This window comes from Papaver somniferum, chromosome 7 (genome assembly GCF_003573695.1).
Source record: "Papaver somniferum cultivar HN1 chromosome 7, ASM357369v1, whole genome shotgun sequence".
Classification (NCBI taxonomy): domain Eukaryota; kingdom Viridiplantae; phylum Streptophyta; class Magnoliopsida; order Ranunculales; family Papaveraceae; genus Papaver; species Papaver somniferum.
Genome location: NC_039364.1, coordinates 84029708 through 84094032, shown reverse-complemented (window position 1 = coordinate 84094032; position 64325 = coordinate 84029708). Strand labels below are relative to the sequence as shown.

At 37.0% G+C, this 64325-nt stretch overlaps 2 protein-coding genes and 1 pseudogene across 3 annotated transcripts; 2 read left to right on the top strand and 1 right to left on the bottom strand.

Annotated features, from left to right (window-relative positions):
- The first annotated feature begins 25096 nt into the window (after positions 1-25096).
- On the top strand, positions 25097-36090 carry LOC113297785 (nuclear pore complex protein NUP155-like). The gene is made up of 13 exons (XM_026546360.1): positions 25097-25586; positions 25698-25867; positions 26584-26710; positions 27441-27703; positions 27787-29404; positions 29486-29698; positions 29867-30114; positions 30197-30590; positions 31100-31302; positions 31420-31777; positions 33724-33942; positions 34556-34884; positions 35515-36090. Exons 1-13 carry the CDS (start codon positions 25428-25430, stop codon positions 35624-35626), a joined length of 4413 nt encoding a protein of 1470 aa, XP_026402145.1. The 5' UTR covers positions 25097-25427; the 3' UTR covers positions 35627-36090.
- Positions 36091-36256: 166 nt separating this feature from the next.
- Positions 36257-46135, top strand: LOC113297786 (pentatricopeptide repeat-containing protein At5g48910-like). 2 transcript variants are annotated; one of them, XM_026546362.1, is made up of 3 exons: positions 36257-38279; positions 38695-38763; positions 45900-46135. In XM_026546362.1, exon 1 carries the CDS (start codon positions 36375-36377, stop codon positions 38013-38015), a length of 1641 nt encoding a protein of 546 aa, XP_026402147.1. In that variant the 5' UTR covers positions 36257-36374; the 3' UTR covers positions 38016-38279; positions 38695-38763; positions 45900-46135. The 2 variants fall into 2 exon arrangements, with proteins under 2 accessions (XP_026402147.1, XP_026402146.1); XM_026546361.1 differs by having other exon boundaries at positions 38638-38763; positions 45900-46124.
- Positions 46136-47623: 1488 nt separating this feature from the next.
- LOC113297784 lies at positions 47624-51136 on the bottom strand (annotated as a pseudogene).
- Between the last annotated feature and the right edge of the window lie 13189 nt (positions 51137-64325).

The following is a 64325-nucleotide window of genomic DNA, read 5'->3' as shown; positions in this document are numbered from 1 at the left end:
TAGGGAGAGAGTCCCTTTTATATGGCCACTTTTTTGTCAAATGAAACCTAACGAAAATTTTCAATTTCATAAAAAAAAAATTGAATTTTCTCGCGTCAAGAGCTTCTCCCGTTTCCAGTGAAATGACCAGAACACCCTTATACTTAAAAACCACTTCCTTCATTATCCTCACCTCAATTTTCACCGCTACCACTCCCGTTCACGACACCACCTCTAATAAACAACACCTGATTTCTTCGCCTATCATCACCATCATCGTCACAACCTCCGCCACAACCACCACCTCCGTCCATATTTCCACCACCATCACCAATAGAACCTCCACAACCACCAGAAACTCCGCCGCCACCTCTAACGACAGCAATTCAACCAGCCACCACCAGATCCATTCTCAAACCCATCTTCTAATTCCATCAACTATCTTCACTGCATCACCACTCCAAAAGACAGCAAACCCTAATTAAGCCCCAGCAACCACCATCTCTGCAATTCAGTACCACCATCAACATCAATTGGTATCAAACTCAGCAGTACCCGTTAGCTCAAGTCTCTGCAATTCGATTCAAAACTCTGCAAACCCTAACATCATTCAAAACCACCAACATCAATTATTCCTTCACGACCACCACCGTAACCAGCCACCACCAAATTCACCACCACCGTAACCAACCACCACCAAATTCACCACCACCGTAACCAGCCACCACCAAATTCTCCACCTAATCGATCGTAACCAAAATCTTTATCCTAATCATAATCACCGTAACTCATCATTACAAAAAAAGAACATCAAATTTCAATTTTGATCAAAATCGTAAAATTGATCAAAACAAAACACATTATACTTCAACAATTAATTTCAAGCCAAACATTTATAAGTGAACAAAATACGAAAACCTCAAAACTCGATTTCATCAAAATAGCAGAGCTGGAAGAACAAAGAAAAAAATAGAACATTACATGTAATTCAGACTTGACTCGGTTTGGACGACGACGGGTATTCGAGTACAGATTATGGATCAGAGTGCCCATACCGACCGGACCCATTTTCTTATTCTTCTTTTGTTTTGAACGGACTTTTATATTCGACTGGATTTACAATCTCAAGTTTCTTCATTGCTTTCATTCAAATTCAACAACATCAAAGGGATCCATGAATAAATTATTTCAAAATCACCAACTAATATCAATTACACAACAACAAAAAAAAACGGAAATGAAGATAAGATACCCATAAAGCAAATCTCATTTCCCTTCGCATAATCTCACTTATATTTGGAGTTTGAAACAAACCCAAATTAAAAGAGCTGGTTGCGACCTGATAATTTTAATTAGCATTTTAACTACTTGTGGTGAATCTTAGAACTCAAAGTGACATTTTTTATGCATTGATATGATTATGTAAATGAAAATGAAGTTGGCTTAGGAGTTAGATGAGAAGTTTTACAATGAAAAATATTCTTGCAAACAACACGTGTGCTCTATGTAGTACATTCGGCTTCGGGTATCGATTACTTTGACACCTGGTTTGATCATACAGACTCAATCAACTGCCATGTTGTTGTGCATTTGGGGTTTTTTTTTTTTTGCATTGTATAGTTTTCGTTGTTGTCCGACGTTGTTGCCTGAATCCCAGAAATGATACATCGGAAGAATCTTTTTGGTCAATATTACTTATAGTTTTCGTTGTTACCCGGTCAAAATCACATTTTTTTCACAATAAATCTGTGTCATTGTGGCTTCCATTAGAACATCATGTATAAGTCAATATTATGCTTATCCATTAGAACACCATGTATAAATCAATATTATGATGGCCCTTCCACCCGTGGTTTATTTGGTGGGAATTTGTTTTACAATCCCATTACAGTGGTGTTTCATTTTTCTTTGGTCGGCCCTCCAAACCATGGCAGCGGTGTTCTAGTCTTTATTATAATTATGTGAAAGACGTCGCATACGGCTTTTATAATTATTATTACTATTATTATCATTTATCATTACTCTTGTTATCATTATTGTTATTAACATTAACATTGATTTCCGAATTATTATTTTAACCATTCTTACAATTATTGTTATGCACAAAATAATCATGCTTTTCATACATCTAAGGCACACCTTAATATAGCAAGACTAAGTTCATTTTGCAAATGAAATGTAAATCGAAATTAGAAGTTAATCTAATAAGATAATAAACAAGTCATGGATAATTAAATTATCCACTGCAATCACAACTTAAAATTGCAATTGCCTACTTTGCTATTTGTTACTATATTTCACTAAGACGGACACTATATGGATTTAAACAACATCTACATCCTTGGTTCTATATTCAATTTCTCTAATTTCTGTTGAAGCTTCTAACCATCATGTAACTGGTTTAACTTATAGTAATTTTACTTAAATTAGACCAGTGGATAATTTTAATTTATTATACATTATTATAGATTAAATCCGATATCCTTGGCTCTAGGTTCACTACCTTATTGGTTTGTATTTTTAGCAATTTCTGGTTCTAATTACATGGAAGGATTTTGAATAAGCTTTTAAGTGAATTTTGGGATATATCGTTCATTAATAAAATTAAGTCTTCCTTTTATGTCTAGCAACTCATGTATGCAGTTGCCCGGTCTACGTTCATGACGCCTGACAATTACTACCTAAGTAACAAATATCACCCCAAACACAGTATCTCAAATGGATTTGATTACAATCTAACAATTATTTATTCATGATGACATATTCAATCTTCCTAGTTTCTAAGGATTTCTTTAGCTAGATCAACTATAACTTTATAATCCAAATTTAACGGTTTACATATACTTTAATAGATTAGTTTTACTAAGTGTTACTACTTCTGTCATCTATGGATACTAAAGAACTTGTTCTGTTTGTTATCTAAGCTCTTGAAAAATCCACTATATAACAAAAATTTAGAATTATTCTGACACATACCTATTATTAAATAGCTATAGTCCTTGACTCTAATCGAACTATACTAATTATTTCAAAAGAAAGTCACTTCCATAATAATTAGAGAATTACAACACAACTTTAAATGAATTTTCGATGGGCATTTTCTACCATGAAGATCTAAAATCTTTGGCCTTTAGATTTTTGAACAATAGTCTACATCCTAACCGATGATTATATCTAAGTTCTTCACTATATCGTCTAGTTCCATAGATTAATGATTTTAGGTATATGTAAATATATTTGACCTTATAAATGAATTTGGAATCTATCAGAATTACTAATCTAACTATTTCTCAGGTGTTGGATTAACTACATGTTCATAATATTAAACTAGCCATCTTTTCAATCTCTATCAGTTTCTAAACTATAACGTAATTGGTGCTAACCTACAAATTTTTACTTCATACTATGTACACACAACAAAAAAAACGAATCAATCAATCAAATAAATCTTTTAGTTCTTGGTAGATTTTAGTGATTAAAATTTATCTCACAACGCAACGCGGTTCTAAACTACTATAATTATCTATCTATATCTAAATATTATCTATTATCTCCCATGTAAGATCTAATAGTGAGCTCTGATACCAACTTTGGACGCCCCAACTACCAAACCTGCTTAGCTAATAGGATTACAACCTAAATGAAATATTAAATCTAATTTACTGATTTTAAGAATCATAATTACATAAATGGAACCAATATAAACCCAAAACTCTCTGGTAATTTATAATGAGAATCTCTCAAAGTGTTAAGAATATACCAATGTGTGGTTTTTACAAATATCCAAGAGTACATATCTAAAAGATACATAGGCGTAATCTAATTCTGTAAAGCTTTACACTACAGATATCTTCATGTACACCAATTCTCCTGATAACTGCAACTAAAGTGGGAACGAGTGAGCACATCATCCCAAAAGGGTTCTCAATGAAAACATGTAACTCTCAAGTAATCCCTAACATGCTTCACAATTTGTAAAAGAATATAAATTGAAATAAACATGAAGAAACTAATCATTCAACAATTTATGCAACACGAAGTAAGTGTCACTCTAACCTCGCCAAACTCATTGGAGAAAACGACGCGAGACCAACCCTAATCAATAATAATAATATCGTCCACACAGAGTCCTCATACAAATCATGATTCAGGATATTACCATCAAGATCATAAAGTTAGACAAACAAGTATAATATGTACACGAGTGATTTCCCCCAAATAAAATAGTATATAATAATAATCATACGGATGACTTACCGCGCTACTAATATTATTGCCGATGGATGAATTACCTCCCTACTATATTAATAAGCATTAATATTCAAACGAATGACTTACTCTATTAATTAAATGCAATAATTATAATAATATTCAGACGGATGACTTACCGCCCTATTAATCGGTTTATCCTTGATAGATTTGATTGATTAGTTGCGTAGATCGGCATCAGTATTTAGCATCTTGATAGATCCTATTATTGATTGCATAATCTAAACTCTGCTACTTTGGTAGTTATTGGATAGATTGATCTAAACCCGACAAAGGAGTTTATTGGATTAAACAGAAGAGCCTTTGTCTAACTCATATCACTGAGATTGAGTAGAATTGTTACCGAACATATTTGTTGTTCCTTTATTGTTTGGAACACGAACCAAAGGAATTGTTCCAGTGCGTGCACTTATTGAATGTCGGAAGCGCAGGGATACTGAAGAAACTAGGTGAACTATAGGTTTAGTTGCTTAGTCTCAACTATACGAAGTTGGTTTGATTTTGTATAGCGGCTTAATTCTGAGAGTATTCAATTCTGGACTAGGTCCCGGGGTTTTTCTGCATCTGCGGTTTCCTCGTTAACAAAATCTTGTTGTGTCATCTACTTTTGTTTTCTGCAATTATAATTGTTGTTATTATAATTTAAAGTAAATTACACAAAAGTTAACTTTGTATTACTTGATAGTAATCCTATAGAGTTTCGTTAAGTCCGAACCTATTATCAAGTAATCACACTTTGATTTTTGTATTGTCTCGATCTCGTATCCATAGACAATCACACAAAGTGTGAATACCGATTCGTTGCATTGTCTCGACTCAGTCCATAGATAATCACTTTCTGTAAGAGGACTTACAGGTGGAGAAGTTTAAGATAGTGGTATATTTGAGTACTCTCGTGTTTTCAATTGGTATCAGATCAGGCAAACACGAAAAGATCTAACAATCTGTGTTTGGTGCGATCCAACCTATAAGAAATGAATCTTTTGAGTGGTTCAGTTAACGTACCACCAAGATTTTATGGAACAAATTACTCATTATGGAAATCTGCTATGAGAACTTTTCTTCAATCCCGATATTTTAATACTTGGGTATTAATCGAAGACGGATACCAACCTCCGAAAGAAGAATACTCTGAAAACGAGTTTAAACGTTTAGTGTTTTACACTTATGAAGAAAGAGCTCTTGCAAAACAGAATTCTGATGGATTATATGCCATAATACATGAAGTAAGTCATGATCTTATACATCATGTTTTGTCATGTGAAACTTCTAAGGAAGCATGGGATATTCTTGAGACTGTATTTGAAGGGAATGATTCTGAAAGAGAAGCACGACTTCTATCTCTTTCTTATGAATGGGAATACCTTAAAATGGATGATAATGATACCTTCGAAGAGTTTAACTCTAAAATTTCTGAAATTATCAATACCTTTTTATCTCTTGGAAGGGTTATACCTGAAAAGGAAATAGTATACAAAATTCTCAGATTGTTACCATCCAGATATGAGTCTAAGAAACATGCAATAATAGAATCCAATGATTTTTCTATACTTTCTCGAATCTCTCTTGTAGGAAAGTTAAGGATCTTTGACAAAGAAACTCTGCTGAAGAACCGAAACATTGGTTATGATGTCTCAGCCAATTTAAGTCAATCTTCAAAAGAAGTTTGTTTAAATAAGTTTGAAAAACGTTGTCAAGAGGTTGAAATACTTGTTGAGAATGAGCCTGACTCAACAATTTTACTCCTAACACAACGGATTAAGGATGCTTCATCGAAAGATAAGTCCAATCATGATATATTTTCTTTTTGTCATAAAAAGGGTAATGAAGAAATCCAATGTTTCAAATGCCGTAAAACCGGACATATGGCAAAGCAGTGTTCCAGCAGAAAAGCTCAAAAGTGCTACAAGGCGTATATCTCTACTTTAGATAATATTCCGGAGGACAAACCCTATGAAGGAATATCTTGCTATAATGCACTTCTTGCCAAATATAACAGTGGTATACCTTGTGAGTCTGATCAACTCCTAAAGGACTGTTTATAAAAACTTGAGTTGGGAATCAAGGAAAATCAAAGTTTAAGTCTAAAACTTGAAATTTTTTTGAAAACCATGTCAGATAAAACTCAAGTGGTAAAATCTGAGCAAGAATTGGTTGACAAACCAAAAGAGTCAAAGGGTAAGCCTTCTGGTAATATGTTAAACTCTTTATGTGAAGAAGATCACACTGTAATGTTCCATGGAAATGTCCAACAAAACAAATTCATCAAAGCCCTTCGCAAGGGCATAAAGATTTTGAAGGCTAATGAGTTTATAAGATCTCAAAAAGGAACTGCAGACTCTTGCATTAACAAGAGAAAGAAAGAACATAAAGAAACACAACCTATTGTGTTTATAAATCATCCTAGGGATGTCTTTATTGGATATGGTGAGTTTAATCCTCACCTCAACACACATGGATTGTGTTGAAAGATGCATCCTCATTTGTTGCCCAAAATTCTGAATGTGAGGAGGCATAAATCTGGGCAGTATATACATATCTGTTCCATATATTGTATTCCTAATCGATATCTTTTACTTTTGGGAAAAATATATTCGGTTTCCATAAACCAAATTATAGCGTCCCCTGATTTTCTCTAATTCTTATATATTGTCCTCTTGTCTGAAAGAAGACTAGCCTGCTTCAATGGAGAAATCGGTAAAAGAAGGGTCATCTTTTGATAATTTAGCATTCTATGCATCGGTTATGACTGAAACTCATGATGTCTCTCAACACAATCACATAGATTCTATAGGGAAACAGATTCTTACCATTAAAAGTTGCATTAGACACCATGAGAAAATGATAAAGGATTCAAAAGAAGTACTTGCTGATCTTCATTCTCAACTGTTTGAGATCAACAAACTTTCTACTGGAAAGGCAAATGATCAAAAGAATTTGAATCCAGTATTTGAAAGCGATCTTTACAAGACTCGTGATTAGAAGCAAAAATAGACATCATTTTTTGATTTCTTTCAATTATTGTGTAAGGTCTATTGCTGAATAAAACTATCTATTATTTATGAATAAAATTATTTTTTTTATAATTTTTCTTGTAATAGTTTTTCGGTTACATAGCTTGTGCTTAAATGCTTTATATTATTGTTATGTGTATGGGATGTTTGATTTCGGTTTTCATAACCTTAATATTCGATCTCATATGATGTGTGAACCCTTATGGTTTGTGTGGCTTTTTGATTTAGCGGGATTAAGTTCTATCCCATGTTGGTAGGCTTTATCAAAGGATCATAAGGTGTTCCGATTGAAACTCATATGTGAAAAAGTTACAATATGTTGAATTCTTGTTTAACATAAAAGCATATGTGTTTCGGGGTTTTCAACTTTTGTTATTTGCATTAGTTAAAACCGATTCAACCTTTCTCTGGTAAAGGTTGATGTTGTTGTTGTTCTTTTGTTCTTGCGAGAGGATGACAACATAATGGGGGAGATTTCTAACTTGAACTTGCACTTAGTGATACATCTTTCTGGGGATAAGAGGATGCGGAATTTGAGGTAACGAATTTGTTAGTTAATCGTTTTCCTGTTTAAGAAAAGCATGAGTTTATTGCATATATTTTTCTTTTGCTTAAAAAAATTCGGTACAATTGATATTTATTCCATTATGTGTGTATGGATGTATGTGTGTGTGTGATTCACTTGTTCCCTGTTAAGAAAAACTGGTTTGATATCTTTCTTTATTGTTTGGTATCAATTGTTTTAGACTTAACGAAATGTCGGTGCAATTGTGGTGCTTTAATGTCTATGTTTGTTTCAATTGCTTCCGGTTAAGAGTAATAATTGTGCAAGTCAATTTATTTGGTTTGTATGTATTGTTTATGGCTTAACAAAATTCGGGATCATTTGTTTAGTCCAATTCGATTCCGGATAAGAGAAACTAAGTTAATTCTGATCTTAGTTAGACTTATCAAAAGTAAAGGATTCGGTTATTCAAGTCTAATCGAATGCCTTGACAAGAAATATTAGTTAACTAACCTAGTATTTATCTTGTCCAAAGTGAAAGGTCTAAGTTATTGTCTGAATAATTAGTGCTTGATGAGAAAAAAAGTTAATTCTGATATTTATTTTGGTCTTATCGAAACATGCGATTGTACTTGTGCAATCGGTTTAGCAAGGGAACTAAGTTTTCTTAGTCAACTTGTTAAACTATTAGGGAAAATTGCTTCGGGAAATTGTTTCCTTGATAACATATTAAAACCAAATTACTTGTAGTTTTGGTTTTGATATTGGTTATCTAAAGTGGTATGTGAAACCCTCGTGCTTAACTCTTATATGTAGTACAATTCTTTTAGATTGTAAGATCCTTTCGGTTTTTGGCATTTGCTCTTACCTTTGTCATTTGTGACAAAAGGGGGAGAAATATATGGAGTAACCAAGTGATTGTAATCACTTACGAAAGGACAATTCTGCTTAAACTTTATATCAAACGAAAGAGTAAATCATTGACTAAGGGGGAGAAACATATTATATGATGATTGTAGTTATCTGGACTACAAAGGGAAATAACAAAGATGTGTGGATTGAAAATCTACCTATCTCACCTTTAAGGGGGGGGGGGGTATTAGCTTTGTTATTTAAATGTCTTCAGCGGCATTTATGGATTGAATATATGCAGGGTATTGTGCCGTTGAAACTTGGAATCAAGCGTATGTATAATGAATTTTTGTAATTTGTTTATCCATATTATTGTAAGAGTTGTGTCACTAAAATCGACAAAGGGGGAGATTGTTAGAGCATAGCTCGGTGGAACCCACCAAGCGTTGGTATGCCAAGTTTGGTTGTCATATTTTAGTGAATCAAAACTCAATTAAAGAGTCGCTTGATTATGTACTAGAGACAACTTCGTATAGGTTAGGCAAGAAAGATTAGGATAATGAGACATACAAGTATTACTCGAAGACTTGAAGAATGTGAAGAAGTAACAAGCTACATCGGCGACATCATCCTTCCTCTTGAGGTTAGTAATATTTTGACTTGAACTATTTCATTCCCAACGTATCTTTCAAGTCGTGCTATATTGAAAACATAACTTCGAAGCTGTGAATGATTATACTCTAGTAGATATTGTATTAAGGAATTACAATACAAAGTATAACGATGTTGATGGTGGATTTTCATTTAAGGCTAAAATTGTAAAAAGCCAAAAAATTATGCGCTGACATCCTGCAAAGGATAGAGCCACTGATAAGTGATGAATACTTCTCCACTTTACTAATTCATCCAGGTTGGAGCATGTAGCCAATCTCTTATACCCTGTGAATTTATAGCGTTATCAATTAATACATGACTAGCCTTGTATTTCCTGTTCCGCTGAACTCTCATTATTAGTGCGGCATGACGACTGAGTGTTGCTCTCAGCAGAGTAACATGAATCTCCAAACGTTGATAATGAGGTATGCACGAAATACTCGTACAAGCTACATCTCTCGGTGTGTTATACTAGCCCGATTAAACATATTTGAATCTGGACTGTCCATATCAGTCTCAGAAACAATCACGGACACACAAGTCGGACGCACGATTTAACCAGCCTAGACGATCCTCAGCAGGAGCAGGCTACTACATTAATGACCACCAGCAGGCCCACTTATGCCCTGGTCGGTCGAATACCTACCATGCCTCCCAAACTACCACCGAACACCATCCTGAAGTTGGATGTCCAGACTGGTATGGAGCAGCTTGGAGGAATCGTACAAACAAAGGCCGCCTATGACAGTCTCAAGTTCATCGCGTCCGTCCAACTTCACCGGAGTGGTTGGACGACGTGGATCAACCCAAAGCCGGTCGAACAAGCGTCGTGGTGTACACCGGCGGACCTTCTTCCTACCTGCATGACCGACTCTTCCTTAACCTGACCAGATTCCAATATACGTTTGTCCGAAGTTGTGTCAGCGTGAAGAATTGAGGGTCGCAGGAAATTCCACTAAAGGTCCCAAATTGATCACGACCATCCAATTTCACCGGCATGATTGGATGGCTTAGATCGGACCCATAGCCACCAGGCAGGTATTGGCGCGTTCACCACCGGCCCAACATGGGCCCCACATGGTCGGCCTCCCCAAAAAGAGAAGCTTGGCTTGCCAATTCGTCCAGCCAAAGCAGCGTGGACGTGAAATCCTAATTAGGGTTTGCGGCACATCACATGTGTCACAAATCAGTCTCAACCATCCATCTTCGCAGGCATAGATGAAGGGTGTAGATGTAGATTCAAAGGGACCAGAGCATGTCAACACAATCACCGTAGGCCCGCCTACATACATGACTAATCGGTCAAGACCAACTATGGTTGGTCGTCTCGATTCGTGCACCCAAACTAGGCATGGCCACGCGTTTTCAACTGCAAATCGATCTCGACCACTCAACTTTTCCGGATAATTGAGTGGCTTAGATCACATCTTCACGGGACAGTAAGGTACGGACGTGTACACTGGCCTGCCGACTGCACGCCTGACTGATCGGCCAAGACCGACCATGGTTGGTTGTCTAAATCGAGACGCCCAAACTAGGCATGGCCACGCGTTTTCAACTGCAAATCGATCTCGACCACTCAACTTTGTCGGACAAATTGAGTGGCTTAGATCACATATTCACGGGACAGTAAGGTACGCACGTGTACACTGGCCTGCCGACTGCACACCTGACTGATCGACCAAGACCGACCATGGTTGGTCGTCTCGAAACGCGCGCCCGAAGTAGGCACGACGTGCGGTCTTCAATTCCTTTGCGGCATGGATTTCTGTCGCAAATCAATCTCAGCCGCTCCTCTTTGCCAGACAAATTGAGTGGCTTAGATCGCATCTCCATGGGACAGTGGGGTACAGACACCTACACCAGCATGTCGTCTACATGCATGCCCAATTGTCCCTGCCAAAAACGTGTCCCATGCTTGGATTCGACCAACCTAAAGGTTGGTGTTCGAGCACCTCCTAAACCCTAATCCGACGGTCGCAGATGTGGGTCGCAAGCCATCTCGTCCGTCCAACTTCACCAGCTTGGACGGACAGCCTAAGACAGGAGTTAGGCGACCAGTGAGGCATCACCACGATCACCGTCCACCACTCTTCCACACAAAGTGATCGGTCAAGTCGGGACTTACCTGTACAACCTCCAAACGATCACTCGAAGATGGCTGGACGTGATGCTATTTTAAGATGCTTAATCCGCGACTTACTCCGTTAAGCCTTAAAATAGCGATGCTTCACACATGCTGAATATATTCGATGCATTGCCTGCATAAAATACACACAATACTTCACAAGTATCGACTTCCTAAATAACTTAGTTATTTAATCTAGCATCACATGCTACTTTTTGTGGGTCCCACGATCCACACATTCGAGACATCAAAACATGTCACAAACTGGGGGATACTTACTGGGGTATTGGTATGGCGGTTTACAACGTGCATCGCACAACGCGCCATCACAAGAACGTGTCAGGAATACATGGACGGTTAGTGATGATGGGAGAAGTGGGCAAGACTGATCGTGTGACACTGACACACGCAACTCCGCTACTCCATCACTCCACTTTCTCCACTTCCCATGAGAGACGTGGGTTAGGGTCAATGACTTGTATAAATAGGTTCACCTCCCTATTTCCAAGACAGAACAAGATAACAAAAACCAAGTGTTGATACAACCGTATCCAAACACCAGAACTGATAGCTTACATTCTGCAAGCCAGTTCAGCTTTCTGATACAAGTCATACACAACCAACACCTCCACAATCTCAACACCTTCTTCGCTTCCCTCCCTAAGATCAACCCCATCTCCTTCACTTTATGACCGAAGCAAGTCTGGAACGGCCATTTCTTGGTTTAGGCCGGAGTTGTACAGATTGATTTCTCGAATCACAAGCACTCCCGTGCAGTGCATTTGTTTAGGGTTTAGATTCATTTCTCATCCACACACCCCAATTACCAAACCAACAGAAATAGTTTTCACCCATAAACAAACGCTTATCTTTTGAACTTCGTATATAAGACATCGACATAATCGTATGAATGCTATTGTGATTATGTGTATGGGTATGGGTGAAGATTTCGTTCTAGGAAACAATATTTACATTCGTTTAAAGGAAGTACATTCATGAACTTGTTTTGTGTATCGAAATAAAAATCACTAGGCTTATTGGTATTGTTATTCATTGCATATCTTTGGATTACCAATATGTGTGAGTTAGTAGAACCGATCATAACTTGCTATGTATCTTGGTAAAACTAGTCACAATGTTATTCATTACACAAACTCTAATTCCAAGCTTCACACAAAACACAAAGAGATATGTGAATATTGGAAACTCGTTTTTGCTCATTGGGATCGGTTCTACCATGACTCACAATGTAAGTTGTGATCGGTTATACCATGCTTCCCCAACTAGGTTGTGACCGGTTACACCTTGCTTCCTAGAGATAGCTTATGATTGGTTACACCTTACTTCTCGAGTTAGATTGTGATCAGTTACACCTTGGTTCCCAAAGTAACTTGTGACCGGTTATAACTAACTTCCCAAATTAGCTTGTGATCGGTTACACCTTACTTCCAAAAGGTAGCTTGTGACCGATTAAAACTATCTTCCCAATGTAGCTTGTGACCGGTTACACCATACTTCATAAAATAGATTGTGACTGATTACAACATGCTACACAGTATAGGCAATGATTGGTTATACCTCAAATCTCGATAAGTTAAGATAGGTTCTACCTTGTCATCTTATATTGGCCATTCAAAAGATATTCAATAAAGAACCTGACCAATCATGATTTCCTTTTGATTATGAATCAAGTTCATATATGTACTTCCTTTAAACAAATGTTATAAAACATTATTTCCTAGGGTGAAATCAAGTAACTAAATATAAAGAATATGTTGATGTCTGTCGTATTTACGAAGTTCCAAAAGATAAGTGTTTATACTTTGTAATTCAATAAGTTCCTTAACACTTTGATCATAATGATTTGGCAAAGTCTAACCATTAGAGTATTATATATATACAGCTTCACATGTTATATTTTCAATATAATCCGACTTGAAAGATCAATATAAATGGAAACAAGATCAAGTTAATATTACTAACCTTAGTAAATCATCAAGCCCCTTGCATCACGCATCTGATGTTTGCCGACGACTTATTTTTCTTTGGTCGTTCCTCTAACAAGTCGGTGCAAGCCATCAAAGATATTTTGGGGGAGTATGAGAATTGGTCTGGGCAGAAAGTCAACTACACAAAATCTTCAATCCATTTCAGCAAAAAAATGAATCCGGAACGAAAAAATAGAATTTTCTGACATTCTTGGTGTGACAATTATGAAGAATACAGATAGATACTTGGGTTCGTTCTTGCTTCAATCAAGGTACTTGTGTGTTTCATATGATTTTTTGATCCAGAAATTTTATGCAAAACTAAATGGCTGGAGGTCTAAATATCTAACTCATGTTGGAAGAACCATATTAATACAATCCACATTGGCTTCAATCCCTATTTATCATATGGGAATCTGCTTTCTTCCGGTCTCTGTTATTGCAAAAATAAAAAGAACTCAGTGTGCTTTTTGGTGGGTATATGAAGATTCAAAGAGACGTTTGCACTTTCTCAACTAGGATTATTTCTGCCGCCCGAAAATGGAGGAGGATTGGGGATAAGAAACATGGAAATGGTTAACAAATATCTTGTGGCGAAACTAGCATGGAGGTTCATCACATAAAAAGATGCAATCTGGGTAAAATTATTATCGACCAAGTACCTAAAAAGTTCTTCGTTCTGGGAGTGCAATCGGGCAAAGAAAGCAACTAGAACTTGGGATAATATTCTCAAAGTTCGAGATACGTTGAGTCGGGTTTCTTGTTGGAGTGTGGGAACTGATGATTGCATAAATCCGTTATCGGATCCTTGGATACCATATCTCCCTCAGTATAAGCCAATCTCCACTCCTAACCAACAAAGTATAACCAAGGTCAGGGAGCTTATGAGCGAGGATGGCAAGGCTTGGGATATTGACAGACTAAGAAACTCCTTCTCATATTTGGAAGTTGAGGCTATTACGTTCATACACATACCACAAAGCTATTGTGAAGATCGTTTTGTTTGGACAGGTATATTTACCGCCAAATCTGTCTACAAACTTCTTCCATCTGACATGGGTTCTACTTCTTCGTTATCAAATAATGTGCATCGGAAATCATTTTGGAAAATAAGCGGATTAAGCCCAAGGGTATTACATTTTATATGGCGATTAGTGAGCGGAGCATTAGCTCTCAAGGAGAATATCACCAGATTTTTTAGAGAAGCAAACACAACTTGTCCGTTTTGCAAATCTTCTACGAAAATAACAATGCACCTTTTCTTTAAGTGTGACTTTTCAAGAAGGGTGTGGATACAAAGCCCTTTGGGATTACGGTTAAGACCCGACATCGATTCGGTTGCAGACATTATTAATGAATGGTTTGTGTCATATATGAAAAAGCGGGGGTCTAGCAACACCACCCAATATTTCGCTTAGCAATCTGTATGGACAAACCCGAATATACTTTTAAGAGAATCAGAAAAACTCAATCAATTAAAAGTATATCAACGAGTTTATATCTTTATCTTGATTTGATTTCCTCAAACAGAAACTGCGAGTACTAATCAAATACAAGGAATAACTTGGACGATACCAAAGACCAATGTCCAAGGATCAATCAATATCAATCAACAGCCAAAGGTCGGATTTCCAATTGATGATCACAAACGCACAACCTGTATTATTTCAATTATAAAGATAAACAATATAATGCGGAAAATGAAATAACACAGACACCAGAAATTTTATTAACGAGGAAACCGCAAATGCGGAAAACCCCCGGGACCTAGTCCAGATTGAATACACATTGTACTAAGCCGCTACAGACACTAGCCTACTACAAGCTAACTTTGGACTAGATTATAGTTGAACCCCAATCAGTCTCCCACTAATTCAAGGTACAGTTGCACTCCTACGCCTCTGATCCCAGCAGGATACTGCGCACTTGATTCCCTTAGTTGATCTCACCCACAACCAAGAGTTGCTGCAACCCAAAATCGCAGACTTGATAATAAACAAATCTGTCTCACACAGAAAAGTCTATCAAAGGATAAATTTGTCTCCCACAGAAAAACCCTAGGTTTTGTTCCGTCTTAAGATATAAAATCAAGGTGAACATGAACCAATTGATAATCCGGCCTTATATTCCCGAAGAACAACCTAGATTAATCAATAACCTCTCAACAATCTTTCTTGACTACACAATTGGTTTATCAAGGAATCACAAACAGTGAGACGAATATGTTTGTGACTTCTTTATCTTGCCTATCAGAGAACTTTCACGATCTCAAGCCAATCAAAGATTGTACTCATACGATATAAGATGCAAGATCAGATCACACAACTACGATAAAAGTAGTGTCGGTCTGGCTTCACAATTCCAATGAAGTCTTTAAGTCGTTAACCTGGTTTTAGAGAAGAAACCCAAAGGTTAAAGGAGAATCGACTCTAGCGAGCGCACTAGTATCACACAGACGCGTGGGGATTAGTTTTGCATAATGCTAGATGTCTCCTATATATAGCCTTCAAATCATGGTTTTGCCTTAGTTACAAAGCAATCCATATTAACTGTTAGATGAAAACCTGATTTAGATTCAAGCTAATATTTTTCAACCGTTAGATCGAAAACTTAGCTTGTCACACACACTTGGGTAGACGTTTACTGGGTTTGTGAAAACCATGCCCAAACGTGTACGTGTATGTTGGTTCAACATAGAAACCCAAAAGGTTAACCATATGAGCAATTCATATTAACCTAGTTCTTCTTCACCATAACTAGTTCAATTGACTCAAATTAATTAGTCAGAGAGTTGTTCAATTGCTATGAGATCTTATGTAACTACACAAGACACAATTGAAACAAAGATGATTCGATTCGATGAATCGACTCATGAACTTTATAGCCACGGTTTGCATAAAGCATTCCTTAGTAATTTAAGTTTCATGTTCAGAGCACATCTTTAGATCATAACCACTTAAGCTCACAAACAAGTTCGCGGACTTAAGGCAACCGGCAGATTTTTCCAAACTTAACAGAAAATCTCGGCAAAGAGACTTCCGCCAGTTCGCGGACTAAACACGCAAACGAGTTTTTGGAAAATCCCAGCAGAAATTCTCGGTAGGAGAACTTCCGTCAGTTCGTAGACTGAGTTCGCGGACTTGGCAAAGCCAATTCCTCTGGTTTCTCTCAATCAACAAAGTTCGAAAACTTCGGATTAAGGAATACATGGTTATGTAATCTAAACTCTCATTCCAATCATTGAGACATTCTCAGAGGATGTTATATAGCCGTTATTCACAAACAGTTTCACGTTAGAGCAATTCTCAAAGTAATTGAAACTTTTCATGACTTTCGTCACTAGGTGAAGATAAACTTGATCAAAGCGAAACGCTTTACCAACACACGATTTCGAGAAAAAGATAAGTAGTGAATACTCAGCTCGAAATGTCAAATGTGTATGATCCAGTCTATATAACATACGACTTTTTGTCTCATAAGAAGTAGGAGATAGAATATATAGACTTTTGAGTGATAGATAAGTTCAAGTCTCCACATACCTTTTTGTTGATGAAGTTCCACGGTTCCTTGAGTAGATCTTCGTCGTTGTATGATGAATCGACATGAAGTCCTTGATCTCAACTACACTTTTCTATCCTAGTCCGAGACTCAGCTATAATAGACTAGACTTTTCTATCCTAGTCCGAGACTTAGTTACACTTTTCTATCCTAGTCCGAGACTTAGATATAATAAATTAGAAATCAAGACTCATAGTTTTGATCACTAACATTGACAAACATGCTTGATATAGCAACGCATGCGAGGTCGACCGAGCTATTCTCTAACAATCTCCCGATTTGTCAATTTTAGTGACAAAACTATTAATACATATGGAATACAAAAAAGATAAACTTTAGTGGCTCCTATTCCATAGTCTAATCTTTCACGTTCCTTGAAATCTTCGTCCTTCCAAGTACTCCAATCATTCGAAAGGTTGTAAGTTTAGCACCACCGTTGTTGAAGATCCGTAGATATAACAATGAGAGATCCGTAGCTATAACAATGAGAGTAATTGAGATTCTCGATCATTATTATACAATGTCATAGTATCATTATGTAACATCAAAGTCCAATTGCATCACGACTTTAACAACAATACTATGGTGATATGTATTACTCCCCCTTAGTCAATACTCCATCTCGATTATGGAAACCACTCCCCCTTACACAATGATACGAAAACCATATGTATTTGTAGTATTAACAAAGGTAAAAGAACGGGATCATAATGAAATTTCCACAATAGACATTTCATAGACTAAAAGAAAAATACATACCAACTTAATTTAGATGCAATCATAAATCCGAAGCTAAATGCATTCATCAAGGAGTTTTAAGATACAAGATAACCCCTATAAAATTCCACAGCCGCACACCCCGCAAGATATTACCATTAAGCACAAGTTCAAAAGAACTCTCCCCCATTTGATGTAATTCCCGAGAGAACAACAAGAGTGACCTTAATTTCGAAGGAAAAGAAGGATTTTTAACTGGACACCAAAAACCATAGGAAAATGATTTTCTATATCCAAAACTCAATCAAATTAATCACAAGTAAACCCATGATTAATTTAATTGGAATACGAAACTAAATCAAACCACAAAAGTGATCAATTTAATTGATTGTGCTCAACTTAAGTAAACTTACGGAGCTACAACTAAGGTAATCATACAAAGATGACTAACTTAATCGTTCACATACTCAACATAAGGAAAACCTTACGGAATATACGACTACATCAACCAATAGAAAATAGTTAGTATAGCCGTTCATATACTCAACACAAGAACTTGTGGAATATATGAAAACTCAAGTAGACTAATTACAAGAGAACCCATAATTAATCTAATTGGAATACAAACAACCAAACTAATCACGAAGGTAATCAATTTAATTTTCAAGAGTTTTGCTCGACAAAGAAGACTTTCGGAGCAAATAACTAAATAACCAACCAAGATGATTAATTTAGTTCATAATGCTCAACATATATCATCTTATGGAACAACCAACAAACCCAATAAGAATAATCGAATTAGTTGTATCGTGCTCAACATAAGACACACAATGGAGCCTTCACGGTAATACAAAAGAATGGATCAATGAAGATCAATACCGTGGAATACATACAATGATTTATTCTATCTTTCCATCACTATATGCATAATGACATAATAGACTTTATCCTTGTCACACAAAAGATTTTATCCTATTTTCCATCAAATAAATGACTGCATAGGCATAACTTTTGTATTTGTCAAAAGTCCATTCATCCTTTCATCAATACGAAAACCAATTCATGAACGACTTTACTTTTGACAACATATGGGACCTTCAAGTTCACGGACGCAAACAATACATATCCCATAAAAAGTTGCAATATAACAAATCATAAAGATTAAATACTGCAAAAAACCATCTTCCAAACAAAACATGAAGATGAAAACGTTGGCAATAGCTATGTGTAAACACAATAATTTATATTTCAAACTCTAGTAATCCTTCTCAAAAACAAGAATAAATTCTCATAAGAAGTTTCCTAAGCATCAAAAAAAACTCGTAAGATGATTTGTCCTTAGAGGGTAGAATCAATCTTTTCCGCCCGAATTTACACCAAGAATAGCTACCAAAGGCGTATAAAAAGATTTTCTTAACAAAGAAGAACATACAAAGTCAATAACGACTATGCACCATAGTTCACAAAGGATGATTGTGAACATTCAAGAATTCCATAGCACTGCGTACTACTTTCTATTCTTGAACTTCCTTCTTTGTGATTCACCAACAACATTCTTGTAAAAGCTACAAATTATCTTAGAAGAGTAGTACTCCAAGAATCCAAGTGCCCAAGTTCAAGAGAAGTGGAACAAGTGCAACGAAACGGAGCAAAATACTCAAAAACAAGAGACAGGACAAATGCCAATCTTAACTCATCCAGATTCAAGGTTTCTCATCTTCATTTTGAATAGAATCCAAAGAGGAAGAGAGTGCAAAAAGAACGAGGTCAATCCGAATTCGGACGAAGAAGTTACGGCCAAAACAAGTTTACCGAATATCGACGTCAAGTATGCATACGGGTTTGCAAACGAATTTTCGTATCCTGGAGCAGTATGCAGACGGGGTTAGCGAACTTAAACCCCTGGATTTTGGTTTTATATGATGTTATGCATACTTGGTATGTGTACCATGAAGTACAAACATCCCGAACTATTATTTTCAAACCTGAACATTTAAGAACCTTAAACACAGATCAAGTTAGGTAGAAAAGAACGATAAGAAAGGTATGTGAATCATTATAAGTTATCTAAGCAAATAAAAGCACAAATCTTGCTCAAGTTTGTAGGCATACCTTTTTAGATGAATCCAGTTGAATTCTACAGCCTTACGAAATATAATTTGTGCACGCCAGTTGTTGTAGGATACTGCGCACTTGATTCCCTTAGTTGATCTCACCCACAACCAAGAGTTGCTGCAACCCAAAATCGCAGACTTGATAATAAACAAATCTGTCTCACACCGAAAAGTCTATCAAAGGATAAATCTGTCTCCCACAGAAAAATCCTAGGTTTTGTTCCGTCTTAAGATATAAAATCAAGGTGAACAGGAACCAATTGATAATCCGGTCTTATATTCCCGAAGAACAACCTAGATTAATCAATCATCTCTCAACAATCCTTCTTGACTACACAAGCGGTTTGTCGAGGAATCACAAACAGTGAGACGAAGATGTTTGTGACTTCTTTATCTTGCCTATCGGAGAACTCTCACGATCTCAAGCCAATCAAAGATATTACTCGTACGATAGAATATGCAAGATCAGATCACACAACTACGATAAAAGCAGTATTGGTCTGGCTTCACAATCCCAATGAAGTTTTTAAGTCGTTAACCTGGTTTTAGAGAAGAAAACCAAAGGTTAAAGGAGAATCGACTCTAGCGAGCACACTAGTATCACATAAACGTGTGGGGATTAGTTTTGCATAATGCTAGATGTCTCCTATATATAGCCTTCAAATCATGGTTTTGCCTTAGTTACAAAGCAATCCATATTAACTGTTAGATGAAAACCTGATTTAGATTCAAGCTAATATTTTTCAACCGTTAGATCGAAAACTTAGCTTGTCACACACACTTGGGTAGACGTTTACTGGGTTTGTGAAAACCATGCCCAAACGTGTACGTGTATGTTGGTTCAACATAGAAACCCAAAAGGTTAACCATATGAGCAATTCATATTAACCTAGTTCTTCTTCACCATAACTAGTTCAATTGACTCAAATTAATTAGTCAGAGAGTTGTTAAATTGCTATGATATCTTATGTAACTACACAAGACACAATTGAAACAAAGATGATTCGATTCGATGAATCGACTCATGAACTTTATAGCCACGGTTTGCATAAAGCATTCCTTAGTAATTTAAGTTTCATGTTCAGAGCACATCTTTAGATCATAACCACTTAAGCTCACAAACAAGTTCGCGGACTTAAGGAAACCTGCAGAGTTTTCCAAACTCAGCAGAAAATCTAGGCACAGAGACTAGGTTCGCGGACTGAGTTCGTGGACTAAACATGCAAACGAGTTTTTGGAAAATCCCAGCAGAAATTCTCGGTAGGAGAACTTCCGTCAGTTCGCGGATTGGGTTCGCGAACTTGGCAAAGCCAATTCCTCCGATTTCTCTCAATCAACAAAGTTCGAAAACTTCGGATTAAGGAATACATGGTTATGTAATCTAAACTCTCATTCCAATCATTCAGACGTTCTTAGAGGACGTTATATAGCCGTTATTCACAGACCGTTTCACGTCAGAGCAATTCTCAAAGTAATTGAAACTTTTCATGACTTTCGTCACTAGGTGAAGATAAACTTGATCAAAGCGAAACGCTTTACCAACACATGATTTCGAGAAAAAAATAAGTAGTGAATACTCAGCTCGAAATATCAAATGTGTATGATCCAGTCTATATAGCATACGACTTTTCGTCTCATAAGAAGTAGGAGATAGAATATATAGACTTTTGAGTGATAGATAAGTTCAAGTCTCCACATACCTTTTTGTTGATGAAGTTTCACGGTTCCTTGAGTAGATCTTCGTCGTTGTATGATGAATCGACATGAAGTCCTTGAGCTCAACTACACTTTTCTATCCTAGTCCGAGACTTAGCTATAATAGACTAGAAATCAAGACTCATAGCTTTGATCACTAACATTGACAAACATGCTTGATATAGCAACGCATGCGAGGTCGACCGAGCTATGCTCTAACAATATACTATGACAGATTTGGAAGTCCAAAAACGATTACAACTTTAAGAACCTCAATCCCAATCCTTCGTCAGTAAACATCAATGCAATTAGATTGTCTCAAGAATATGAGAATCATGACGATTGGGAAGAAGTAATATATGATAGTGTCAATAAGGAGAGGGTAGCAACAAAGGTCGGAATACTCCACCACCAGGTTACTACAAGATTAATGTAGATGGGGCTTTCATAGATTTAACGTATGATAGTGCTTGGTCGGATGTATCTAGAGATGAATATGGTCAATACCGAGGGTGTACAAATTGCTTCGGATGTTCATATTTTCCTACGGAAGCTGAGGTAGAGAGCTTTCAACTAGGTCTACAATTGGCAAACGATATGGGCTATAAGAAAGTTATTGTGGAAGGTGATTCTTTAACTGTAGTACATCTGATCAAAGGCGACATCAATGATTTCCCTTGGAAGATTCGAGGACTGCTATTTGATATCCAAAACCAGTTACATACTTTCGAAGATGTAAAGGTCATTTTCAGTAATCCTGACACAAATGAAGCTGCTCACGACTTAACAAAGTTTTCTTTGTCTAATAATATATCCGATGCTTGGACTACATATGTCCCCCCTTGTATTACCAGTGCTTTGCACTCAGACTCTCCATGAAATTAATATAATCTATTTTTATCCCTTCAAAAAAGAATATTAGTAACCTCAAGTGGAAGGATGGTGTACTCGTTGTAGTCATTACTTCGTGACATTCTTCAGGTCTTCGGAGTAATACTTGTACGTCTCAACATTCCTAGACTTTCTAGTCCAACCTAAACGAAGTTGACTCTAGTATTTAATCAATCGACTTTAGATGAGTTTTGATACTAAAATATGACAACCAAACTTGACATACCAACGCTTGGTGGGTTCAAAATCTATGCTCTAACAATCTCCCCCTTTGTCAATTTTAGTGACAAAACTCTAATACATATGGAGATAAACGAAGTACTAAATAACTCATTCTTCATACGCTTGATTCCAAGTTTCAACATCACAATAACCCGCATATATTCAAATTAAATGCCGTTATTGACATTTGGATAACAAAAGCTTTTATCCCCCCCTCCCCTAAAGGCAAGCTAGGTAAATATTCAACCCGAACATCTTTGTTATTCCCCTTTTATAGTATGAAATACTACAAACCATGATGATATATTTCTCCCCATTAGTCTATGCTTTACTGTTTCGTTAGATATAACGTTTAAGCACAAATGTCCTTTCTTAGTGATTAAAAATCACTTGTTTACTCCATATATTTCTCCCCCTTTTTGTCACAAAAATGACAAAGGTACGAGCAGACAAAGGGACAAACCGAAAGGGTCTTACAAATCCATAAGACTTGTACAATCTATAAGAGTTAAGATCGAAGGTTTCACATACCATTTTAGATAACCAAGGATACAACAAAAGTAATCTAGCCTTAGTATGTTATCAAGGAAACAATTGTCCGAAGCAATTTTCCCTTTAATCCGAAAAACCGACTAAGATAACTTAATTCTTTTGTCGAACCGATTGTGTATGTAATCGCTTATTTCGATAAGATACAAATAAAGATCAGAATTAACTCTATTTCTCTTATCAGGTTCTAATTATTCCACAAAATAACTTAAACCTTTCCCTTTAGACAAGACAAACACTAGGTTTGTTAACTAGTTTTTCTTGTCAAGGAATTCGATTAAACTTGAATAACAAAATCCTTTATTTGATAAGTCTAACTAAGATCAGAATTAACTTAGTTTCTCTTATCCAGAATCAAATGGACTAAACAAATGATCCCGTACTTTTGTTAAGCCAAAGACAATAGGAAAAAAACCAAATAAATTGACTTGCTATAGTTTTTCTTAACCGAAAGAAATCAAAATAAATATAACCAATGTAACCACCGCAATTACACCGAATTTCGTTAAGCAAAAACACTTGATACCAAATCAAAAGTCGTCACTTAGGTTGAAGCAACTCTTAGGCTGTAAAGGACGTCAGCAAAGGGAATCAATTACGTAGACCCTTGCGAGGTTCAAGAGATGTGAAGAGCACGACTACAACTGAATTACTTGGAGGGTGAATTCAATGTCAACTACATTTCAGTTCGAAGTCTGATAATAGGCTAGTGTTTATAACGACTTAGTATAGTTTGGTGTTCAAATCTAGACGAGATCCTCAGGTTTTTCTGCAAACGCAATTTTCCCCGTTAACAAAACTTATGGTGTCTTGTGTTTTTCTTTTTCCGCATTATATTGTTTTATCTTTATAATATGATTAACACAAATAGTACGTAATCAAATCTTAGTTGATAAGTCTATACTAATTATGATTTATTAGGAGACTTGTTCTTCTACAATTCGTATCTTGAAAGATAAATAACAAGTTTCATACTTGGCAGAATTCAGATCCACTTTATTTGGATACGATATCGATACCACATTATCCAAATACTTGAAAGCATGTTTCTTTACACTCTATTCACCACAACTATATAATGAATGTTAAACTGCAAGTCTGAAAGGAAAAGCAAGATAAAAATTACATATTAGATATTAAATGATAATACTAAATTAATTTGACTTCATTAGTTTAATCGTTTTTTTTAGTTAGGAATGACCTCATGGGAGAAAAACCTGGAACTTCAATAAAGAAGTGAAAATAGTAAAATATGTCCAGTAACTTAAAATCGATGGGATGGTGCAATCGGAAAATCACAAAAAACTAAAAAAAAAAAAAGTTAAAGAAAAATCAGACGTTAACCATTTATTATAGGCAATATAGTAAATTTTGGATTGTTGTCAGCGACGAGTCCTTAAGGAAGGAACCTTTAGGTGATGTCCCCAAGTATCTCCCAAGTTAATGTGTAGTGATTTTCTCAGACTAAGTCCTATGGTCTTCTAATCTAGCATCTAGAATGGAAGCTAAAATAACCTCCTAAATCTTATGACAATTATAATCTAGCATCTAGATGCGCTGAATGGAACAATGAAAAGTAGAATTAGGTTGCGGTGAATGGAACAACGCAACCATCTCAGCCGTCGAATCAAAAAATAAAACAATCTGCGGTGAACCAAACAACGAAAAGTTGTTTTTCTCTGCACTGAACCATTCAGCGAAATTACCTCGCTACTAGTTGGAATGCGAGATATATCTGGAAAGAGAAATGGTGTTAAAAAATAGACAATGCTTTTTGTGTAATCTACAACGTTTTTTGTCTAATGTGGAACCAAATCCAACCTATAGGACTTAGTCTGAACGAAAACAAACAACCAAGCTCCGCCCATGCGTAAACGGGGGTGATTTCTAATATTTTCCCGTGATAAAGATTCCTCCTCGGCCCTTTACCGGGCAGCGGAGCTGAAATAAAATTGGCCTTCTTTTGGAAGTTGGAACCAATTAAATGTGAACCAGCTTTTTCGCGAAATCTAAGTTCTTGCCAGCATCTATACTGATGCCCTAGAAAAATCTTAATTTCCCATTTTCTTTTTGAAAGCGTCGAACAGACGCGCCAAGACTAAAATAAACCCTCCAAAACCCCTGATTCTCAATTCATTCTCTCTCTCGATTATCTATACCTTAACTTAGTTTTACTTGGTTCATTATCGGATTTAGGGTTTTCATGCCCTAAAATCCAAACTCCTCACCGTATTCATTTTTCTACAGTATTGAACATATTCTAGGATTTTCTGTTAAATCTCATCAGAAAATATGTCTTGGGAAGATGAAATTGTTGATAAAGATGTGAAGAATGCTGGTTTAGTCATTAGTGATCGTATCAATCGTGATGTTGCAGCGCAACTTGATCTTGAAGAAGCCCTAGAAGCTTCTAGATATGATACTCATCCTTATACATCTCAACCCAAAGAGGTAATTAAACTTTCTCACTTTCTTTTTAACTAGCTTTAGTTAGTTTTTTTTTTGTTTAATCAATTTATTTGGTAGAATTCGAGAGTTGCTCTTATGACTGTTTTACTGTAGTGGCCTCCTTTTGTCGAGGTCGTGGATACACGGGAGTTGCCGTCCGTGCTTGTCGAAAGATACAATGCTTCTGGTGGAGAGGGAACTGCTTTATGTGGAATATTTCCAGAGATACGCAGAGCATGGGCTACCGTGGATAACTCATTATTCCTTTGGCGGTTCGATAAGTGGTGAGATACTAATTATGAAGCTACCTAAAAGCATTCTTTTGCACTGGTTTATCACACATTTGATACTCGTGCTGTCCTTTAGTTCACAATCACAACCAGAGTCGTATTGTGTTTCAGAAGGTTCCAAGTGTATCCTCACTTTTCCTCTAATCTTTACCTTTTCTGATTCAATTGTATTATTGTTAACATCTAGTCGACTTAGATCAGTCAGTTGAATCAGCAGTTAGATGGTATATTTTGTTTGGGACTAAAGGCTAGCTTGGTGTTGTTGCAATTTATTTCAGTTTTATAGTTTTTGCTATGATTCTATTGTTTGTATAGTGAATTGTAGTTATATAACCTATGACAGATAGAATTTCCTCCCCCAGGCCTAGGATTTAATACGAGTCACAAGACTTTTTATTATTTATTTATTTTTTTATCATTGTTTCATGCTTCGGTAAAGAATTACGAAATTATATAAACCATGAATTCATCATACATCTTCTGTTGAGCGAGTCGGGCATAAACGAGTTACTAACAGTGAGATGATATAAGTCTACAAGATGTTGGACACAGAGTCGCTTTAATTGTTTAGTATTTTTGTTTCCATACAGCTCACGCCACATGAACTGCGTTCGGTTCTTGCGATTCTAATTTAAAGTAAGGAGTAATGATGGCTTCTAGGATATGTATTAATCAACCATGTTATGTTTTTAATGTGCTAAATTTTCTAGGGATGGCGACTGTCCAGAATACAGTGGTGAGGAACAAGCTATTTGTGCCGTCGGCCTAGTCAAGTCAAAGCCAGGAATTTTTATTGAAGCTATCAAATATATCCTAGTCATAGCAACTCCTCTCGAGGTTCTTGTCTCATCTCAATTTACATCTTCTCCTTCTGTTTATCGTGGTAGTTATGTGCAGTTAAATTAGTTATTTTATATGTGCTTACTTGCTCGCACAGACAAATAAACATATCTCGTATCTGAGTTAAACGCAGATGATATTAAATACTTCCCTAAAACCTCCACTTTTTCTTCTCTTCTTTATACCTGTATATTGTTGCGCTAAATAAGGTACACTCTATGACTCAACGTATATGTCTAGTTGGAGTGACCATGCCTTCCTTTTGTTTACCTTTCTTAGTAATTTTGTATTCCATACAAAGAACACTTGTACGGTAAATAATTTCCGGCCATCTACCTTCAATGGGGCTAAATTAGTAGCTAATACCAGAAGGCCAGCACCCTCAAAACTCTTAATTTCTGGATCTCGGAGTATATTATTATTAAAACAAAGTGGGTGTCAAGCATATCATAGTATGTTTTAAATGTTAGTTATCGCAGACTTCAACCATGCACTCCATCTTAGACATTACCTGCAACCCTGCTAGCTCAGATTTTTGAATTTTAAAGGGGTCTCTTGAAAAAGTTTATAAACATGTCATCGAACTATCCACTAAATAAGGCTCTTCGGTATATCTCCACCAGCTACTTCCAAAGCTGTATTTTTTTTTTGTTTTTATCTGGTCTGAACTCATAGCTTGTTATGTCACTTTTCTTAGCTGTCTAAAAATTCCCTTTACTTTGGATAGTTGATTCTGGTTGGAGTATTTTGCGCTGGGGGAGGAGATGGAACGGATCCGTATGCAGAGGTTTCATTACAGCCCTTGCCAGAGTACACAATACCATCTGATGGAGTTACCATGACTTGTATTACATGTACAAAGAAAGGCGATATTTTCTTGGCTGGTCGTGATGGACACGTTTATGAGATGCAATATACAACTGGCGCAGGATGGAATAAGCGTTGTCGTAAGGTTTGCCTTACTGCAGGTTTAGCGAGTCTTGTTTCAAGGTATGCAATATCCTTGAGTTATTTGATGTTACTATTTTACCCGGGCGTGCATTTTCACAGCTTGGATTTGTGTAACTGTGCAGATGGGTTGTACCAAATGTGTTCAAATTTGGAGCGGTTGACCCAATTGTTGAGATGATTGTAGATGATGAGAGGCATGTACTTTATGCACGGACTGAAGGTATGAAACTCCAGGTATTTGATTTGGGAGCGGATGGTGGTGGCCCACTTAAGAAAGTTACAGAAGAAAGAAATTTAATCAGTCAGAAAGATGCTGGATCAAGAAATGCTAACCGGGCATCAAAACCATCCATAGTTTCCTTATCTCCCTTATCTACTGTTGAATCAAAGTGGTTGCACCTTGTTGCTATTTTATCAGATGGTAAAAGAATGTACCTTTCAACCAGTCCATCTGGTGGAAGTAACGGAAATGTTGGACGCCTTGGTGGATTAAGTAGTGGACATCAACGGCCATGCTGTTTAAAGGTTGTAGCAACCAGGCCTCCTCCTCCATTAGGAGCCAATAGGGGGGTTACATCAGGAGCTCTATCTCTTGCTGGTAGATCTCCAACTGAAGAACTTTCTTTGAAGGTAGAAACAGCATATTCTTCTTCTGGAACTTTAATGCTTTCAGATTCCTCCACCTCGGCATCCTCTCTTCTGTTGGTGACTCGAGACCCAAGCACACAATCATCTGGTGGTTTTGGGTTTAGTGGGAGGACCTATGGTGCGCTACGTGAATCTGTTTCATCCCTACCTATTGAGGGACGAATGCTTTCTGTTGCCGATGTCTTACCTTTTCCAGATACAGCAGCTACCGTGCAATCACTGTATTCTGACATGGAATCCTGTGGCTTTGAAGGCTTAGTAGAATCATGTGAAAGAGCGGCAGGAAAGTTATGGGCTAGAGGTGAACTAACAGTTCAGCATATTTTATCACGGAGAAGGGTTGTTGTATTTAGCACTATGGGCATGATGGAAGTTGTTTTCAACAGGCCGGTTGACCTTCTGCATAGGCTATTAGATTCCAGTTCACCAAGATCAGTTTTGGATGGTTTCTTTGAACGTTTTGCAGCTGGAGAAGCTGCAGCAATGTGTTTACTGCTGGCGTCAAAGATAGTACACACTGACTACCCTATAAGCAGATCTGTTTCTGAGAAGGCTGCGGAAGCATTTGAGGATCCAGGATTTGGTAGAATGCCACAAGTTGGAGGTAGTACTTCACTGACCGCTAACGGAGGGTTCGGCATGGAGCAGGTTGTTCAAGAGGCTGAGCCTGTGTTTTCTGGTGCACATGAAGGGCTCTGTTTGTGTTCTTCAAGGTTGCTTTTTCCCATTTGGGAAATTCCTGTTGTAATCCTCCAAAGGGGTTCTGGTTCTTCAGATGCCAAATGTGAAGATGGCGTCATTGTCTGCAGACTTTCTGCTGGGGCAATGCAAGTTCTTGAAAGCAAGATTCGTTCCTTAGAGCAGTTTATAAGATCTAGAAGAAACCAAAAGAGGGGTCTTTATGGTTGTGTCGTTGGTTTGGGTGATGCAACTGGTTCCATTTTATACGGAACAAGTTCAGAAATTGGAGTTAGCGAGAGGGGAGGGAATCTGTTTGGTGGTTATGCACCAAATGTTGACTCAAGTAATGGCTGGATGTCTAGTAAACGGCAGAGACGTCCTTATAGTCCCACAGAACTGGCTGCCATGGAGGTAAATTAGTAATCGTTGCTTGAATTCTGTGGTTGAATGTTCTTCTTTTTGGTTCCTTAATATTTTGTGGTTCTTTTACAGGTGAGGGCAATGGAGTGCATAAGGCAGTTACTTCTTCGATCTGGTGAAGCTCTGTTTCTATTGCAGCTTCTTTCGCAGCATAACTTCACCCGCTTGACTCAGAGTTTTGATGCAAATTTACGACAATCGTTGGTTCAGTTAACTTTTCGCCAGCTAGTTTGTGCTGAAGACGGCGATCAGATAGCTACGAGGCTAATATCTGGGATTATGGAGGTATACTATGGTTAAAATTCTTAATAAAACCTTTGTACGACTTTCACCAGGAATGAGATTGAATTAAGTTTTCTAAGCTATCTCATTGGCACAAAAGCTGAAAACCTGTGTGGTATCCTTTTACCCAGTTTAGTTCCTATCATTAAGTTTGGATATTTTCTTCCTCAGTATTATACAGGTACAGATGGCAGGGGAACCGTGGAGGATATCAGTGGCAGACTGCGTGAGGGTTGCCCTAGCTATTATAAGGAGTCTGACTACAAATTTTATCTAGCAGTCGAATGTCTAGAGAAAGCTGCAGTCACTATTGACTCGGAAGAGAAGGATCATCTTGCAAGAGAAGCTTTCAGTTTCTTAACTAAAATTCCGCAGTCTGCAGACCTAAGCACCGTATGCAAGCGTTTTGAAGATTTAAGGTTTACATCTTTGATACAAATGGTTTCTACACATAATCCATCCTCCATTCTTTACGCCAACACTTTTTATTTTATTCTGCAGACTTTATGAAGCTGTGGTCCGGTTACCACTACAAAAAGCGCAGGCTCTAGACCCTGCAGGTGATGCTTTCAATGAACAGATTGATGCAAACAGAAGACAAAACGCCCTAGCTCAGCGTAAGCAGTGTTACGAGATAATCACTAATGCTTTGCGTTCCCTGAAGGGTGAAACTGCGCATAGGCCTACAGTTGTTCGTTCAGTCCCTGATCCTGCCTCCCACAGTAGATACGTTCGTCAAATTGTTCAGCTTGGTGTGCAGTCCCCTGATAAAGCATTTCACGAGCACTTATATTGCACACTGATTGATCTCGGCCTTGAGAATGAATTACTGGAGTATGGGGGTCCTGATTTGGTTCCTTTCCTGCAGAATGCGGGTCACCAACCAGCACAAGAGGTTTCACCTGCTTTAGCTATCTTGTCCCACAGTCTTAAGTTCTTGTTGCATGCGCCTTTTTTATTTATGGATTTTTTTTTTTTTTTGCCGCTTTGGATAAATTTATACATGTGAGAAGCATAAGCTTTGGTTTCGACATGTGCAATCAAGATGGCCTATCACTCCTACATTTTTCTCCAACAAGTGAAATTTTGTGAGCCGGTTCATTTATTAAGTTTCGACGTGTAGAGTAGAAACCACGCTATAATGAAAAATGAGGAGTGCTGTGTTAGGAGCTAGCTAAGTCACCAGCATTTCTTATGTATGATTTGATAAGAAAAGGACCCATCTGTTTCATAAGCTACCCGAAGTTGATTTTATCAAATTACCTTTGCTTCAGTTTCCATCATCTAGTAAGTTATTATAGTGTTCCCCAATAATTTCCTTGACAAACCTGAATTTCGATCTAATATCTATGTTTTCCCATCCCATCCCATCCCCTCATTTCTATTTTCTTTTCTTGTAAGCAGGCTCATGCTGCTTCTATAGCTGCATCAGCTTCTCCTGGGGGTCATTTGGGGAAAGCTATCCCTTCATCTGGAGTCAAGCACCTTGACCTTCTAGCACGGTACTATGTTTTGAAACGGCAACATGCTCTTGCAGCTCACATATTGTTAAGACTCGCAGAAAGGCATTCCAGTGATGCTGAGGATGTAATTACACTAGACGAGAGGTACTCTATGGAACGCCTTTTGTTATTCCATCAGTCTATGAACCCATAGTTTCTGTTGAATCTTGTAAAGTTCGTTTGCTTGTGATATACTTTAACAAATTGGCTTGCTGGAGCCAGGCGTCAGTACCTCAGTAATGCAGTTCTGCAAGCAAAGAACTCTACCAACAGTGATGGTTTAGTTGGTGGCTCAACTCATGGTATTTTCGATGGTCAGCTAGATATGCTCGAAGGAAAGCTTGCTGTTCTTCGGTTTCAAATGAAAATCAAAGAGGAACTAGAAGCAATAGCGTCAAGGATGGAGGATTCACCTAGTACACCTCACTCTGCTCCGGAAGACCCTTCTTTTCAGAGGAACATGAATACCGATGACAATCTCGTAAACGTTGCACGAGAAAAAGCCAAGGAGATATCGTTGGATTTGAAGAACATCACTCAGTTGTATAATGACTATGCAGTTCCATTTGAGCTTTGGGAGGTACCTCTCTCTCTCTCTCTCTCTCACACACACACACACGCGCGCGCACACATATACACACGACTATGCAGTTCCATCCCGCAATGAACCTGTCCACAAAGCTTAAGTGTGCAATTTTTATGCTTTACAGCTAGCATTCACTTTGCTATGATTGTCCTTGCTCTACAGTTCTCTCGATTAGTGTGCAAAGACAACTAACTGCATCAGATGATAGTATGGCTATTTTCCTTAGATAAGACAAGCAGTTATATGCTGTTTCATGGAAATAGTATAACTAAATCAGTTCTTTTATAGAATTCTTAACGTACGCCCTATTTAGGCACAAACATACTGGTCATTCACTATGCTTCAGTGACCAGTTCCATCCTACAAGGTTTCAGCTATACTTTTGCAAAGATGGAAACCAGTGAACATAATTGATGGTTGAACCTTCACTTTGGTACCAGTTCCAAACCAGGAATCAAACTATCAACGGTGTTGTTGGGTTGCATATCTCGTCTATCACTTCCAAGAGTAGAATAATTAGTAGAAATAGTGAAACAGTGTTCAGAGGGTCCCAGCGCCTTGTGCCTTCATCTGGGTTCCAAATAATCTGTCGTCCTAAACGGACTAAGAGGTCTGCCATATCAATTGTTCCATTTGCATTTAGGCGCCATGAAAATCCAAATTTACAGAACATTTGAGGTATCCACGTTGTTCATTTCTTCTTCCATCACATTCTTCTTACTGCGTACTTTGTCTCGACCTGAAAGATAGAATCATCATCAATATTTCATGATTGTGCCATGTGTACATATCCCGTATTTTGCTTTTAGAATTCCTTTCCACAGCTCAGTTCCAGTTGCTCAAGGACAACTTAGAGTAAAAAGATTTTTAGTTATCCACAAACTTCTCATGAATAATTCTTTTCCATAAGGCTTTTGTTTCCAACTCTAAGTTTGTATCCATCGTTTTTAGAAGTACATGTAATAACCAGTCTTGTTTCGATAATTATGTGAGGCATGTGTTGTGTACCTAATGGAAGCGGGACTGATTAGTATGTTGGAATCAGCATTTTGTCAGTTTAGGTTGTAAGTAAAGGCAAATGATCAACTCCAAGTTAAGATATCCAGGTTGGGCAGTAGTCATTTCCGCTGTCTAGGTCTTATCACCCTTGAATGGAAATGGTGCTTGAATGGTCTAAAGATTCCACAGACCTAGCTGGGGCTAGGAGGCTGAACTGTATACACATTTTGGTTGTATTATTTGCCAAAAGTGTGGAAAAACTTGTAGATACATATTTTCATCAAGTATTATGTTTGTAGAATAAATGTTGCTTAGATAAATTGATGAGATGGAGGAGTAAAAAAAGTAATGACGGTTGTGATGGCTCCACCTAGGATGACAAGAAAGTCCAGGAAGGTGGTTGGTTCATGCATAGATATCCAAGAACAATACCAGTGAGTTTGGAGCACTTCCCTGTAGGTAGAACCCCCTAAATTCTAGCATAACAAGAAAGTCCATGAAGATGGTTGGTTTTGTACATAAATGTCCAAGGATAAAACCAGTGAGTTTGAAACACTTCCACTGAAGGTTGAAGGCCCTAAAACCTAGCATAAAAATCAAGTCCGAACCTAGCATAAAATTCAAGTCCACCAAGATGGTTGGTTTTGTACATAAATATCCACGGAGAATTTGGAACACTTGACTATAGGCTGAAGGCCCTAAAATCTGAATTTGATATGAATCTAGGTAGTTGGAGTTTGTGGATATAAATTTATGTTTTCCGTTGATGGCCTTGCTGATGTTTATTGTCATGTTTTCTTTTTTCACGAATGCATTTATTATTTGCTGATGTTAGCATTATCAATGCATTTATTTTTTCTTCTCTCTTATGGTGGTACGCTCGTTCTTTTGCTGATAGTTCTTTTGACAATTTGCTTGCACCTGCCACTCATTGTTTTCAGATATGCTTGGAAATTTTATACTTTTCCAACTATTCTGGGGATGCGGATAGTAGTGTTGTTCGAGAAACTTGGGCTGGACTTATTGATCAAGCTTTATCGATGGGTGGAGTTGCTGAGGCTTGTTCTGTCTTAAAGCGGGTTGGATCTAATGTGTATCCTGGAGATGGAGCTGGATTACCGCTGGATACACTATGTCTCCACCTCGAAAAAGCTGCATTGGTACTGCTAACAGTCGTTTTACTAAACTAATTTCATCTAATTCAGTTAGCTGTTCTGGTATTAATGATCACTGATATCATGCAGTTTCATATGTTATATATGTAGTTTTTATGAGCCATGGTTGAGGGGTCCACATGGAGATGATCCAGGGCTGGTTTCCAGTATGCCTTCCTGAATTTCGAATACAATATAACTTGATTGATTAAATCATAAACACGATGATATGCCTATACAAGGGTGCTTGTTGGGGATTAAAAGAGCTGGTTTGTGTTGTGATGTTTAACGTAATGACAAGATTATCTCAAGAAAATTAGTCAGGGGTAGATGTCTTGGTGTGGTGGGACACACACTTTTGTTTTGTCTCTTTATGGTATATTCGTTAAGGACTCCACAGGTGCATGGGTGTTTCTAGCTCACATGCAGTAGACATTGCGCTGGTTTTTTTTAATAATTTCAATGTTCAGTTTATTTTGCGTCTGGATTATGTTTTCACATTATATGTTTAACAAGGGAAATAGTTGTCAGGTGACTTACTTCCAAGGCCAGCCAGACCTCCGTTGACATGAAATTATAGAATGCTGTCTGATAATTATCTACTACTTGTCTTTTGCAGGAGAGATCAGTTTCGGGAGCTGAGCCAGTTGGAGATGAAGATATTGCTAGAGCTCTTCTTGCAGCTTGTAGGGGTGCAGCGGAGCCCGTGATGAACACCTATGATCAATTGCTCTCAAATGGAGCTATTCTTCCATCACCAAGACTTAGGTTGCGTCTTCTCAGATCAGTTCTTGTGGTCCTCCGTGAATGGGCAATGTCGGTACTTGCACAGAGGATGGGAACAAGCCCTATTGGGGCTTCCCTTATATTAACTGGAGCATTCTTCAGGGAACAAACGGCTGTTCTAAACCAAGGTGTCCGAGACAAAATTACAAGTGCTGCAAACAGGTCAGTATGTTCTCACTGTACTAATAGGTAGATGGAGATGTTTCTTAAATACAGTATTAGGAAAGAAAAAAACCATCAACATGGCTGAATTTTTTCATCCTCATCATATTTCCTCCACATAGTTACAAATTCAGATATTACCATATTGTAGCATAAATTATGTCATCATGTAACAAAGTAAATATAAATAGAAGTAGACGGTGTTATCGGAAATGTTATACTTACCTTTGGTTTACCCTGTCCCTTGCTTCTCATTCATGCCTAATAACTAGGTTGAAATCAAGTTGTCATCACATCAACACTTTTATTTGTTATCTCGGGGGTCGTAGTTTGAAATTTGAATCACCTGTTCTTGCAGTGAGATTAATTTGTTAGTACATTAGTATGTGTTTTTCTCCTTCGTGAGTTCATGCAGAACAAACATTTTGCTAATGTCCTCATATTAATTCTAGTAGTTGGCAATTACTTTATTAGTTCCATGAAACATGATTGTCACCTTTCTATGTGAGTGCGTTTACTGTTTATCTTATGTTATCTCTCTTCATTATCTTATTAAAGTTAATGAAATCTGTGTTTACAGATTGTTTCATCATCGAGCTTAATTTGCATTGTATAACTATGTGATTACAGATATATGACTGAGGTGCGGCGACTATCTCTTCCGCAAATCCAAACTGAGGGAGTCTACCAAGGTTTTCGGGAACTTGAAGAGTCATTAATGAACCCATTTTCTTTAGATTAGTTTTGAATTTGTTTACCCCATGTGGTACATTGAAATCTTTCCATATAAAAATTACTTCTTTTCGTTCCACACCGGTTGAAAGAAACTAATTTGTTGCTTTGAAGATGATGGGAATGCTAAAAAGATTAAGGGGTACCTTTGTGGCTGCCTTGAGGCTGAGGGGTTTTTGACGAAAAAGGGCCTGGTGTTGTCTGTTTTTCGATGGTGTACAATATCAGCGCTATGTTCTCTTTTACATTTTGGCACATATGTTAGGAAGTTCTTTTTTCTTTTGTTTTTTTCCCCTATAATTTGTACCGAAGTTGTAAGAGGGTTCTAAGAAGAATGAATTTGATCTGGAAAATCAATTATGATGGAAAGAAATCTGGGAGGAAATACAAGTTCAGGAGTAAATTAATGTTTCAAAGTATGACAAGTATGGTGTATTGTGCTGGGTTTAGGGTAATGACAGAGTTGTGAATGTACTTTGGCAGGGTGTTGATTTCAGTTCCAAAAAGATTTCTATTAGTTCAACTTTAAAATCAGATCTACACATAGACGTCTACTTCATTAACGGGTATGTGATTGATTTGTCTTTTTGTCCTCCCGGAGTTGCCAAAAACAAAAAGAAGAAAACAACCTGTCCTTGCATTTTCATTGTTTACAAAATCCCCCAGTATTTTTGTTTCTCTTTGCGTTAAATACTTCCCAACTCATAACAGTGCATGTGAATGCTCAATTTTTTGCTTGCTAGAGATAGAGAGGAAAAATGATTTCATTGCAGAAACCATTTCTGTTACCCAACAACAATTCATCATTATCATCATCACCGTTGTCATTTCTATCTCAAAGTAAAACTATCAAAGAAATCCAACAATTTCATTCTCTCACAATCAAAACAAGCCATTATTATTTCCGTCAAAGCCCCCCATTACTTGGAATTCTTCATTCTTGTTGTACTATATTTCAGTCTTCAAAAAATTCAATTTCAATTCATGATGTTAATTACACTCTTTCTCTATTTAATCAATTACCCATATTGAATTCTTCTTTTATTTACAATTCACTGATTAGAGCACTGACTTTGGTCAATCAACCTCAACAAGCTTTCTTACTCTTCTACTCTATGCTCCATGAAAACACTGATACTCTACTTTTTAATAAATTTACTTTCCCTTCTCTACTTAAATCTTGTGCTCAACTTTATGGTACTGGAGAAGGTCAACAAGTACATGGGTTTGTTCTGAAAACTGGGTTTGCCTCTGATTTATATGTTCGTAATTCTTTAATTTATATGTATGCAAAATGTGGAGAAATTGAGAGTGCTTGTAAAGTGTTTGACGAAATTCCTGTCAAGGATAAGAATGTTGTTACTTGGAATACTATGATCAGTGCATTAGTTAACTCGGGTGATATTGATTCTGCTAGTAAATTGTTTGATGAAATGCCTGAGAGAAATGTTGTGTCGTGGAACTGTATGATTGATGGATGTACTAAACAGGGTTTACTGTGGGAGGCTTTTGAGTTGTTTGTTGAATTGCAGGAGGTTTCAGGTTTGGAAGACTCTACGTTAATGAGCATTATTTCTTTGATTTCTGATCTGGGTCTTCTTAGTTTGGCAAAGAGGGTTCATGGGTATATTATTCGTCATGGGTTCTCACTGGAGGATGGTCTTGGTGTGGCATTGATTGATATGTACTCGAAATGTGGAAATGTACACAATGCCATGGAAGTATTTAAAGGTATCAACAACAAAAATGTGGGTCATTGGACATCGATAATTGTTGGGTTTGCAGCTCATGGATATGCTGAAGCTTCTCTTCGTTTGTTCTCGGAAATGCAAAAGTCAGGGGCAAAGCCTAATGCAGTAACCTTCATTGGTGTCCTGAATGCCTGTAGACATGGCGGTCTAGTGGAAGAAGGGTTAAAGAAAATCAAGCTTATGAGACGAGCATATAAAATAGAGCCTACTATCCAGCATTACGGATGCTTGGTTGATCTTCTAGGACGTTCAGGTTTCCTGAGAGAAGCAAAAATGGTAATTGAGAGTATGGTAACGGAACCTGGACCAGTAATTTGGGGCACACTGCTTGCTGCATGTAGGAACCACGGAGATATTGAGATTGGAGAGATTGCATTGAAGAAATTGTCTGATTTAACACCAGATTATGGTGGTGGGTATGTTCTTCTGTCTAATCTGTATGCGAGATCGGGAAGGTGGGAGGATTTTGGGAAAACAAGAGGGGTGGTTGGGAAAAGGGGGTTAGAGAAAGGGCCTGGATTAAGTTGGATAGAAGTGGATGGTGAAATCCATGAATTTGTGGTGGGAGATAATTTTCATTCAAGGAGTGATGAAATCTATAGGTTGTTGGACGGAATTGAGTGTAAGTTGGGATGGACAGAGCTATAACTCAGCTGTAACAGTTGATCATCAGGGACATCGACTAGAAAACCTGCGGAGGGCACAGAACAGGTTTGACTTGGACCAGACATTTCAGACCGAAATCTCATATACCAGGGGGTTAAATTTTGTTACACTGGTATGCATTTTTGATTGGGGTCATATGACTCGTATCTCTTTTTTATACCATTAGCGCCAACAATGGAAGCCAGTCAGATTGGACAGATGTTGTGTCAACCATAGCTGAAGTTGTACCATACATACACCAGAGAGGTAAATAATATGTAACTACCTTCCTTGGATTATATGCAGAGCACGACTTTAGGCGGATCTTTAACACACAAAAAAATCCATATTTTATCCAAATCTGCCTTCGTTATTTTTAGCATCCAAAATAGGACTACTTTTTTCCAGACACTCATCTAAATTCTTAGGCCTCTCCTTTTAGGCTTTTAGTATTTTTTAATCTTATTCGTCTTTCCCAACAGATTACATGAAGGATCAGAACTGAAAAATGTAGTTACTTTTTTATAATTACTGTATATAGAAGTTCGCTTTATATTTTTAGTCAGTAGATAATTAATTAAAATCCCTTATAGATTCCATAGTACTAACTTGAGAATACAAGCAGGTGAAGAAATCAGATTTCTCTGAGAATGCTGTTGACAACCTTCTTCTTCACTCACAGGATAAAGGTTAAACATTAGCAATCATCAAGATTCAACCTATCTCCTTTCTGATAACTTGGATGATGCAGGTATTCTTCTCATCAGCTAGTATTTCCTGACTTTTTTTATTCGTTTCTTTGTTCTGCTTACATAAATGCATTTTTTAATGCTTGTTCTCAGTTTGATTTCGTATACTCAGTAGTTAGATTAGAGATGGGAATTCTTTTCAACTTTTTAGTGTGTGGCACCAATTATTCCCTGAACATGATACCTTTCTGTAGATTATACTGTAAACAGATCGATTAAGTATTACTTCTCAAAGATATATTTTATGTGAAAGAATACTAACCACTTTAGGTTCTATTGTTAGAAATCAGCTCCTTAATCATGCTTACTAGATTCTTATTAGCTATAAACAAGCTGTTTGTAAACATAGTTAACAGTTCCTGCTGATAGACTATTCTTTATATGCTTTAGGATCACATATTCTATATCTTCATGTCAATAGATAGGAAGTTTAAGTACATACCTTAGTTTGTAGGAAAACAGTAGAACATGAAAGCTTGTAAACTTAGCTGTTACTGCAATTAGATAAACTTCCACTTCTATCTATTCTTGCTCTTGAATGATGGAATGAGTTTTCTTTTTAAACAAGATCTAGAGTGGAGTCCACCTCATGCTAAGTAGAACATGTGTCAATCAACCTACCATCATAAGTTGAAAAACAGACCTAGAATATAAGATATCAACCAAGATGCCATTCCTTATCTTAAAAACAAGATAAACAATACATAGCATTACTCACTGATTAGTATTAATGCTAATCCAGATTAATTAAAACACATAGCACGTTTTATTGCTAAACCAACACAAAGTCTAACATCTCCCACTTAGGTTAGCAATAAAACCTTTTAGTTTTTCAGAAAATCATTTCAAAATCAGACATGGATTAGCAAGTTGTAAAACTGTAGGCGGCCACCAAATTTAGAAAACAATAAATTTAACCAATGAGTAAACTGTCATGTATAACCTTATCCTTAAGACCAACAATACGCTAGATTTCGACAATGAAGACCCACATACCATTTAAAAGATACATAGACCATTTCCATAATCTGAAAACTAGGCGGGTTATCAATCTCGAGTTAATCTTTACTGCCATACTAAGGACATTAAAATTAGTATCCCAAAAGAAATCTCTTTATGCCTTATAGAACAGACTTCTTTATGATTTCAAAAGGGCTTGCCAATGTCTCATTCAAGAGACTACAACATGCTTATGATCTCAAAAGAGATCTGCCAATGTCATCAGAAGACTACAACATACTGTTGATCTCAATAGAGATCTGATGCATCACTTAAGACACTACAACAATACAGAACAATAACAACAAATAAACAAGAGATGTTCATATGTAAACTGAAGTTGATTTGATTATATATGCAACCAAAAAACATACATACTTCAGTTTTATAATTCAAAAAGATTAACAACACCCATAGATGCAACATGCTCTTTAAACACTTTAGGGCTCAAACCTTTAGTCATGGGATCTATGTGTCTGACTCTTCCCGTTCCTTGACTGTCTTTAGCAAAACTTATTGCAGCTTGGTTGTCGCAGTAAAACTTCATAGGTCTAGATACTGAATCTATAACTAGAAGGCCTCTCATGAAGTTTCTTAACCAAACAGCTTGAGTAGTTGCCTCATAACAAGACATATATTCTGCTTCCATAGTTGATTGAGCCTGAATTGATTGCTCCACACTTCTCCATGATATAGCACCATTAGCGAACATAAAAACATAGCCTGAGGTGGATTTCAGGCTATCCGAACCTAGGAAATCAGAATCAGAATAACACTGAACTTCCAATTCTTTTGATCTTCGGTAAAAAAGCTGAAAATGCTTTGTTCGCTGCAAGTATCGGAACACTTTCTTTACTGCCCTCCAATGAGGTTCTCCTGGATTGTGCTGGTAGCGTCCTAACATACCAACCACAAAGCTTATATCTGGCGGGTGCAAATCATGGCGTACATTAAGCTACCAACTGCTGATGCATACCGTTTCGAATCTATACGGGTCCTCTCAAAATCTGATTTTGGACATTGCAGTTTGTTAATAACATCACCTTTAACAATAGGTGCTTCACCCGCTGCACAATTCTGCATTTCAAACCTCTTGAGAACTTTATTGATGTAAGTTTCTTGAGATAAACCTAACAAACCCCTGTTTCTGTCACGGTTTATCTTTATACCTAGAACATAAGAAGCTTCTCCTAAGTCTTTCATCAGAAAGTTAGTTGAGAGAAAATTCCTAGTATCATACAGCATGTGAAGATCATTAGTAGCAAGCAAGATATCATCAACATAGAGAATCAGAAAGATAAACTTGCTCCCACTAGTTTTCAGGTAAATGCACCTATCTGCCACATTTTCAACAAAACCAAATGAGGATATTACTTGATCAAACTTCATATACCATTGCCTAGAGGCTTGCTTCAGCCCATATATAGATTTCTTCAAGCAACAGACTTTTCCCTCTTGATTTTTAGATGCTAAACCTTCCGGTGGTACCATATAAATTTTCTTATCTAGATCACCATTCAAAAAAGCTGTTTTCACATCCATTTGAAACAATTCCAGATCGAAATGAGCTACCATTGCCATAATAACTCTAAACGAATCTTTCTTGGAAACAGGAGAAAAGGTTTCTTCATAATCAACACCTGGTTCTTGAGTATACCCTTTCGCAACAAGTCTCGCCTTGAATCTTTCGATACTCCCATCAGCATTACGTTTGATTTTGAAAATCCATTTACATCCAACTGTAGTTGCACCTTCTGGCAGATCCATCATATCCCATACTCCATTCTTGTCCATTGATTCTAATTCTTCATCTATGGCAGGAAGCCAAGAGAGCGAATTCTTTCCATTCACTGCTTGTGAATATGTTATTGGTTCTTCCAAATCATCAACAATGCCATCTGATTCTACCATGAAAGTACTAAGTCCGGGTTTTACGACAGTTTTTCTTGGTCTAGCAGATCTGCGAAGAACTATTTCATCCTTTTCTGCAGCTTTAGATGATTCTGGAACATCAACAGTGGATTCCTTTCGAACTGAAGTTTCAACATCTGCATGATAATGTTCTTCTTCAAACACAACTTGTCGAGTTTCACTCCCACTGATTTCATCAATCTCTAGAAACTTAGCATTATTAGTTTCTGCAATTTCGAAAGGTCTGGATGGCCAAAAAAACCTGTATCCTTTTGATCTGTTTGGGTAACCAATAAAGAAACAACTTGTAGTGCGAGAATCAAGAGATTTTCCCGGAGGATTATATAGCCTAGCTTCCGCTGCGCATCCCCAAATATGAAAATGATTTACACTAGGCTTTCTACCTGTCCACAGTTCATAAGGAGTCTTTGGTACTGCTTTAGTAGGAACACGATTCAGTATGTATGCTGCTGTCCGTAAGGCTTCTCCCCAAAAGGACTCAGATAGAATAGAATTGCACAACATGGTACGAACCATGTCTTTGTAGGTTCTGTTTCGCCGTTCTGCTACCCCATTTTGCTCTGGTGATCCAGAATTGGTGAATTGAAGCACAATTCCATGCTCTCGAAGAAAATCCAGTAATTTTTCATGAGATTCTCCAAAAGAGTCTGCCTTTCCGTAGTATTCAGCTCCCCTGTCACATCTGAGCACTTTAAGCTTCTTGTCAGTTTGATTTTCAACTTCTGCCTTGTAAGTTTTGAAAGCCTCAAGAGCATCAGACCTTTCCTTAATGAGATAGACATAACCGTAGCGAGTATAATCGTCTATAAATGTAATGAAGTATCGCTGCCCACCTCTAGCAGGAATATAAAAGGGATCACATATGTCTGTATGTACGATTTCAAGTAAATCTTGACTTCGTATTGCTGTCTTCTTTCTAGTTTTCACAAGTTTTCCTTTAATACAAGCGATACAAGTGCTAGAATCTGAAAAATCCAGCTTTGGAAGAATATTTTCCCTTACAAGTCTTTCCATTCGTTCTTTAAATATATGCCCCAAACGTTGATGCCACAACATGGAAGAGTTATCTGAATTTAAGCTTCTTTTGGTGCCTTTAGAAGTATCAACATTCATACACAACGCTGAATTTACAGAACTAAGATCAACATTTAACTTGTAAAGATTATCCACATTCGGCCCAAAACCAACCAGCTGAGATTTATGATACATACTGAAACAACCACCACCGATAGAAAACGAAAAACCCTTAGAGTCAAGCCTACCAACTGATATTAAACATCTTCTTACAGTAGGTACATAAAATACATCAAAAAGATCCAAATTTTTTCCAGAATCCAGCGTTAGTTGCACATTCCCAATGGCTTTAACTTCCACTCCTTGAGCATTTGGCATATATAGACACCGCTCTTCTTTACTTAGTTTCCTCTGGATTTTGAATGCCTGCAAGGAATTAGCAACATGAATGGTTGCTGCGGTGTCTAACCACCAAGTATTCAAAGGAGTATCAATAAGATTAATCTCAAAACACATCATATGAAAATCGGTACGTTGTTGTTTCTTTTTCAGCCAATTCTTGTACTTAAAGCAATCCTTCTTCATGTGCCCTGCCTTCTTACAGAAATGGCATTTAAAAGGAAACTTCTTGTTCTCCTTATTAGTTTCAGATTCATCTTTTGGAGTTTCCTTTTGCTGCTCTTGAGTTTTCTTACCCTTTCCTGATTTCTTGAAGGTTTTCTTGTTGGGACCAAGAGTAGTAAAATGTGCATATTCCTTTGTTTCACGTCGCTGCCTTTCTTCTTCTTGTACACAACGAGCAATTAACTCATTTACATCCCATTTCCTGTCACTAGTATTGTAATTAACTTTAAAAGTCTCAAACTGTTTCGGAAGTGAATTAATCGCATGTTGTACAAGAAAATCATCTGTAAGATTCATATCCAGCCCCCGTAGCTTGTAAATCAGATCTGCCATTTGAAGTATATGATCCCGAATACTCCCTTCACCACTATACCGCATAGAAGTCAACTGACCCATATGGGTACCAATCATAGACTTTGCTGAACTCTGAAACTGTGACTGAATAGCCTCTATTAGCTCTTTATCCGTATCTTTCAATGGAATTCCACCTCTAACGGCATCTGGAATCGCACTACGGATAATCGTAATACTCATTCTGTTTGCCTTTTCCCGTTTCTGGAAATCTAGTTTTTCATTTCTAGTGGAAGTGTCGACAAGCATGTCTGGTTTAGGTTCTCTAAGAACAATATCATAATCCAAATAACCAAGAACTATATCGAGATGTGACTTCCATTTCAGGTAATTTGTACCACTAAGAGGCTCAATACCAGCCACAAGACCTTGAATTTGTGCAGGATTCATTGTTGTAACTGAAAAGATGCATATACAAATGATATATATGTGTTCAAACAGAAGAAACCATTATAATCCTTCAAGTTGTTTACAACACCAGCACATGAAACTGCATATAGCATAAATCAGAACTAACAATTGTTATTGAAACTTCATGATAACAATATTCTGATCTCAGACTTGATACAATCACAACTTCACCTTTGGGTAAACTTGTAATATACCAAGTCTTAAATACAAAACAAGACTAATCAGCCTATGCATAGTATTCAACGGAACTTTTAAACCTTTGGGTCGAAAAGATCTATCATTTACTACGTATAAATAGAATATCTTGCTCCATTACAAATGTTACAAGTATGATTAACCTTTGGGTATCGTCATACGAACAACATCTGAAATGCAACTTTACATAGTCCTTTCATAACGAAAATATGTAGCTTTTATCAGCTCTCTAAGTATCACTTTGGCGACACATAGAAACGATAAAAGTCACACCAAGACTACTACAAGGCTTCATATAATTCTTTACATCAGCCTTGTAACATGACAACAACAGAACACACATACTACATGATTTGAATCTTAGGAACTTCATGTTTAAACTAATATGTGAATTGTTTCCATTTCATAATAGTCACAACAACTACTAAAACATGCTATGTAGAATATGTTATACCTAGGGCTCTGATACCAATGTTAGATATCAGCTCCTTAATCATGCTTACTAGATTCTTATTAGCTATAAACAAGCTGTTTGTAAACATAGTTAACAGTTCCTGCTGATAGACTATTCTTTATATGCTTTAGGATTACATATTCTATATCTTCATATCAATAGATAGGAAGTTTAAGTACATACCTTAGTTTGTAGGAAAACAGTAGAACATGAAAGCTTGTAAACTTTAGTTGTTACTGCAATTAGATAAACTTCCACTTCTATCTATTCTTGTTCTTGAATGATGGAATGAGTTTTCTTTTTAAACAAGATCTAGAGTGGAGTCCACCTCATGCTAAGTAGAACATGTGTCAATCAACCTACCATCATAAGTTGAAAAACAGTCCTACAATATAAGATATCAACCAATATGCCATTCCTTATCTTAAAAACAAGATAAACAATACATAGCATTACTCATTGATTAGTATTAATGCTAATCCAGATTAATTAAAACACAGAGCACGTTTTATTGCTAAACCAACACAAAGTCTAACATATATGACATCCTATATATTGTGATTGATCTGCTGCTGGACTGTAGAGACTGATTGGACAAGTTATTTTTTGACGCCTCTCAATACACACAACATACAGACACAGTGATACCTTCCATTTAATCAGGTCAACAATGTCATATCTATGTTTACATCACTTGACATATTCATTAATGTGATGCACTTATAAGTCATATGTTAAAACCCACTCCCTGAGTCCTGAGACTAGTGTTTATTCCCTAGTAAGATTCTTTTTCGTATTTCTTGATAGTCAACTGTAATTCCAAGTGCCAAATTAGCAGATAAATGTCTGTAAGCAGCCTCCTCCCCAAAAGCAATTGGAAATCTTCAACTGAAGCATGGGCCTACGCAATCTATATTTATGCTATACATGCAGATCATTCATCTTTAACTGAGTTTTGTGTTTATGTGCCATTGTAATATAGTTATATGAAGTATGAGTATACCCTTTTGTTTATGGGAAAATGGAAAATATTCACTTCACATGATAAGCTCTTGTGCCACTCGACAAATATATATACGCACACTGACACACGTAAAATAATGTGAATTTCGGTTGAATTTAAGCCTGATAAGTGATTACCTTCCATTTACCATCCAGTGATGGGGTTCTGGTGTTGCTGCTCGTGGGTTACTGATATCAAATTAGTTGGTCCAATTTACTCGCAGATTGATTATGGCGTTCCAGTGTAAGTTGTACATAGCTTACTGGAGTTAATTTCTGAAATGTTAGAGATTCCTTGATTTTAAACTTATCAAATTTCTTTCTTATCCTTCCTTAACTAATAAAAAAGAGGCAAAATTTACATTTGTTTCGCATTCTTTGTTACATTCCAAGTTTCCAACTTTATCTGGTTCATTCCACCCATGGAACTAAAATAAGTTAGTTGATTTTCTGCCATCGAGGTAGTGTGACAGTCACTTCAGTCCCAATCTTTTTTAGTACTGCTGCTGCTACTGCTAGCAGGTCCATTCTCTTTATTATCACTAGTAAGGACACATGTGCGATGCACATGTTTGAATTTTTACTCATCCAATGATACTAAATTTGAAAGCCATGAAATTCTTTTCCTAAAACAAAAATTTATTATTCTTATTTGTACTCATTACGTAGATAATTGAAAGAGCTTTTCAAATATATAAATTTTAAAAAAATCCCGTGTATATTTTGAAAGATATTAAGTTTTAAAAATATTGATCTATTTTTAAAACAATGGTATTTACGTAAATATGTAAAAAATGGGGACAACTAAGTAATTTAAGGGATATCCTACCAAAAATCCCTCTTTCCTTTATATTAGTACTAGTGATGCCACATGTGCGATGCACATGCTTGAATTTTGCTCCTTTAACAATACCAAATTTGATAACAATTATATTTTGTTTCGTAAAATAAAATTTAATATTCTTATTTGTACTTATTACATAGGTATTTCAAAGAGCTTTCCAAATATGTTAATTTTACAAAAATCCGATGTGAAATATATAAGGTTGTTTATGTAAGTATTGATTCCATGTACATTTTCACACTTGAATACATATGTATAATAGTAGTTGATATTTAAGATCATATTAGTAATATCTAGGTTACACCAAGCTATTTTGTCATTTCGTGACCAACGAAAATACCTCTTTTCTTTATATTAGTAAGATATATAAGATAAGATGATAAAATTTCTACATCATGAAAATGTGATGAATTCTGGGACACGGTTATGGGATTCAGAAGCAGAAATTAAAGATTGGGATCATTCTGAACTTCCCCCATGGAAGGATTGGGATCATTATGAGTAGTCCACCTTCATTTTATCACCCAAGTTTAACATTAGTTGATTACCATAATACCATCCAAGGAGTTTATCATTTAATTGACGTTATAGTAGCAGCTATAAAGCATGTAACAATATGTGGAACCCCAACTATGCATACACATCCACTGATGGATCCAAGTGGATAGGTTAGATAGATACAAATTTGTTTTCTCACAACCAATCAAAGGAGTTTCTCATGAATTGTCACCTTCTCACTCCTCGGAAAATGTAGAATCTTTGAATATAGTAACATTATGTACACAGAGAAGAACATTATGTTTCCTGAAGTAGGATGGAACCAAACGGATAGATTAGATATGCATTATTTGCCTCACAAGCATCCTGCTTCATGTGTATTTTTGAGTTGATTCATCTTTTTATTTTTTTGGTGCTGACATTTTATATGCGTTTAGACAAAACTCTTAACCCTATCGAAACTAGGTATCATAAGAAACCTTTGAATCATCAAGAACCAGTATGACTGTTTGCCCATCTAAAATTTTAAATAAAACAGTAGAAAAGATAAGCACTATAAAAAGGTCTGATATTGAAAAAGGAAATCAAAAGCCAGTTTCTGTGTTTCAATAACGATACAGATGTTTCATAGAGAAACATACATGGAAAAAATGATAAACTTTTCTCAACTTCTACAGGATTGCAGGTCATATCCAGTAAATGTAGTTGAGAGCCTCAGCATATAAGTTGTAGTCATTTTCCATATCCAGTTTAATCGTTCCTTTACTCGTAGTCAACACGATGTAATAGCATGTATCACATTCTTCCGTCAATGATTCTTGATATAGCTCAGCATGTAAATCTAGGACAACACCTGCAAAAAATCAAATGCTAGATCATATACTAACTATGTAGATGTTGCATTAGAGTAGTGGAATAGGAAAGAAATCTGATACGCACTTTCTTTTGTAGTCACAAAGGCAGATAGCATATGGCCTTCCTGGTTTTGAGAATGACCTGCCCATACAAAGATCTAATCAGAACACATGTTTGTACACACTGGTTGCTCAATTCATCGAAAGGGTGAACCTACAACTCTGGTTGTAAATGATCTACATAATGAGTAGAACATCCCAACACAAAGTCAGATTTGATTTGTAAACTGAGCATTGATGGTTACAGATCGAATTTGATGTTTTGTAATAATCACTGAATGATGGTATTTTATTTTATTTTTGATCAAGAGTATTCAACTCAGATCCCACTGTACAACAATGACATCCACAAATGATGTTATATGCATTACAAAGTCTAAAAAGAAAATTATTTTTGTTTTTTTGGGAGGGGGTGGGAATTTTAGTCATCATGTAAATGTTTAAGAAACCCTTAATTAAGACAATTTTTTTACTTAATTTGTGAATCCATGGCACTGGAAGAATGTTGTTCTTGTGGAAGGATAAATGAGTTTAAAGAGAATTAGAGATCAAACCTTGGATTCATTGTTGAGGACGATAGAGACTGACCTATATTTGAACTTTCCTGTTTCACAATTACATCAATCAGCAACTGTTCATTCCTGTTCCTGAGGTGGCCCACAGACCCGTTAAGTCATTGACTGGAACCATCTTTATGATGGCCAGAAAGATGGAGGATCATGACTTAATGGGTTCGGCAGGATGACCTATTATAAAGTGATGAAATACTTACCATCTGATGATTCGATGCTCAGGTTAGATCCCTTTGAAAGCACTGATCTAAACTTTTCAAAGTTAAAGTCACAGTCAGTATCATCCTTGTTATCCTCGATTGCAAGTATGGGTTTGCCTCCAGTCAATCTTTCGCTACGACCAGGTCGTCCTCTTAGTGTGTCTGCTCCTCTTAATGCTAAACATAGAGCATCATGCCAAAAAGAGTGAGAAGAGGAGAGTTAAAAAGATTCTGCATAAAATATCCATCTATTATGTGTACTCTATGAACTCATGGTGTTTTAATTATTATTTGTGAATTCCCAAGAGGGTATTCTGGACCACCACGAGGATTTGGTTACAATCTTTCTCCTCTCGGAAAACTAGATTAAAATCATTCTCCTCAAGTAAAACTTGTGTAGGATTCTGCATCCAGCATACTGCCTATCTAGATATCAAATTTCAGAAATAGGTAGTCAAATTGACATGTGAGCAAGTCATTTTTAAAATTCCAGACTCCTAATTTCCGCTATATGTTTTTTTTTCTGGGCAAAACGACAGGCATATGATAGAATGGTGTTTATCCGCTTATTAATTGCTAATAATGATTAATTAGAGATGATTAATTAGAGAAGTTGGTAATCGAGTTAATTACATGTTGCAGCTGCAGCTGTCAGTGTCAAGATGTCTGTAGCGTTAGCAGTGCTCATTGCTGATCCCAACACATTGCTAAGTTGATCTCTTTTAGCTCCCATAGCTTCTGCCATTTGTGCACATTGGGCCGCAACCAAGGCGGCTGCTGAAGCAATGGCAGATTCCTTCCCTGTGGTGGTGTTGTTTGCTTGATGATGATTACCTTGTTTATTCATATTTTCTGCAGCAATAGCGGCTAGTGCTGCGGCTACACCTGCAACTGATATAGCTGCATGAACTTCAGCTCTCTGTAATCTGTCTTCTTTTTTTCTTTTTTGCTTTATCTCTTTCACCCATTTCTTAATTGATAGATTCTTTAACGGGATCACTTTCCACGAAAACTGCAATGCAATATATTTCGGAGTTTATTAGGAAGTATGGGTCATGCAATGGATAGCTGGATCCGAGATAAAAGAATTGACAAATGGAAACTAAGTAGAACTGTCCACTCTTGTTTCAGCTCCAACTATCACTACGTTTGTTTACTCCTGACTCATCTGAGTCGTCTGGATCTGAGTCATCTGGATCTGAGTGAAATCACCTGACTCATCTGGATCTGACTCAATATGTTTGTTTTGAGTCAGATCTGACTCATCTGACTTAAAAAGCGTGAGTCAGTGGTTTGGTCCCGTGAGTCAGGGGTATTTTGTTACCTGACTCAAACGATTCCGAGTTAGGGGTTATGTCTGAGTCATAGGTCGAGTCAAATCTGACTCAAAATGCAAAACAAACGGTCTGACTGCTGACTCGGCCCGAGTCAGAGGTTGACTCAGATCCAGACGTCGAGTCAGCTGCAAACAAACAAGATGTATATGTGGAACTGGACCGAAAGACCAATTCTGGCACCTAGATATTTCTTGAACCAGGGTTTTCCTAACTCGAAGCCCAATCTCTTGCAAAAGCCAGAGTATAACATTTTCTTTCGGAGATTCATGACCATGAACATTTTTCATAAATGAAGTTTTTTTTTTGCATATCAATTATAAAGAGAAAGGCTGAACACGTACCCATTTCTTTCTGTTGTAATTGATTTCAGGATGCATAGCCTGCTGTAGCGATATCCAGGACTGGTAGAAAGCCGAGAAGAAAAATGTACATACTTTTAACAAATTAGCTCCATTTACTTATAGTTTATTTTATATTTATAATTCACAGAATCGTATTTAAACTTTATAAGGAACTGATTAATGTACCGAGAACAGTATTACCTTGACATCGTTGGATGATTTCCATGGTGGTAAAGACTTGAAATCTCCATCATCCATATGCTGCATAAGTGTGAAACAGGGTGTAGTTGTGTTATCTCACTTTTCACAAACATAACATCATGTAGAGAAGAACAGAGAAATTTGTTTTCAACAGTTTGATAATTCTTACCGGAGGTTTTACGTCATCCGTAAAAGTTCTCATCGAATGATTTTGAAGAACTAGTGCCCGATCTTGAACATCTGGTTGGAAAATTTGAACTGCTTTTGAGTTGCAGTAATCGCGAGAAAGAAAATCCATTGGTTCTGTAGGTACTTGAGGTGGAGGACCTTTAAACCTAAAATCTGAATCCATCTTTGAAGTCCAAAATGAAGAAACGAGATGAGATTCTGTTTCTGTTCTTCTAACACTTGCTAGATACTGGGTACTTGGAGGAATGATACAGCTAATAATATATAGCGAAACCTTAAAGCATAGTACATTGAACGTATGTATTATTAGATTGTCCCACCGTTTATCTACATCAATACTGTTTTCTAGAGATTGACCCACACTGTTGATTGAAAAATATAATCAAAAGTTAGAAGTGAAGTTTATTTGTAAAATTAAGATATTAAAAGTAAGATTAGGAAGACAGACGGAAGCCGTCTTTGCTTGATCCATTCATTAGCATTACCAAAAAAGAGAATACTTTGAGTTATCTTTTAATCGATCACAAATTGTATTCTGGAGTGTTATGCGCTGTTGTGGCTTGGTTGGGATTCATTACCTTGAACTCACAAGTGTAAAGCAATTACCTGGAACAAATTATAAAAAATTTTAACAAAGTTTTCCGATTTGTGCACCCCTTAAAACCGGCTGCACAAGTATGTTTCTTCTCCAGTGGCAAATGATATTTTGAAAACTACTATGATATTCTTTTTGAAGGCTATTATTGGGGTGTCACACTCCAATAGAGGGACTCCACTTGGGTTCTTAATGTCCAAAAAATGGTTGTGGGATATCCTAACACATATACAAAATGTCTAGATTACCCTTTAACTAGAAGTGATTTTACGTCCAGGTTTGGATTAATTCCAACCGTAGAATTTTATTTGCATGTAATTTTACGTCCATGTTTGGATTAGTTCCAACCGTAGAAGCTCATTTTACGTCCAGGTTTCTTTTCATTCCAACCGTAGAATCCGATTTTACGTCCAGTTTTCTTTTAATTCCAACCGTAGAAGTGATTTTGCGTCCAAGTTTGGATTATTTCCAACCGTAGAAGTGATTTTACGTCCAGGTTTGGATTAATTCCAATCGTAGAATTTTATATGTATGTAGTTTTACGTCCAGGTTTGAATTAATTTCAACCGTAGAAGCTCATTTTACGTCCAGGTTCCTTTTAATTCCAACCGTAGAATCTGATTTTACGTCCAGGTTTGGAATATTTCCAACCGTAGAAGTGATTTTACGTCTAGATTTGGATTATTTCCAACCGTAGAAGTTTATTTTACCGCCAATTTTTCTTCCCACAAAAACTTTGCCCCAGAATTCACCAAGTATACAACAAAATTCATTAATTTAATTTTTATCTAATTCAATTAAGTTAAAATTAACTTAATAAGGGTTGTTTAGTCATTACAAAATTATTTGAGATAGGGGTTTTTTGATATTACTTATGGGTGACCCATTTTTGTCCCATTAGGTGACGCCCTTCTAAAGAATGTGACGTCCCAGTAATGGCCTTCTATTTTTTTTGCCCCTCTTCTCCGATCCCATTATAAATTTATAAACATACACTAGTAGATTTCAAAATAAATAAATTGCCTAAAAAAAAGAGTTGTACACCTTACATTTTGAGGGTGTATAAACTGAGGATGTCAAAAGCAGATATTTTTAACATTATTTTAAAAGTGTATTAAGTATTTGGCCTTCTTCTCGCTCTTTCTTATTCAACCTCTGACCTAAAATGCGTTTATATATTTTTTTAATTCATTTTTTTTCTACTAAAAAAACAAAAGGTTAAAAGACAGTGACACCAATAAAAAGACGGTGCCCTGGGAAAAGATAGAAAGCTCAATTGTAGCAGAGCTGTTATTATGTTGGTATCAATGACCGGTTTCTAATTACTTAGAACCAAGTTAAGAGAGATTCTCAAATAATTAGAACTTACAAGCCAGTTGACTATTAAAATTTTGACATTGACAATAATTTCTTCCAACTTTTCATATTTACCATCAAATATTTTGTTGTCCCCTTCTATCCAGACTGCCTGCCATATGGCGAAAGAGATTAAGTCCCGTATTCTTCTTCTCATGGACAATTTTGTTTCTTTTTACCTGTTCCATTCCAACAAAATACTGCTGGAAAACAAATTGCAGGTTATATCCCTCCAAAAAAAAGTATATCCAAATTGATCAGGTAGTCTAGCCGTGTAAGAATGGTGATTTGACTAAGTATCCTTCTTACATAAAAGGCAATTATTTACTACAATAGACCCCTTCGCTTTACCAATTGTAGGTGCAACATTATAGCAAATGCACCACACAAAATAGACTACTTTTTGTGGTATTCTTGGATTCCATAAACTCTCGTGAGGGGAAAAAACATCTCCATCATCCTCCAGAACCTTGTAACAACCTGCAACTGAAAAAGAGTCACCAAACTGCCATATTCTTTGGTCATCGCCACTATCAACATTGATGGCAGGAAGAAGTGGGATGAGTTGAGGCACTTCCTCCACTTCACTCTCTTCCGAAATGACTGTTTTAGATAGGGACCATAGTGTATGACTGACAACATGCAATACTGCAGTATCACCAATTGCAATGTCGAATGCCAACCACATCGAAATTACAACTCCTCTCAATCCAAGTAGTCTTCACTTGCATACTCACTTTTAATAGTAGTAAATTTAGGATTGTTTCTCATATTAGTTTATAATATATAACACTCACACTAATGAACATGCGTGATATCAACGAGGAACTAAACCTTTAAGTAAATACTGTGTTGCCTTCTATATCTATCTCGACCAATGGTGGCATGTCAGGATCCCTCTCCATAATCCCATCCATTTCATCATCATGTTCTTCCAATTCTATTAATGCTGGCATCTCATCGTCATTTTTTTACAGTGTCATACTTTCTTTTTACCAGGTTTTTCTTAGTAGGTGTCTGGAGTTGTACACCCTTTCTTTTTTGTTTAATAGTCCATTCAAAGCATTATCATAATGAAATATGTCATTTTCTTTTAGCATATTTGGTGGAAATCGTTGATTCGATGTGGCGGGTCTTTGCCCCACTCTCTTTCAGATGCTTTAGAACATCTTTAAGAAAATCTTGATTAGTAGGTTATTTTTGATTGATATAAAAGTTCGATACCTTTCGGTAAACGACATATTGTTGGTATATTTGTTGTTGGGCATGAGTCAAATGGTGGCATGTTTATCTCGTTAGTTTTTTCAACCGCAACGAGATTTTCCTTGCACCTATCCCAAGAGAATCCAACTAATAATTGCAATGTATAATTGAGGTATCAATTACCATCTAATAGATTGATGAATGCAATCAAAATTACATAATTTAAATCTGTCGCGACCCAGTCTGTCATCCAACACTTCATATTAAAATGAATATTCATCTTAAATAAACGGGTTTCTAAACTCATTTTCTTGATTTGATTGATTGTGCATATTGTTAGAACCCTGCTCGGTTGAACCCGCCAAACGTTCGTATGTCAAGGCTGGTTGTCATATTTTAGTATCAAAACTGAAAAGTCACTTGATTAAATTACTAGAGTTAACTTCATTAGGTTAGACTACGAAATTTATAAATGTTGAGACATACAAGTATTACTCTAAGGACCTGAAGATTCTGAAGATGTATCGACATCAGCGAAGACATCATCCTTGTAATTGATATAGTAATACAAGATTTGACCTTTTTCCATTTCTATATCTGATAGAGCATTGCTCGATCGAACTCGCATGCGTTTCTATCTCTAACATGTTTGTCAATGTTAGTGATCAAAACTATAAGTCTTGATTTCTAGTCTATTATAGCTAAGTCTCGGACTAGGATAGAAAGTGTAGTTGAGCTCAAGGACTTCATGGCGATTCATCATACAAGTAGAAGAACTACCCAAGGAACCAGTGGAACTTCTCGACAAAAAGGTATGTGAAGACTTGAACTTATCTGTCACTCAAAAGTCTATCTACTCTATCTCCTACATCTTGAGACAAAAAGTCGTATGCTATATATATAGACTTAGATTATACACATTTGGTATTTCGAGCCGAGTATACCTCGCCTATCTATATCTCGAAATATGTGTTGGTAAGATTTTCGCTTCGAGCAAGTTTATCATTACCTAGTGACGAAAGTCATGATATGTTTCAATCATCTTGAAAATTGCTTTGACGTGAAATGGTGTAACAACTATATAACGTCCTCTAAGAATGTTTCAATGATTGAAATGAGACTTTAGATTACATAACCAATGATGGACATAAGCTTTGTTTTGGAAACACATTTATGTATAAGTCCTATTCCTTGAACCAAAGTTTGTGAACTTTGTTGATCAAGAAACCGGAAGAATGGCTTGTTTCCAAGTCCGCGAACTGCCGAACTTCTCATCCCGAGAAATTCTGCTGGAGTTGAAAAACTAGTTGCGTGAGTACCAGTCCGTGAACCCAGTCCGCGAACCGGCGGAAGGTCTCTTGCCGAGATTTTCTGCTGGAGTTTGTAAACTCTGCCGGTTGCTTAAGTCCGCGAACCTAGTGTGCGAAGTTAAGAAGGTTATATATCTGAAGATGATTTCTGAACTTAAACTTTAAAAAGACTAAGGAATGCAGTTTGCAACCGTGGCTATAAAAGTTCATGAACCGATTCAAGTGAATCAAATCATCTTTACTTCAATTGTGTCTTATGTAGTTACATAAGATTTCCTTGCAATTGAACAACTCTCTAACTAGTTCATTTGAGTCATTTGAACTAGTTATGGTGAAGAAGAACATGGTTGATATGAAATGCTCATATGGCTAACCTTTTGGTTAACTATTGTTGAACCAACAATGTACACGTTTGGGTACGGTTAACAAACCTAGAAGCGTGCAGTTCATTTGTGTATAACAAGCTAACTTTTCGATCTAACGGTTGAGAAATATTAGCTTGAATCTAAATCGTGTTTTCATCTAACGGTGAATATTGATTTCTTTGTTACCAAGGCAAAACCCTGATTTGAAAGACTATATAAAGGAGACATCAGTATTGTGCAAAACTAATCCCCACACTTTACGTGTGATACTATTCTGCGTACTAGAGTCGGTTCTCCTTTAACCTTTGGTTTTCTTCTTCAAACCAGGTTAACGACTTAAAGACTTCATTGGGATTGTGAAGCCAAATCGATACTACTTTTATCGTAGTTGTGTGATCTGATCTTGCATCTTCCATCGTACGAGTACAATCAGATTGATTGGCTTGAGAGTTAATATCTCCGATAGGCAAGATATAAAAAGTAATCACAAACATCTTCGTCTCATTGTTTGTAATTCCACAACATCTTGTTTCGCTACCATACAATTAAGATTGTTGTGAGGTGATTGATTAATCTAGGCTGTTCTTCGGAATATAAGACCGGATTATCAATTGGTTCCTGTTCACCTTGATTATTATCAAAAGACGGAACAAAAACTTTAGGGTTTTTCTGTGGGAGACAGATTGATCCTTTGATAGACTTGTCTGTGTGAGACAGATTTGTTTACGATTTTGGGTCGTAGCAACTTTTAGTTGTGAGTGAGATCAGCTAAGGGAATCAAGTGCGTAATATCCTGCTGGGATCAGAGGCGTAGGGAGTACAACTGTACCTTGGATCAGTGGGAGACTGATTGGGGTTCAACTACAGTCCAGTCCGAAGTTAGCTTGGAGTAGGCTAGTGTCTGTAGCGGCTTAATACAGTGTGTGTTCAATCTGGACTAGGTCTCGGGGTTTTTCTGCATTTGCGGTTTCCTCGTTAACAAAATTTCTGGTGTCTGTGTTATTTCAATTTCCGCATTATATTGTTTTATCTTTATAATTGAAATAATACATGTTGTGCGTTAGATCAATCAATTGGAAAATCCGACCTAACAGTTGTTGATTGATATTGATTGACACTTGGATATTGGTATTTGGTACCATCCAAGTTATTCCTTGTATTTGATTAGTACTCCCAGTTTTTGTTTGAGGAAATCAAATCAAGAGAGGGATATAAACTCGTTGATATACTTTTAATTGATTGAGTCTTGTTGATTCTCTTAAAAGTATATTCGAGTTTGTCCATACAGATTGCTAAGCGAAATATTGGGTGGTGTTATTAGACCTCCGCTTTTTCAATTGGTATCAGAGCAGGCAAACACATTCAAGACCTCAAAAGTTTGTGTTTGTAGCGATCTTACTATATGGACCATAAAGTCTCAATTGACGCCTCACCAGGTTTAAAAACCAAACGTAGGAAAAAGTCCGATAAACTAGTTACTCTTCAAAAAGGGTTGGATGAACAAATCCGGATCAACTCTGGTCTTGTTGCAGAAATTGCAATTCTTAAGGATTTGATATCATGTAAAAGTCCCTTGATGAATCTGAGTAACTCCAGTTGTTCCTCCTTAAAGAATAGTCGTAAATCAGATGGTCATCAACGGCCAGTTGTTATGAAAACTGATATGACTAGGAACCACTAAGACAAACTTGAAAGTCTTGGCACATGTTGGTGTTGTGATTCTTCCAATCACCGTCAACAAGTCTGTATGTCGTTTCAAAAGAGCCTAAATGTTGCAAGTGATCTTTGTAAGAAAGCTAAACAACTTTTTGATACTCAGAAAGGACATACAAAACTAGAAGGAAACTCTAAACAGAGAAGTACTAATAGTATGGGTGCCTTTGCTTTAAGATCTACGTCTCCCTTTCAATGGTTTCTTGATAGTGGATGTAGTAGACATATGACAAGCGATCTCACATGGTTTGTTTCGTCTATTGACTATGAAGGAGGTCCTGTAACGTTCGGAGATGGGAGTTGTTGCTACATCAGCAAGAAGGGAACGATCTAACTGCCCGGTGTTCCAGAAATCCATGATGTAGTATACGTAAAAGGTATGACTGCTAATCTTCTTTCTATTAGTCAAATCTGTGACAAAGGCCATCGAGTTGTCTTCAATGCAAACGGATGTGACATTGTAGACAAAACCGGGAAAGTATTTTTTTCAAGGAACTCGTGGTAAAAACAACTGTTATCTTCTCGATACTAAGTTCAATAACCGTTGCAATTTGACTGAGGTGGAATCTACACATCTTTGGCATGAGCGTTTTGGTCACATCAATTATCGTCTTCTAACTAAGATCATTAACAAAGAACTTGTTAGAGGCGTTCCCAAAATCAATGCAAATATTGAAGGTGTATTTGGTGCCTGTCAAAAGGGTAAACAGACGAAGGTCCACCACAAATCATCTCGAGATATTCTCATTAAAGCTCCACTTGATTTAATTCATATGGATCTCTTCGGACCAATTCAACAACCCACTGTTGCTGGTAAGAAGTATGCTTTAGTTATGGTAGATGATTACACCAGATTCACTTGGGTTGCATTCCTATCTCATAAGAATGAAACTCTTAGTGAATTCAAGATTATTGTTAAAAGGATCCAGAACGAACAAGGTCACAAGCTAAAGAAAATTAAAAACGATCGTGGAACTGAATTCAAAGACACCAAAGTATTTGAATTCTGTGACGAACTGTGAATCATTCAACAATAATCACCACCTATTACTCCTCAAGCTAATGGAGTTGCTGAAAGAAAAAATAGGAATTTTCAGGAAATGGTCAGGGTAATGCTCCATAACAAAAACTTACCATTAAGATTTTGGGGAGAAGCTGTTTTTACAGCATGTTACTTGATCAACCATGTGTATTTACGGTCTAAAACCCTTAACACTCCTTATGAGTTGTGGTACAGAAGGAAACCCAACCTACACTATCTCAGGGTGTTTGTAAGTAAGTGTTATATTCTGAAAGATCGAGAACATAAAGGTAAATTCGACACCAAAAGTGATGAAGGTATCTTTCTTGGCTATGCTTCTGATAGTCGTGGTTTTCGAGTGTTTAATCTCAGAACACAAGTCATGATGGAATCTGCTAATGTTATCATCGACGACATTAATAACTTTCGTCATGATAATCCTCTTGCTGAGTTGCCTCAAACCAAGACAATTGAGAAAGTCAAAGAAATTCCAGAATCAGTTGAAGTTATCCCAACAGTTACTGATCCTGACATTTCAAGTGACGAGGAGAAGAGCACCGATCAAGCCATTCCTGACGAACAAGAACATGTCCCTCCACGAAATCTCTGGATTCAAAGGAATCATGATCCCAACAGTATTATTGGAGGAAGAGATTCTACAGCCAAAACAAGCGGACAACTTCAAAATATGTGCAATTTTGGTTGTTATCTTTCACAAGTAGAACCAAGGAATATTGATGAAGCTCTGAACGATCCCTTTTGGGTGAATGCGATGCATGAAGAGTTAAATCAATTTCAAAGACAAGATGTGTGGGAACTTTTTCCTTGTCCCTCCAATATCAATATTGTTGGTACCAAATGGATATTCAAGAATAAGTCTGATGAATTTGGCACAATTGTCAGAAACAAAGTTAGACTTGTCGCTCAAGGATATTCACAGATTGAAGGGATTGACTTTGATGAGAACTTTGCTCCTGTGGCACATCTTGGGTCCATTCGTCTCTTGTTAGCTCATGCTTGTTTTCTTAAGGTTAAGTTGTTTCAAATGGATATAAAATCCGCGTTCCTAAACGGAATTTTAAAGGAGGAAGTCTATGTCGCTCAACGTAATGGGTTTGAAAATCCTGAATTCCCATATCATGTGCTAAAACTCAAAAAGGTATTGTATGGGTTGAAACAAGCACCTAGAGCATGGTTTGAAAAACTTAATACTTCTCTCATTAGAAAAGGTTTTTCAAGAGGCGGAGCTGATAAAACTTTGTTTACCAAATGGAGTGGGAAAGATGTGGTTATTGCTCAAATCTATGAAGATGATATCATCTATGGATCAACTTCTGAAAAATTTGCAAAGGACTTCCAAGTCTCTCTTGCTAAGGAATTTGAAATGAGCAATGTTGGTGAATTAAAATTCTTATTAGGATTACAAATTCAACAACATAAGGATGGAATTTACTTATCCCAAGAGAAGTATGCTCGAGACCTGGTGACAAGGTTCGGTCTGGATAAGTCTTCCCCAAAATTAACACCTATGCCCACTACTGGTAAACTACATAGAGATGAGAAAGGAGCAAAAGTGGATCAAAAGTTGTATCGATCTATTATTGGTAGCCTTTTGTATCTTACAACTAATAGACCTGATATTTCCTTCAGTGTTGGTTGTTGTGCCAGGTTTCAGGAAAATCCAAAGGAATCTCATCTTGCAGCTGCAAAAAGGATCATTAGATATATTAATCACACTGCCGGGTATGGTTTATCTTACACTTTTGATACTAACACTGATCTATTGATGAGTGCCAAATATTGTATATATTTATCCCTTTTTGTTGGCATTTAACTCATCTTTTGTGCATTAATCTACATATTATCCCATATTCTGTATTTTCATTGTTTTCAAGAATAAATATTTTTATTAATTAATTTTGCATTTTTAGGTAATAAATAAAGTTCGGATGAGTCGTGGAGCGAAAAGAGCAGAAAAGTAGTGAAAAGCTGGGAGAAATTACGCAAGGAAGCCGCGAAGAATGGTGCGCACAACCTCATTTTCTACACACAAAAGCGCCTCCGTTCTCAGCCATCAGATCAGTTCTCAGAAGCATCCGACGGTCGCTCCTTCATAGAGCATCAAAATCGGAAGTCTCTGCCAAGCACCACAGCGCTGAAATTCCAAGCCTTCAGATTAGATGGTAGTTGAATCCAACGGTCGCTCCTATGCCTGTGCATCAAATCCCGATGATTCCGCCCAACACTATAGCACCTAACCTAATCTAGCACCGTTGACTTCGTTGTGTTCCACATCCAACGGTCGCTACAAACTGCTTCTCTCTTATCCGTCCGATCTACCTACCAGCATCGCATCCAGTGACTCAGATTAGCCAACATCTAAATTTGATATCCCGCCTCACACAGTAGCAGACTATACCTATACCCTGACCCGACCCATTCTTCTCCTCTTTCTTTCTTCTCCTCCACCCGACAGTAGCTCTGCAACTGCAACTGCACCTCCCCTCTCTGCCATGCCGCTGTCGCTTACACCACCATCACCTCCACAGTTCTGTCACCTCCACAGTTCTGCCACCACCACCAGTTCCATCACTGCCACTACCATCCCCAACACCCTAGCCTAGCTATTTTCTTCATCTCACAACCTCTGAAACCCTAGGTTTTGGGGTGAGTAAAATAGCTAGAAATTAGGGGACAATAGGAGAAGGAAAAGCATCAGAGAAACATCAAGAAGCATGGGTCGAGCAAATTTTGGAGTTTGGAAGCTAAATTTTGGGTAATAATTTAAACCCTAATTGTACTGTTGAGTGAGGACATTTGGGGAAAATGGGTGTAAACCCTAATTTGCTAATTTAGGTATAAATAGAACTGATGTATGAGATGTAAAACTTGTTCTTGGACTAGCCAAGTTTCCACCCAATTTGGGTTAGGTTAATTCCAATTTTAAATTGCACTGTTAATGTTTAATGTGTATGCTCTCTGTTAATGTGTATGTTCTCTGTTAATGTGTATGTTCTGTTATGTCTTGTAATGTTCTCATGTTGTTCATGTCATTCTTAGATGTGTGAAATGTTCTAGGATAGAATTGAATCAAGGTAAACCACATTTTACTCTCACAGTGCATATCATGTATGCTTTGTAGTTAGGATAAACTATGTGATATTACCACAACTCATACCTTATTGACATTGTCAAATTCTCTGACTAATTGTGCTTTAGTCAGACATTTAGTGCTTAGGATTGACACTTTAGTTGTGATTCAACTGTCCATTGGTGAAACACCTTAGGTAAAAGGCAGGCTTGAACCTTTACCTTTACCTGCTTTAAGGAAGAATTGGCATGATCATTTGAGTTCATCCTCTTGTCTTCACTGTTTTGTTTTTATTTTTTTTTTTCATGTTTAGACTCATTCCATTGTTTACTGTTTTCTTTCTTTCATTTGCTATTTTCTTCACATCACTGCCCTTGGCTTAGGCCTTGGTATGCAACTGTTTCTTTATCACTCTTGTTCCTGTTCTTTGTGTCTTTAGTTTCTTTTCTGTTTTGCATTTTCTTCACTGCTTGAGCAGCTGCAGTACTGCTGCTGTAACCCTTGCTGCATTGCTGCCTTTTTCTTCTACTGCTGCAATTGCTGCTGCAGCACTTGTGCTGCTTTGCTTTCCCCTGCTGCTGCCTCCTGCCTCAGCTGCTGTTGTTGCTGCCAAACTGCTGCAGCTCAAGCTACACTGCTGCTGCCTTCCTTTTCCTGCCTGCTGCTGCTTCCTCCCCTAGACCACAGTTCACTCAGTCCATCCAAAGCTCACTTCACTCCTGAGCCCAAGTCCAATTCAGTGAAACCAAAGGCTAAAGGCCCAACCAACTGAGCCCAAAGCTCAGTTCACTCCCAAAAGCCTCTGAAGCCCAGTTAAGGCCAAAGCCTAGTTCACTACTAAGCCCAACTCACAAGTGAATTGTTAAGCCCAACGCTCAAACCAGTTTCCAGAACCAAAGCCCATTTGCACTTCAAAGATAACTGAGCCCAAGCTCAGTTCATTTTATTTTTAACAAACCCACTAAGACCAATTCATTCAAAGGGCATTCAAACCCATTAGTACTCAAGCCCAATTTAAGCCAAAAGGCTTCTAAGCCCAAAGCAAATCTAGGAACCCAATTAGCTAAACATTCCAAAACACACCCGATCTCTGTGGATCGACCCGTACTTGCACGAGCTACAACCGACGACCGTGCACTTGCGGTATTACTGTAGGCCCGTTTCCATCGCATCATTTTTATAAACACTTTCCGGACCTGCCAAGTTTTTGGCGCCGTTGCCGGGGACACAAAGAGTCATTTTTATAAACACTTTCCGGACCTGCCAAGTTTTTGGGCTTTTTATTTTCCTATTGTGGGTTTGTAATAATTTATTTTTTGGGCTTGTTTGTTTAATTTGTGGGCTTGTATTTATTTTGTGTGGGCTTGTTTAAATTCTTCCATTGGACTTGTATTTTGGACTCTGGGTTTAAACCCAGCTGAGCTTGTAACCGATCACGCTAGTTGAACTCGTTAGTGGGCCGAGTACCCAAATTCTAGGCCGAGATTTTGGACTCAGTTCCACCAAAAGTTTTCAACCAAGCGGAGCCAAAGCAAATACAAAACAAACAGTGGGCTTGCTCCCATTCAAAAACCAAATTTTATTTTTTTTTTTTAAAAAAAAAAAAAAAAAAAAAAAAAAAATTCTTTTCTCCCATTCAAAAACCAAATTTTACTTGCTCCCATTTTGACAACCAAATTTTTTTCTAAATTATCCCATTAAAACCAAACTTGCCAAAAAAAATGTCTCCCACCAAAACCAAATTTTTCCCAAAAATCCAAACCCTTTAAAAACCAAATTCTGAGCTTTGTAACATAGTTACTTAGCTTTTGAGCCAATCATGTCTGGATATTGGTCTGCTCCTGGGGATGGAAATAAAACTCTTAGAGAACTTGCTTATGGGCATCTGCCACGTTATGAACCTTCCACGGACCATGATGTCAATAGTCATAGGAATTATTATGGACATTTTCAAAGTCCCGAGCCGCAATACATGAACCCTAATGACTATTCATACATGCATCATTCGCCACAACGTGAAAATGAACACTTTGCTAGTGCCTCACTCACACAATCATCACTTATGGATCAAATAGAAGCTCGAATCACAGCTTTAGAAATGCAATCACATGAGGAATCTGTCACATCTAATTTTCTTAGGCAACCTGAAATCTATGCATGTCCCGCATGTGGTAGTTTAGACCACCCTGTTGAGAATTGTCATATTTTGCATAATTTTAGGCAATCTAGAGAAAATCCAAGGTATGAAATGCCCATAAATTGTGAGAATGGTAGTCATTGGGACCATAATCAATCCTTTGAGGGTTGTGATCAATCTTTTATAAACCCTAATGACCATGCACACATGTACCAATCACCACAATTTGAACATGAAGAATTTTGTACTCCCATGAATTTAGACTCCACCACAGAAGCTTTCAGACTTAGTGAGCAAAACTTCGATAGATCTACATCACGAATTCAGGCATATTTAGATCAGATTTTGCTTCACCTACAAAAGGAGGAAATTCATGAGGAAATGTATGTTGTCCCTAATGAAGTGTCTAGTCCCATTCATGTAAATGATGTTGAATATGAACCTAATTTAGAGGAACATGAATTGACTAACGACACCACCACTGTTAATGAGGACCAATATGCATGCTACCATGATGATGATTATGATGATTATGATGATATGTTAGAAGAACATGAAAATATTGTGGAACCTGTTGGTTCAATAACATATGGCTTCTCGCCCTCGACCTTCATGAATGTTGTTTTTTCTAATTCTCATTGTAATTCATATGATTTTGATATTGACATGGGATTCGTACAATTATTCTGTGAAGA

Excerpts from the sequence above, each read along its gene's own strand:
- LOC113297785 (XM_026546360.1), top strand. The coding sequence starts at position 25,428 with ATGTCTTGGGAAGATGAAATTGTTGATAAAGATGTGAAGAATGCTGGT. Across the intron at positions 27,704-27,786 it reads TTAGCGAGTCTTGTTTCAAG|ATGGGTTGTACCAAATGTGT; the intron begins GTATGCAATATC and ends GTAACTGTGCAG. Across the intron at positions 34,885-35,514 it reads ATTACAAGTGCTGCAAACAG|ATATATGACTGAGGTGCGGC; the intron begins GTCAGTATGTTC and ends ATGTGATTACAG.
- LOC113297786 (XM_026546362.1), top strand. The coding sequence starts at position 36,375 with ATGATTTCATTGCAGAAACCATTTCTGTTACCCAACAACAATTCATCA.